We start from the raw sequence: 72089 nt of genomic DNA on the forward strand, positions 1-72089 counted from the left end.
AATAAAAAATGAAGGAGTCTCCAGGTAAAATTGCCTTAAAACACAAAAGAAAAGCTAACTATTACAAAGACAAGGAGTCTTTGGTTCAAACAGGCGAACCGGGTCTTGAACCGCTCGACAAAGCATCACTTCTCTAATCATCATGTACTAAGCTCCTCGCGATCGTCTACACGATAAAACAAACTTTTTGCTCTATCGCTTACCAGCGTTCCAGAGTTAAATGATCATTTAGCATCTACTATACGATCGTCTAGAAAAATCCAACCGATCGTTTAGCTTTTACTACACGATCATGTACCTTTACTAAGCGATGAAGCCTGAAGCACATGATTGCTTAGCGCGCTCCGCACAACACCCGCCTTCCGCGATCGTTTAAGCGACTACGATGCCGTGAAGTACCATCGCCTAAGCGATCGGTTAGCCAGCGTCTCCGTATCGCATACGTGCGATCGCATAGGTAGTAATTAAGTGATGAAGCTTGCTAACTATACGATTGTCTAGCGCGCGCCTTCTACTAAACGACGAGCATCGCATGCCCCCACTACGATTGCCTACCTCCAGCGCCTACGCGATCGCGCAACCAAAGCCACACGATATGGTAAACGATTTACCCCATCGCTTAGCATTAGCTAAATGATCGATTAGAAAATACTACACGATCGTCTATAACGAAAAATCTAAACGATCGCTTAGTAAAATCCCTACGATCGTTTACCTTAGGGCTACACGATCCGACCAACGCTCTATCTTCTTCTTTGTTGAGAACTGCATCGCCATTGGCCGAAGCTTCATTATGAACGACTCGACGAACTCGAACTTTTTGAATTACAGACTCGATTGCAAAGTTAATTTTTCCCAAAAACACAGGAGCCCTTACAATTAACACTTTGTAATAACAAAAGCTTTAACAAAAAAGACAATCAAACCCGAAACAATCATCAAATTCATTCACAAATGCAGAAAACAATTAACTACAAATGCAGAAACCCACCGCGACTGTAAAAAGCGTTCAATTCAGATCTGTAATTTGGAATATCATAGAACCTGGCTTTGATACCAATTGAAGGAAATCGGAAACGAGATTTTCATGAGCAGTGGAACAAGACTATTCCAAATTACAATCATGAATCAACATATATTTACAGTTGAATACAAAACAAGCAGTTATGCAAATAAATCTAGAAATTACACTATGAACAAATACCAAATGTACAGAGGGAAACTCTACACACATATGCAGAAGCGTCTCCTCGCTCCGATGCGCGACTTTGATCGAACAACAACAACCACGAGCGCCTGATCTACATGACCACAACACCGCAACGAACACTTCGTGCTCATCCTCAGCGATTTCCTCTGTCACAAACTCTTTCGTAACATGATTGACCTCCACAACACCATGAATGGCCTCTAGAAAACCTCGATGGTGACGAGTTGAGTCTGACACCACCAACAAGGCGACCTTGGTATTCTCGGTGTGAGAATCTAGAGGGTGGGCTCTGTTCGGACTTGGTGTGAGGCAGACGAACGGAGGAAACAACGATCGCGTACACGACTGGGCAAGTGGGAGAAGTCAGAGACCTATTGTATAGGTCGATGCCCAATCGTTTAGATAAAACTATCCGATCGTCTAGCAAAAGCTATGCGACCGTTTAGCTCTATTGTCTAGCTCGGTCTCTCGCCTACACACTTTACACGATCTTTTACCTTGGGGCCAGCGATCGTCTAGCAAAGCTATGCAATCGTTTAGTAAACACTTCACGATCGTTTAGCTCGTCCAGCCGTTGTTTAGTAAATCTATATTTATTTGATGACTTCCGTAAGTTTCTTTTCGCCAGAGAGAAAACTCAAAATCCTTTTCAAACTTTTGTAAAACTTATTTTTCAAAATACGAAACCAATTTCCTTTTAAACTCACGGTTACCATGATCCAATAACCACCCACTACTTTGGTTATTTAAAAGAAAAAGTATTAATTATCCAATAATTAATATTATTATAAATATAAATAATAACCAACTTATCATCCTATATTTATAACCTATAGCTTTAATATTTCATCTCATGAAACATATAAACCATAGTTCTTTTTCTATTCCATGGTACTTAATATAAATCTCATTTACATCAATCCTCCACTAGATGTATCTTATACATCATATCGATTGTATCATATATAATCAAAATACCTCTTGTAAATTTGAATATTTCAAATCAACACCAAGAACTGATCCTCTATAGAATCCAAGCTACCAAGGGGACCTCATGGACATGTAGATCTAAAGCTCCAACAGTACATTAATAACTGACTAAACTCTTTAGTCACGGGATCCACCATCCGTTAACTGCCAGACACTCCACTAAAGACGACAGTTGAACTCTCCTCACTAGAGATATATTATATGTCCATCTTAACCAATCAGCAGTGCGACAACCCTTCACAGATCGCTCGTAAGTACAGCTGGACCAATAACCGTTATGCCCCTGTAGTTACATTTGTTTCCTTAAGTATCACTGATCCATCTAATGAACATAAGTCATAGTTCTACTACGACCGAGTCTTCTCTTCTAAAGAGAAGCTGTGGACACTATGTTCAAGCCTTGGAATCGACCCTAATCTCTCTACTTATCATTGCTTCGAAAAAGGAGTGAATTCTATCTTGTGGATTGAGTTCCCAGCTCCCAGATCAGACAAGTCCCTAAAAAGGTAGGCATGTTGAGTTGGCAATTTGGCCACTCTCACCCATACTAATCAAAGGACCGCCGTCAAAGGCAGGAGTCCCCAAAACACTCAGGATTGAGGTCGTGTCACCTATGGTCGTTTAGGTGAGATGAAAGTCTCTAGTATCAAAGACGTTATATACAGAGTCTAGTCATCTCGTGGTCCAAATCTTATACAAACTCTTTGTATAGGACACCCCCGCTCCACGTTTCCACACGAATGGTCAGGATCTACCATCTGTAGTAGTTTACAACACTTGCAAACCTCTACAAAGCGGGCCGTATCCATAGTGTCACTAAGATCAGGTATCTCACCTTAATCCTTATACTACAGACCGATTTAGGTTATCACTTAAGACATGATCCACTTGTATATCACATATACATGCTTTAGTTCACATAAGATAACCAAGGAGCTTTGTTTATTGGATATGAATAAATGCCAGAATTAAATAACACTTATTTTATTCATTAAACAATGTGTATCTTTACAAAACAACGAGACTCCAAGAGAATTAGGACACCAATCCCAACAACGACAAAGGCAGTAGTAAAGCAGAACGCAATCATGATCGTTCTCGGCGTTTAAACTCTATAAATAGCACCTTGGACCTTCACGTCAAAGCATCTGAGCTTCTGCCTTAAAGCAGATGCTTGCGATCACAGATGAGAGCATGAACGAGATTTTTTTTGAGGATTCTTCACCTCCACAAACCATTCCGAGTGATGGCCGGAGCTTTCGCCGAAGATAGAGCTCGAGAGAGACTTCTCCACCATCCATCCATGGTGCCACCAGCAGCCTTGACGCATTTCGGATGAAAAGCAAGGGATTGTTTTCCTCACGCCTTCCATCTCCTCTTGCCCCTGTATTGTATTACATTTTAACTTAAGATATTAAGACATTTTATAATCAATACATATCTTAATTCCTTTAGCGCCATCTTCTTCATCTTCTTTATCTATGTCATCGTTTAGTTATTAAAGGCGATCACATACTCAATCGTATAGCCTAGAGAAAGGACGCATGTAGTAACCCACTGAGAAGTGTGCATTGTATGGCTATAGTGAGTTAATCCTCTTCGCTTGGCGTGAGACTATCGCAACGCTTGTCTATGGGTTGTTGCAATGCCTGTTTATGAGTTGATTAGCCACAACTAATAACCTGAGAGGGTGAGTAGTGACACACCAAAGCGAAGTATGCATTGTTCCTAGAGATAGGCACGATCTTATGCTCGACGCAACTATGCATTATAGAGATATAAGCATGCGGCTAGCCACCAAGAGGTGTGCGATGTGTTAGTGTGGCGAGCTGGGATTACTCGGGCGACCTAACATAATGAACATTATTATGCATTGACGACTGTTGCATCTCTATCAATTCTCTTAGTTAAACTTCCATTGCTCAATTTGTTTAGTTAAGAGTAGGAGTAGTGCATAATCCTTTAACTTTTATCCATCACCTTAAACGCATTACTTCACAAACAACATTTAGTTACAAGTCCCTGAGTTCGACCTCGGATCACCTCAAGATACTTGCGTTCTCGTTATACTTGGCGAGAGAGCAAGAAAACTTGTGGCAGGAACGCATGGTCATCGCATATATTCTTAAGCGCATCTTGCATATTTCTTAGTCCAACGCATGACCATCGATGCATAGAGATCAACGCATATCATAAGATGCACACATATTTATTCTCCATTTTCCAAGCAACACATGGGTCAATATCAAGGTGAATAGAGAAAATATTTATAGTAAGTGGGAGAAGGATGTGTGTCAACATATCCTATAGTCTCCTTCATTGATTTGCAACGTGAGATTTTTTTGCATGGCCTCGAGGCGCCTTGGGAGCACCCCCCTTCAATTTTTTTGTGCATTAGTCAATATCAGGGCGAACACCAGAAATGGATAGGGTCGCTTTCGTTTTTTCTCCAATCAGTTCTTCCCTTCAGCAGACTTATTGAGGCGGAACTCTAGGATCTAAAATGGAGGGTCACATATATAAGAAATTGTTAAGTAAGTTAATGATTTCTTGACCAAATCAATGGTAACTAATTGTTATAGGAATTAGAGTTATTCTGTTTTAACAATTGGTTGAGAATGTCTCAAGTCCACTGAAGGAATAACTGACTACCTTTCAGTGGCGCTTGTTCTAAACACTGAAGTATCATAGTAATAGAATTTTTAAATTAATATGAATAAGATTCATATTAAATCTATTATATTCTTTTTAATTTCTATGTTGAATTAGAATGGATAAGAGAATGCATATAGTCAAATAACACGTTTTATATATTTCAAGGTTATGTCGATTTCTCTTTAGAGATTTAGTTTTTAATTACGGACATAAGTGAAAAAGTTTGATAAATAAGTTACCTGGATAAATGTCATCAACACTTAATGATAATGTATTTTTAAATTTGTCTTTTATTTGGGAATTGTCCTCAAGAGATTGTTGCCAATTCATGAATTAAAAATGAAATGATCGTTTACTTTTATCATCTAGATAACATATGATGTGTCTGGATTAGAAGAAAAGTCATGACAAAAACATATTGTATATTGGAGTCTTGGGAAGCTAAATGATCTCAAAAGTTAGGTATTATCTGAGTCCAAAAAAAAAATTTTATGATTAAAGGCTATGAGAAAAAAGTTTCCAAATTAGCCTGGGATGTCACACGATAAGAAAATTTAAAAATATCTTAAAAAAAAGGAAAAGTAAGAATAAAATAAATTTGATTTACTAAGTTCTTGGTAAAGAATAAACATTCACACTTTGATAGTTGAATAAGGATTCACTATCATAATTTTTTTCTTCTCTTCATTACAATTAAATTGTGTCTCTTAGCAAATACTTAAATCAGTATATAACTTCTACTAGTTGGTAACAGAAAGCTCATCTCAGTTAAAGTAGTTAGAGACATTAAAATATCAATTATTTATACTAAATATGATACCTTTATCATTATAAGACAAATTTAATTTCTCCATACTTTATTACTAAATATTTCATAGAGTATGAATGGTTTTTAGTGATAAGGCATGCTTTTCAAAAGTTGTTTGAAAATATGTTCATCTTTAAATAAATACACTTTTTGTGTTAAAAGTTAACAAATCTAAATACTAAATTGAGAGAGAGTAAGGATTAACGAACCCAAAAAGAAAGACAATTTTTTTCACCTCAAAAGGATACTTGTCCTTGGCATTTAAATGATAATTACGGGTAATTCTCTAAGAGTTAGAGTTAAATCATTATTATTGTCTATCAAAAGTTTTTCTTTTTATGCAAGAGTGTCATTGAACCTTATTAAATAAGGATACCTGGCAAAAGGATCCATTGGGCTTATGCATTTTGACCCAAGTGGTCTAGTGACTGAAAATGTAAACGTGGCATCGTAATATATCATCAATATGACCGATGAGTATCCATGAGCAAAAGTATCTTAATCTAATGCAACTTAAGTTTTATTTTATTTGAAATGTTTAAAAGAAAGTAGATTAAAGTTTAAATCATTTAGGAAAATCTATTGTGACATTATGATAAGATCAAAATGATTAGTACAGGAAATTTATTGTACCATGCCTAATTGATAGAAATGAGATTAGATCTCAACTCTAAGCATTAGGTACAATTTGGATAAGATCGTGCTGCAAGAGGGGAAGTGCAGCCTTGTTAAACTTAGTACATGTTGAGTACTTTGTTAAACGTAATCCTAATCTTTTGAAAATTACACTGATGCGAAACTACATTAAGGACATGCAATAGAGATTGCAATGTTGAATATTATTTTCTCCAAAATATTTGAGAAACAATCTTGGATTATGAAAGTATTGTAAAACTGGTTTACGACATTTCAGTATTTGGGTAAGTTGAGATACTTTTGTCAAAAAGAACCCTTAACAAATATGGTAAAACAAATGTTTGAAAATACACCTAAGTTTAGGTAGTCCTTAAGGAGTTATAAAATGACCTTTTGTACAATCGAAAATAAAATAATATATTTGCGTGACAAATACCGATTTTATTAGAAATGTCAAATAAAAGGCTACGAACCTGTAAAAAGGTTAATTTGTGTTGATGAACTAGTTTTACATAAAACCACTTAATAGTTAATAAGTGTTGTCAACCATTTATTTTCATTTATAAGTCAAATTCTAATTGTCAACTAGATAAGTCTTTGTCGTAGTAGGAGAATTATGAGATAACTCAACCTTTACAAAGGCTTACTTGAAATCTACATTGTCATATAAGATGACAAAATGGAAACTTATAAACCTCAAAAGTAAGAGAAGAGTTATGAGATGACTCAACATTTGCTATGACTTATTGGAAGTTAAAGTTGTCATACTGGATGACAAGAATTGAAGAGTGTTGACAAAAGACATTACGTCAAAGTCATAAAACTTGAGATAAAGTATGTGTACTTAATCTCAGTTTGTTTTTTAGATTTTCTTGATGAGGTAAAACCCATAGGATATGAATGATCTAAAAAATGAGACATAAAAGTGTAGAATTTGAAGGTAGTAATCTTCCAAATGAGACTCTTAGCGAATGCTGAAGACCAGCGCCGCAACTGATAAGGAAATTAGACTATGAGTCAATTTTCTCACTTGTTACTTTAATGGAATCTTTATGTATTATTTGATTTATTGTTGCATATGAGATATATAAAAATGAACTAATTCTTTTACGGAAAGAAGTTCAATGGATCTACACAAATGAATAACATTTTCAAAATTGAATTGCAAAAAGTTTGCAAAATTGTGATGTTCATTTGAAAAATGAATTTAACAATTAGGATCTTTAAGTATAAGGGTTTGATATAGTATCATAATCCATGACTTTGAACAATGAAAATGTTCTTATATAGACAAGAAAATGAAAAATGGGTATTTATATGTTTTATATTGATATTTACTCATTGTGAATGAAGTAAAAATCAGTATGAAAGTTTGACTATTTAACCAATTTCAAATAGTTGATTTGAAGTGATTTTGTATATTAAATATCCACATAGAGATGTTGAGGACATGATGTTAAGTTTCTCTCATGCATCTTACATTTATAAAGTTGTTGAATGTTTGATGCAATAGCTTCAGATGGAATGGTAGTGTATCATTCTAAAGTGAACTTGATATGTCTAAGGAAAAGTTTCCTTAGACACCTTAAGTGTTGAGGGGATGTAATTCTTGTTGAGGACGAGCGTCAAACACAGTCAACAGTTGATGAGGCGCCATACCACTGCTGATATGGATCCTCCTGCCACCGTGGCTCTTATTCCCCAAAATATCAAATCTGTTGTAACGGCCTACCATTATTTTTCTGCCAAGATTCTTTTAGTCTTTGTCCTTATTCACTCATTTAGTGTATATAAAGGGAGCCCCTCCATAAAATGTAATATAGAAAAATATACACAAAAGGAGTAAGAAAACTAAAATTAATTTCATTTCAGAGGCTGTCGTTTCTTTTTCTTCTCCCTTCCTATTTTGCCATTTAACTTGGTATCAAAGCCAACCATGGTGAACACTGAGTCATCTCTATCATCAACCAGCCTCCCAGTCGTTGTTGTCAACAATGACAACATCGCAGGCCCTCCGTTGAACCAACTGCTAAACCAGATAACGTCCATCAAAATGGACATGTCAAATTTCCTCCTATGGCAAAATCTCACCTGGCCCATACTTAGGAGCTACAGGCTAGAGGGTATCTAACTTGAGAACACCCTTGTCCCAGTCGATTCATCACAAAGAAGGTCCATGAAAGCTCCGGTGAGAGCTTGAGCTTAGAACCAGCCACAACCCCCACATCTGAAATAGAACATCAACCAAATCCAGCCTATGATGCGTGGATAGCAGTAGATCAGCTTTTATTAGGTTGGCTCTACAACTCAATGACCCAAGTGTAAGAGTGTAATAACATGCAACGGAAGTAACAAGGATCAATAAGCATTCAAATTCACTAATTTTTGCATAAACTAAAGCATGCTCATCTAAATAAGAGGGATTTAGATCATACATTTGAAAAACTCTTCAAGATCTCGATAAAACAACAACAGTCTTCTCCAAAGATCATCGTGAACTACCTCAAGATCTTCCCCACTATCCTCTTGGAGCTTTAGACTGAGTTGTGGGACTCAAGAACAACTTGAAGCAATGTAAAACGCAAGGAGAAGCTCACCACAACACTCACTCGAAGAACACGTCTTCAGCTAAAATTTTTTTCTCAAATTTTTGTTGAATGCATGCCTCTAAATCACTCCATTCTTCTTTATTTATTGCAGGTGAACATGCAAAGAAGAAATGTGCATAGCTTGCAGCTCATACTTGGAGTTAATGAAGAAAAGGAAGTGGGTTTTATGTGAGCATGAAGAAGATGATAATGGAAAACCATGAAATTCCATTTTGTGCATGTTTTTCCAATTTTCCAATTTATCTCAAAATCAAAATTTTGATTTTGAAAACCATTTTGATTTTCAAACTGAAAAAATAATTTTCTAAAATTAATTTCATAAATTAATTTAAAAGATACTAATTAATTTAATATCAAATATTAAATTAATTTTTGCACAAATCTGTCCTCATATATTTAAATCATATTTAAATATATATTCTCCTATTCCATTTAATTTTAATTTGAACGTTTCAAATTAACTTCTCAAGCTACTCTAAAGCTTAACCATTTACGAGCTAGTAGGGGATCTCACGGACCTACAGATCATGGGCTCAACGATCCAAGATTAATCGGCTAAACTCATTAGATCGATTTAACCCCTATTCGTTAACTAATGAGACACTCCACTATAGCCCATAGTTGAACTCCCCTCACTGTAGTTATATTATATCCACTTTATAACCATAATCAGTAAGTTGATTCTTCATATATTGTTCATAATCACAGTTGAGTCAATATAACCGTTTTAGCCCTATGAATACATCTTGCTCCTTAAGTTCCCACTGACCCTTTAATGAACAATTCTGATTCATAACACCTATGAATAAAATTCTTTCTCTATCATGAAAAGGCGGAGCCCCGATTGTTCAAGACCTGGAATCATTACTTAAGAGAACAACCTATCTGCTAACCCTAAATTGGGTAGGAGTGAATTCCATTTTGCAAAGCTATGTCCCCAGCTATTCATCCGGTCTTATCCTCAAAATGGGAAGCTTATTGAGCAGTGCTATTGGACTACTCTCATCTTTTGCAGATCAAAGGATAATCTCGAACAAACAGGAGTTCATATCTAGCTCAGAATTAAGATCGAGTTAACCTAGGTTATTTAATAAATGAAATAGTCAGTTTTAACAGTAAATGGTCGTTATAAAAAAAAGTGACTATTTTCGTGGTTCAGTCTATATGCAAACTCATTGCATAGGATGCCCTTACTCACATGTCTCAACATGAACGATCCGTGTATTACATCGTTTGTAGCACTTTACAACTCTTTGTAACAACTACAGAGTGGGCCGCATCCAATAGTGTTACCAGAATGAGATACCCAATTTCATCCATATACTTATTAGACCATTTAGACTATACTGTTAACTTGTTCCTGTTTATGTCACTACATAAAGTTACAGTATTCAAACTATAGCCATGGATATGTTTATTGGATTTTCATAATAGAATGCAAAATCAACAATTTACTATTATTGATAAATAGAATGTTTAACACGAACTGTGAGTTGTAGGTGATAACGGGTAGAAATACACGTTATTATAGCTCAAATAAGTAAAACAATGAGAGAATGCGTTGGTAAAAATAAGCAATATCATGTCCAAAAGCGTTAAACTGAGGAAATTGCAATCGCATGCGCCCATCGCATAAAAGCAGTTAATTTACTTATTTTGTGCAGGAAAAATGCGTTGGCACAAGTAAAATTGCGATCCACGGAATTAGGCATCCGCGCGCTTGAAAAATTGCGATCGCAAAGTCATGCGATCGTATGCGATTGTGAGAAGTTGCTTAAGAAGGTGGTTGCATAAAGACTGTGCATCAAGGTAACAACATAATAAATCATGATGGGACAGAAAGCTGATAACGGTCGAATCCGAATTTAGTTGACAAGCCATTAAAGCACACTGTAGCAAGTACACTCAACTTTCGGTGACCATTAATCGGCGCATCAGAGCAGGAGATTTAATGACTGCCCATCATTGCAATCATTAGAGAGAAAGGCTGCTTCACCTTGAGCTCTATAAATACCGAAGGCCACCAGAGTAAAAAAAAAAAGATATATTATATAGAGAATAAGTTAGAGAGCCGTTAGTCTGTTCACGTACATACTTATACTTAGAAGACGGAGATGAGCTAGAAGACAAAGAAGCCGAGAGATCATTCCTGGACAGATCGAGAGAATGCCAGAAAGTACTACAAAGGGAGAGAGGGCCAACACTTGCGAGAGAAAGAATATTCATCTGGACAGATTTGGAGTGAAAAAGACAGTGTAAAAGGCCACGGGAAGTAAGACATTGCTTACCGAGCTTCTTATCTCTAAATTTCATTTGTTATTTTGTATTCGGGACTTTACTTATAGAAAATGGAAATCTCATTTCAATCTATGTTCAATCTCTCCACATTTCGCATGAGTAGCTAAATTTCCGAATCGGTTGAGAAGTACATAGCTAGCATGACCTAAGATTTACATTTTATGCGATCATCTTATCTTATGTATGCGTCATTTACCATTTATAGATACTTGAGAGAGTAGTCTAAAGATAGAATCTAGACTTGAGAGAGTCAGATTAGAATCTAGGCTTGAGAGAGTCAGATTAGAACCGCATAAGCAAGAAATAGAAACTTAGACATAAGTTCTATCGCTATTTACACATCGCATGCACCCTAGAAATAAGATATGATAATATGCAGTCACCTTGTATATGTGTGCATCATTCATCATTGCATAGACAAGAATAGAGGCTTAGACATAAGTCCTATCGACATTTTCATATACATCACATGCGTCCTAGAAATAGGAATTATGACATTTGCATTGAGAGATGACATGCTGTTGTTTGTGTGTAGCATGATCGCATAACTTGTACATAATCTTAGGAAGTGTTAGCTAAACCCCTTCTCAACCTGTTCATCGCATACTCATTGTAACTCTCGATTTCATCAACTCTTTGTTCGAACTCCGTCGCATAGGAAATATTCTTAATCAAAACACCATCCAACTTATTTTTTTTCAACACCGCAAGAGAATCAAATTAACTATAGCATATTTACTCAGTAGTTCCTGTGTTCGACCCTAGACTTACCAGGAAACCTAGTGAGGCGTATACTTGGGTCTTATTAGGAAAATTTGCATGTGCAATGCATAACACATCACCGCAAATTCACACCATAATCACATCACAATTCACAACGCATCAGTAGGGCATTCCCAACAATCTCTCACTTGGACTAAAACTCCAGTGAGAATAAATATATATAATATAATGTTGAGAAACATAATGGAAAAAATACAATAAATTAAGGCATCTCTAATACCATAGATATTCTCTCACTTTCCTTAGGTTACACTACTCGGAGTCCTAGTCCAACTAGGTGGCCCTCGAACACTTTAGCCGAGAGGGTCTTTGTGAATGGATCAGCAAGGTTGTGTTCAGAGGCAATCTTTGTGACGATCACATCTCCTCTGTACACTATCTCCCGTATGAGATGATACTTTCTTTCAATGTGTTTTCCATGTTTATGACTCCTGGGTTCTTTTGAATTGGCAACAACACTACTATTGTCACAATACAGTGTGATAGGTAGGTGCATATTTGGAGTCAGCGATACAACTTTGCTTAATGCTTCTCCAAACTATAGCTCCTTCGTTAAGAGTGAAAACTGATCTTAAAGTAGATTTCCTGGAATCTATGTCAATTTTAAAATCAAAATTAGTGTATCCTGTAAGGATCAAATCCTTAGGTCTATACATAAACATATAGTCCCTCGTTCTCCTTAGATACTTGAGGATGTTTTTGACAGCAGTATAATGACTGTGTCCTGGATTGGATTGGACCTATTGACAATTCCAACTGCAAAGCATATGTCAGGGCGTGTACACAACATAGCGTACATTAAATTCCCAATTGTAGATGCGTATGGAATTCTGTTCATCTCTTCAACCTCTTGAGGTGTCTTAGGACACTGTTCCTTCGACAAATGAATTCCATGCCTAAAAGGTACCATACATTTCTTGGAATTTTGAATATTATACCTTGACAACATCTTGTCAATATAAGATGCTTGAGATAGTGCCAATGTTCTATTTTTTTGGTTCCAAAAGATCTGTATTCCTAGAACACACTGAGCATCACCCAAATCTTTCATTTGGAACTGTATTGCTAACCATCTCTTTATGTCAGCAAGGAAACTTGTCTCATTCCCAATGAGCAAGATATCATCAACATACAGAACTAAGAATGCTACAGTCTTGTTGACTATTTTCGTGTACACACAAGATTTGTCTACATTCTGTTCAAAGCCATAAGATTTGATCGCAGTGTCAAACCTTATATTCTAGGATCTGGATGCTTGTTTCAATCCATAAATGGATCGATTAAGCTTACAGAATTTCTGTTCTTGTCCTTTTTTGATGAACCCTTCTGGTTGAGACATAAAAATACTTTCATCAAGATAGCCATTCAGAAAAGCTGTCTTGACATCCATTTTCCATATCTCATATTCATAATATGTGGCAATAGAAAGTAGTATTCTTATTGATTTAATCATGGTAACAAGAGAAAAATTTTCTTCATAATCAACTCATTCTCTTTGGGTAAAACCTTTTGCCACGAGTCTGGCTTTATAGGTCTGTATCTTGCCAGTTTGGTCTCGTTTTCTCTTGTAGATCCATTTGCAACCTATAGGTGTAACCTCATGTGGTTGATCTACAAGTTCCCAGATAGAGTTGAAGTACATAGACTTCATTTCATCATCCATGGCTTTTATCCATTGTTCCTTGTCAATGTATTCCATTGGCTTTTTAAAGGTCAATGGATCCCCTAAACCATCATCCTGTACAATCAAGGGCAGAAACCGATTACCTCAAGCGGCTGTTTCAACAAACACGCAAAGGAGCCCTCAAAATGAGTGAGTACTTAACCTTAATGAAGAGATATTCTGACGAACGTGCTCTTGCTGGATCCCCTATGTCCCTATTTGTTCTTGTTTCTCAAGTATTGTCCGGTTTAGCTGAAGAATACAACCCAGTGGTTGTAGCGATTCAAAGCAAAGGCACAATATGTTGGTCAGATCTACAGTCTGATCTTCTTTTGTATGAAAAACGCCTTGAATATCAGCTGGTCATCAAGACTGAAGTGTCTGGGATATCCAATATCTCCCTTTCTCCTAACCCAATCTCGGTAAATGTAGTGCAAGGAAATACCCAAGCAAGTCCAAATCAGTACCGCAACTCACAGAGACATTCTCAGCCCTCAAACTTCAGAGGAGGTGGAGGTCGAAATAGGAGAAGGGGTCGCTGAAATAATGCTTCAACAAATCGACCAACATGCCAAACCTGTGGTAAGCTAGGCCACACTGCTGACATTTGCTTCTTCTGCTACAATAAAGACTTCAATAATCCCCATCAAACCCACAATCGAGCTGAATCTACCCAACTGCCCTCTAGCCGATCTTAAATCAAAACACTTTAACATTGATCACTCACTCTAGCATTGCCTCACTTGAAACCATAGCAGACCCCAACTGGTATGCTGATAGTGGGCTTCCACTCATGTGACCAACAACCCCAACTTCTTAACCTCTGCCGTAAACTACACAGGTACAGACAAAGTAATTGTTGGAAATGGGACTCCACTTAAAATATCTCAATATGGGTTTTCGACCATACATTCTAAATCTGGTTTTCTCTCCCTACTGAATATACTTTATGTTCCTGACATTGATAAGAACTTGGTTAATGTTTCTAGACTGGCCAAGGATAATAACCTATTTGTTGAAATTCACGCTAATTTTTGTGTGGTTAAGGACAAGGACTCGGGAGAGGAACTTCTAAGAGGCAAGCTTAAGGATGGTCTTTACCAAATGGATTGTGTCAGCCCATTGATAAATAATGTATCTAGCATCAAGGCGATCCCAAGTGATAGCATGACTACTCCAGCTTCTTCTTCTTCTTCACTACCTGTCTTTACCGCGAGTACATCAATATCCAAGTCTCTCATACACAGGCGTCTTGGACATCTATCCCCTAAAATTTTGGCCAAGTTAATTAGTGGATGTAATCTAAAAACTTATGATAATGAAAACTCTGTTTTTTGTGAAGCTTGTCAATTTGGGAAAACCCACAACCTCCCATTTTCTCTTTCATCCTCGCACGCACAATCCCCATTTGATTTGGTTCATACTGAATTATGGGGACCTGCCTCAGTACCATCGGCTGATGGTTTTCGATATTATGCTCTGTTTATAGATGACTTCAGTAGATTCACATGGATATATCCTTTGAAACAGAAGAGTGACACTGCCTCTACCTTTTAGAACTTCAAGTCATTTGTCCAAACTCGATTTGAAAAAACTATTCGGATCTTGCAAATGGATGGTGGTGGCGAATTTAAAACAGTGGCGCACATTTGTGAACATCCGAGTATTCAGATCAGAGTGTCATGCCCATATACTTCGGCTCAAAATGGCCGTGCTGAACGAAAACACCGTCACGTTGTTGAAACCAGACTCACGATCCTTGCTCAGGCTTCCATGCATTTACATCTCTGGTGGTATGCTTTTCAAACAGCACCTATGCTTATTAACTCTTTTCCTTCCCCTGTTCTTAAGGACAAAAGCCCCATGGAGGTTCTTTTTCACACCACATTGGATCTATCGTCCATCCGAGTCTTTGGCTGTGCATGCTACCCCAATCTATGGCCATATTAGAACCATAAGTTCGGTTTCCACAGTCGAAGATGTGTCTATCTTGGACCTTCACCAATCTGCAAAGGTTTTTGCTGTCTCACAGATGATGGCAAGGTGATCGTCTCACGACATGTCAGTTTCAACGAAGATGACTTCCTATTTCGGTCGGGTTTCGGATCCTCTCCAACCCAAGTATCACATCTCCGACTCAATCAATCACTGCTTTTTTTCCTCAATCCTCACCACCCAACCCTTCCAACTCAATTTCCATGGGCCTAGCACCTTCACAGACCGTAGCCCAAATCACACCTAACCCACCTCCCTTGGCCCAAACTCCACTTATCCGACCAGCACCTGACCCAAACCCAATCACTCCTTAGTTGCCCTCTTCCGCTCCAAACTTCTCTCTCCAAAGTCCACACTCTCTACCCCCGCCTTCTCCCTCTCCATTTCTTCTAACTTCTACTTTATCCCCGTCAATAAGTCAAAATCCATTACCTCCACAGTCAACTTCTCATCTCTTTCACCCCCACCTACCCTGCAATCAACTTCTCGGCCAGTCACAAATGATCATCCCATGATCACTCGGGGCAAGTCTGGCATTTTCTGACCTAAAGCTTGGACTGCCTCTGTATCCTCAGACCCCTCCCTACTTGAACCTACAACTGTCACTCGTGCCTTAGCTATTCCTCAGTGGCACTCAGCCATGGTGGCCGAACTTGAAGCTCTGCATCGTATCGGAACCTAGACTCTGGTTCCGTCAACCCCTCATCAGAATGTCATTGGCTGCAAATGGGTTTTCCGACTCAAACGAAATGCAGATGGGTCGATTCAACAACACAAAGCCCGCCTTGTTGCTAAAGGCTTCCATCAACACCCTAGTCTTGATTACTTTGACACCTTCAGTCCAGTTGTCAAGGCATCCACAATTCTAATCGTCCTCTTTCTGGCAGTATCAAACAAGTGGGCGCTCCGACAGATTGACTTCAACAATGCCTTCTTGAATGACACATTAAAAGAAACCGTATATATGACCCAACCCCCGGGGTTCCAAAATCCGTCATTACCACACCATGTCTGCAAGTTCAACCGAGTAATATACAGTCTCAAGAAATCCCCAAGGGCATGGAATGATGAACTGAAAACTTTCCTTCGCCGGTCTGGCTTCCAAGTAAGCACCCTTGATACCTCCCTTTATTACCTTCGCATTACCACAACTATCACTATCTTGCTTGTGTATGTCGATGACCTCATCATTACCGGCAGTGACACAGTTCAAATAACTCACCTTATCTCCACTCTAAACACTAAATTCTGGCTCAAAGACCTCGACCGACTTGACTACTTCCTCGACATTCAAATAACCTATCTACCTTCTGGCCTTCACCTCAATCAATCTCAATACCTTGCTGACCTTCTATCCAAACTCAACCTCTAAAATATGAAACCGTGTCCGAACCTAGCTGCCCTTGGCACTCTGCTCTCATTAAATAGTGGAAACCCCTTATCCGATCCTCTTCCCTACAGAAGCACGATCCGTGCTCTTCAATACCTCACAAACACCAAACCTGAGATTGCATTTATCATTAATAAGCTTAGCCAATTCCTTAAAGCCCCTACGGATGTCCACTGGTCAGCAATAAAATGAGTACTTCGCTATCTCACAGGCACCTTACATCATGGCCTCATTATACAACCGGACCACAGTCTTACAACCACTGCCTTCTCAAATGCTGACTGGGCCTCCAATCTTGATGATCGTAAATCAACAGTTTCCTACTACCTTTATCTTGGCTCCACCCTCATCTCCTGGTCATCCAAAAAGCAAATGGCTGTCGCCCGATCGAGCACTGAATCCGAATACCGAGTCCTTGCTCATGCTGTCGCTGAAATCATATAGGTACGCAATTTACTTTCTGAAATTGGCTTCTCCCCATCTGGTGTACCTGTATTATAGTGTGACAATATGGATGCTGGCACCTTGGCCGCCAATCCTGTCTTCCACGCTCGAACCAAGTACATTGAAATTGATGTGCACTTTGTTAGAGATCAGGCTCTTGGAGGCTGCTTAGAAGTAAGATATGTTCCTTCCAATGAACAGCTTGTCAACTGTCTAACAAAAGCTCTCCCTTACGATCAATTCACGTACTTGCGAAGCAAGCTCGGGTTAAACACTATACCCTCTGGCTTGAGGGGGGATGTTGAGGATGAGCGTCGAACACAGTCAGAAGCTGATAAGGCGCCACACCACTGCTGATATGGATCCTCCTGCCGCCGTGGCTCTTCTTCCCTAAAATATCAAATCTGTTGTAACGGCTTACCATTATTTCTTTGCCAAGATTCTTTTATTCTTTGTCCTTATTCACTCATTTAGTGTATATAAAGAGAGCCCCTCCATACAATGTAATATAGAAAAATATACACAAGAGGAGTAAGAAAACTGAAATTAGTTTCATTTCAGAGGCTGTTGTTTCTTCTTCTTCTCCCTTCCTATTCTGTCACTTAACTATTCTTACATGAGACTTATTAACATTTAATATATAATTGGTTAGTTATATCGGTTAAAGTGAAAATTAAAACTTATGAATAATGAGACAGAGATGTATAAAGTTTAAGATTTGAACTTTCATGAGATACACTGTCTCATACATGGTTTAGTGAAATCCATATCTTATCCTAAGTGGTGTAAATTAGACTACAAGACAATATTTTTGTTTGTGAAGCAATAATTTGCATAACCATGGTATATCCTTCACTATTTGAAAGTTGTTTCAGACATGAAATAGTCTATCCACTTTTATGAGATAGTGTGGTGCAAGGACTAAGTATGAAGATATTTGTAAACACCAAGTTGTAGGAATAAAAATAGATCGAGAATAACATCATGGTGGTGACTAGATGGTTTTTGTTAACATAATAGTTTGAATTATATGACAGGATTCTTTAGGCTAAAGTATGAGAGAATCTCCTAGAATGTCTAGAACTATGAGACATGTCTATAGTGCGCTAGGGAACATGAGAGAGCATGTTGGGTATAAAGTATGTCCTAAGATATATGTCTTACCGACTTATATCTCATCAATTTTAGTGTAAGTGAGAGATTGTTGGAATATATGCCCCAAAACCTCGTAATTGATAAGTTATTTGAAATAATGGTTGATTATTTTATACATGCAGTTACCCATTAAAGAAAGATCCAAGGTTATTTTATGTAACTTGAACAGTATGCGGTAGGCATACAAGTAAATCATTTTAAATTAATAACCTAAATGGTTTGTAGTATATGGACAAGATTGGGTTCTTTATCCTAGTGACACTACGGATATGATCCACTTTGTAAATGTTACAAGAGTTGTAAGTATTACAGACAATTTGATCCAAATCGTTCATGTGGAGACATGTGAGTGGGGGTATCCTATATAAAGAACTTATATAAGACCGGACCACAAAATGATTAATCTCTCTTTATAACACCGTTTAACCAAAGAAATTAACATTTCATAAGATGAAAATAGGTAACTCGACCTCAATCTTGAGTGAGTTATAAAGTCATATCTATGAGGGTAGTCTATTGATCTGCATGGGTGAGAGTGGCCTGAGTCGCCGACTAATAAGCCTACCATTTTGGGAATTTTTCCGAGTAGGGAGCTGGAAAGATAGCTACACAAGATAGAATTCACTCATTCGTGTCTAAGGTATGTAAATGAATTCCTCTCTTAAGTGTTGACTCCGAGTCCTGAACAATAGAGCCCTTCCCTCTCGTTGGCCTGAGAGGATTTTGTTTATGGTAGGATCATAAACAAATTGTTCATTAGAGGATCAATGAGACTTAAGAAGTAAGAGGTAAATAAGAGGTAAAATGGTAATTTGGCCAAACTATAATTACGAACACGTGAAGAATTGACTTACTGATAATCGGTTATATCCATGGACACAGAAATATATTTACAGTGTGAAGAGTAAAGCTGAGGGTCTTTTATGGAATGACCCACAGTTAATTAATGTTGATTAATTACGGGCTGATATTGCTATGTTTATGTAGAAAACTCGCCATTGCGACCAAGTGAACATATGATCGCATGAACCAAGCAGTCATTAATGCGATCAAGCAAAAGCTATCAAATACAAACATACAATCACATAATCAGCTATCGCGATAAAGCATGACAAGGGCGGTAGAAGTCAAATCACAGATTGAGTTGATGATTGACAAGAGAATTTCGTTGAAGATTCAATGAACTTTTGACGCGTTGCAGGCGGCTCTTCAGGGTATGGAATTTAATGTGCCTCATCAGCAAAATCATGACTAAGAGAAAAGAAAAGCATCCTCAGACGACTATAAATACCCATGCAATCGCCATGCAGAAAAGAGGGAGAGAAATTCTTAAAAGAAAAACTCTGCTAACCTTCCCATTCAGACATAGAAACACCTTAGTGAGAACTTAGGATTCCTGTTGAAGTAAAGGAGGATATCCTTGTTTGATAATCTAAATGAAGCAGTCGCCAGTAGAGCCGAAGGTAGCAAGACATTGCATACCACGACTTGATTCTCTATCCCTTTCTTTCTCTTATAGTGTATTTGCATTGTAATTTTGACTTTGACAATTCAAACGTTACAATTGAAGGAAATCAGACATGAGTATTTTCATGAGCAATGAAAGGATTTTTCCAAATTTCAATCGTATATTAACAACAACAATTACAGTCACAAATGAAAACATACAGTTATGCATAAATCGAAATTACAACTGCTTTACTACACGATCAAGGGAAGAATTCACATACCTTCCATCTTCAAGACCCTTGATCACGAACGCTCGAACAATCAGCAACACTGTAACACTCGAACAAAGTGATCACCAAGGTCACGAACACTCCAAACACCACGAACGTCCTCCACAGAACCTCGACTATGTCGAGTTGAGTAAGACACCACTAAAAAGGTTAGCTTGGTATTTTCGGTGTGAGAATCCAGAGTGTGGGCTCTGTGTGGACTTGGTCAGAGGATGAGACCGAAGGAGAACAATCGTGTAAACAATTGAGCAAGTGGGAGAAGATAAAGCCTATCGTATAGGTCGAGGCTATGCGATCGTTTAGCAAAAGCTATGCGATCGTTTAGCTCATCGTCTAGCTCATAGTCTATCGTTTAGAAACTCTCCACAATCACTACAAACTCGAACAAAGAGAGCACCAAGGTCACGAATACTCCAAACACCATGAACAGCCTCCACAGAACCTTGAACGCTACACTGCACGATCACAACAAACTCGAACAAAGCGATCACCAAGATCACGAACACTCCAAACACCGCGAGCGGCCCCCGCAGATCTTCGACTATGTCGAGTTGAGTAAGACACCACTAAAAAGTTTACCTTGGTATTCTCGGTATGAGAATCCAGAGTGTGGGCTCCTTGTGGACTTGGTCAAAGGATGAGACCAGAGGAGAACAATCGTGTAAACGATTGAGCAAGTGGGAGAAGATAAAGTCTATCGTATAGGTCGAGGCTATGCGATCGTTTAGCTCATCGTCTAGCTCAGAGTCTGTCGTATAGAAACTCTACACGATCGTCTAGTCTCTCCAAGCTGTCATTTAGTAAATCTGATTTACTTGACAACCTATCCGTGAGAACTTTTCGAGAGTGGAAATCTCAAATTAACATTAACTATATTTAGGAAAATATTTTTCCTTTTATCTCACGGTTACCATGAAACCACCAATAACCTCCCACTCAATTGGTTATTAGAGAAAAAGAGAAAAGTATCCAATAATCAATATTATTATAAATATAAATGATAACCAACTTACCATACTATATTTATAACCTATAGTTTTAATATTTCATCTCATGAAACATATAAACCATAGCTCTTTTTCTATCAATGGCACTTAATGTAAATCTCATTTACATTAACCCTCCACTTGATGTATCTCATACATCATACCAATCATATCATATATAATCGAATTACCTCTTGTCAATTTGAACATTTCAAATCAACACCAAGAACTAATCCTCAACTTGAATCCATTGAGATACCAAGGGGACCTTATGGACCTGTAGCTCGAAGCTCCAACGGTACATGAATAACTGACTAAACTCTTTAGTCACGGGATCCACCATTTGTTAACTGCCCGCGGTTATTACCATCATCATACTTTGGTTGGTTAAGGAGAAAATGTGTTGGCATACCATTTCTGGCACTCTACCAAAAACCGACAGCTGAACTGTTCTTACTATAGATATATTTGTGTCCATCTTAACCAATCAATAATGCTACAACCCTTCACAGATCACTCGTAAGTACAGTTCAGCTAATAACCGTTATGCCCCTGTAGTTACATCTAACTCTTTAAGTACCACTGATCTCTCTAATGAACATAAGTCATAGTCCTACTATGACTGAGTCCTCTCTTCCAAAGAGAAGTTGTGGCCACTATGTTTAAGCCCCAGAATCAGCCCTTAAGGGAGCAATCTATCTACTTACCCCTGCTTCGAGGAAGGAGTGAATTCCATCTTATGTAATTGAGTTCCCAGCTCCCAGATCAGACAAGTCCCCAAAAAGGTAGGCATGTTGAGTTGGCAATCTAGCCACTCTCACCCATACTAATCAAAGGACCGGCCTCAAAAGTAGGAGTTTCTGAAACACTCAGGATTGAGTTCATGTCACCTATGGTCGTTTAGGTGAGATGTAAGTCTCTAGTATTGACTGTGTTATATACAGAGACGAATCATCTCGTGGTTCGGTCTTATACAAACTCTTTGTATAAGACACCCCACTCACATGCCTCCACATGAATGATCAGTATCTACCATCTGTAGTAGTTTACAACACTTGCAAACCCCTACAAAGCAGGTCGTATCCGTAGTGTTACCAAGATCAGGTATCCCACCTTAATCCTTATACTATAGACCTTTTTAGACTATCATTTAAGGCATGATCCACTTGTATATCTCATATACACGCTTAAGTTTACATAAGATAAACATGGAACTTTGTTTATTGGATATGAATAAATGCCAGAATGAAATAGCACTTATTTTATTCATAAACAATGTGTACAATTACAAACAACGAGACTTCGGGAGAATTAGGACACCAATCCCAATAACAATATGAATACATATTCATTCTATCCTCTGTTTATCTTATCCATCACCATCATACGTAGCTAAATTGTCTAATGGGTTGAGAAGTATGTAGCTAACACTACTAAGAAACAAGAGAATTATGCGATCAACTTGTTTCATGTGTGCTTATATGCGTTAATTGAATAAATCGACAGATTGTTCTAAGTAAATTTAACCTGAGTTTAAAAGAATTTAATTTGGAACTCATAAAGCAAGAAGAGATATTCCTTAGAAATAAGTATATCTTCTCCGCAATGCACTCATCGCATGCATCTTAGAGATAAGATAATGTGTCCGGATACTCTGAGAAGTGATGATCATAACATTGAGTACATTGCTTGAACGCATAATCCCTTTCATTGCTTATGAAATGTTAGTGAAAATTTTTCTCAACCCTATCATCGCATATCTATCACCAACAACCATAATCCACTCTGTTTCACTTGGGCATAATTTTCATCGCTTAGATTTTTAAATTAAAATAACACATCAAATCATCCTTTTGTTGGAACATTTCAATTTGCATTAAGATCATATTTTTAGTTTTATTGCGTATTTACAAGCAATACCTGGGTTCGATCCTAGACTTACCAGGACTTTGGTTGAATTTGCACTTGGGTTCCACCAGATAAAACAAAGCATTATAACCTCATAGATTTCATCGCATGTTACAAACACATCATATATCCTGGGAGACAATTACTCATGAAACTCAGGCACTAGAATGAGTAAAATTGTATTAAGGAGACAACGTGAAGTCGTTGGGCTCAGATTCTTTTTGGTATATCAGGTTATGTATTTTCTATTTTTTAATGATCTTATTCATATAACAATCTTAAGACAATGTATAGCAATTTTACCATATCACTTCTTTTGTTTTTTTTCTTTTTATTTTTCCCGCATTTTATCGTTTTATATTTCTATAGATTTGTACACAACCATCTTGTTGTTATTTCCTCTTTTTCCCTCGTGTGCATATTAGTGTTACGAATATATTTTCTATTAATTATCTATATGAAAATTTCCATGCATGTTTGTTTTTTCCTTATTGTTTAGTCTCACTTTATAACCCTGTTGCTAGACGAGACTTACATTTCACTAGAATGATCATAACTTAACTTTAATCCAAAGTGAGTTGTGAACTCCTACTTATGAGGGTGATTCTTTAATCTATATGGGTGAGAGTGGCCAATTTCATCGACTAAATATGTCTACCATTTTGGGGGTCTGTCTAATTGAGGAGTTGGGAACACAACTACACAAGAAGGAATTCACTCTTTCCATATTATTAGGGTTAATAGATAAATTGCTCCCTTAAGGGTTGATTCTGAGTCTTGAATAATGTGACATCACACCCTCTCTTGGCCCGAGAAGGTTTTAGCTATAATTGGACTATGAATAATTATTCATTAGAGGGACCAGTGGTCCTTAAGAAGCTAGATGTAGCTATAGGGGTAAAATGGTAATTTTGACCCAGTTGTACTTACGAGCAATTTGTGAAGGGTCAACATACAGTTGATTGATTATATCCAATAGACATAGACATATATCTATAGTGCGAAGAGTGCAGTTGTTGGTCTTTAGTGGAGTGACCGACATTTAATGAAAATTGATTAGTTCAATTAAAGAGTTTAATTAATTAATCAAGAATCATTTGGAGCTTCAATGTATAGGTTCATAAGGCCCTCTTGTTTTCTCAATAGGGATTAGTGAGAATCAAATTAATTTTGGATTAATTTGAATTATTCAAATTAATTAAAGGGAATTAATTATATATGATACAATTATATAATATACATGATACGTTATAATATAGAGTTTTAATGAGAGAAAAAATATTTGAATATGATTCAAATATTAATCATATGAATATGATTCATAAAAAAACTATAGGTCAAAACTAATATAAATATGATTCATATTAATACTAAAGGTTATATGAGAGAATAATAAACTATAGATTATATTATATATGATATAATATAAACTATAGGTTATATGTTATATGTGATATAACATATAATCATATATATATATATATATAATTAAAATTCATTAATTTTAATTTTAAATTAAAAAGGATTGATAACTCCCTCAACCACCTCAACTTCCTTTGTACATGCTTATACATAGAGAGAAGGAACATAACGTGAAACTGAGATTTTCACTATTCACTTCTTCATCTTCCTCCTGCATCATCTCAAGAATCTCTTAGTAAAAATTTCTCTAAAAAGATTCTCCCTCCCTTTATACCAAAATTCCTCTAAGCGAGCCCACAAACTCCGCTTTGGTTCATACTAGAGAATAACTTGGAAGATCTTGTGGTGGTGTTCTTTATTGGAGTATCAGTTGTCGTCTTCAAGTTGCTGTGAATGGGAGGATACATGAAGATACGGTTCGTCAAGGGTAAGTTTCTCAATCCCCTATCCTTTCTGTAAATTTGGTAGAAAGCATGATTAATTATATTTTTGTTTATCCATGTTTCTCTCTGGATTTTATATTTTATAAAATGAAATTGGAGACACAATTGCATTCGATTGCTTCCACTTCGAGGTATTCCAAACCATTCACTTGCAACATAACTAATTTGGATTTGATTTGTGTGATTTTTGGAGAAAGTTCAATTAAAGGTGTATTGCAAGTTTAACCTACATTTGTAACATTTTATGACTGAAGATGGTACACCGGAACCCATATACGACCCTCAGATTGAAAAGACCTTTAGACAGTAAGATTCAACAGAATAAAGAAGGCAAAGAAAACATTACACACGTATGCACCTCTTGAGAAGGCGACTCGTTGGACTTCATTAAATGCTTCATCATCACGCATGACATCAACATGTCAAATCACACGCTTAACCGCTCTCTATATAAGCCATCACTTCTTCATTTTCTTATTTTTGGCACTCTTGACTTTTACCTCCGATCATTGTTCTCTGCAACCCTAGCTCTCTTGCCTTTTAATCATCTCCGACGAGTATTATCTCTGCCAAATCCTTTAGAAACTTTCCCTTCCTCCATCAATGGCCCACCAAGACAACATCAAGAACACCTCAACCCGTGTCTTCTTCAATCCTTCACCATCTCAGCAGCAGCCACGTCGGAGTCTCTATCCGATTCCGTTTATACAGCCACGTCCTTCTTCCAGCCCCTTAACCCACCCAACGGATCTGCTTTTTCACGTATCAAACTCACCGTCCGTTGGTTATCCCTACCGTAACTCTAATCATTCTTACTATTGTTGTTCAAGCTTCTCCTTTAATCGCCCCTTCTTTTGCCCTACGTTCAACAACTGCCCTTTAACCTACCCTACTCGAACCCTTGGCTATGATCTACCCACACGAGTCCGTACTGTCTAGATCCTCTTCACCGCAAAATAAGGCTAAAGGCAACGCCGACACTCAATCCCGACCAGTAACATCACTAATCGTCGTAGGATCGAGTATGAAGATGATACTGTAGGATTGTATTAGCAACAGCGGAAGCACAAGGATCATCTAAGCATTCTAATTCACTAATTTTGACAAAATATAAAGCATGCTCTTGCAGAAAACAAATGAGTTTCAAGACATACCTATTATAAAACTTCTTCAAAGCTCATTCTCAAGCTGCTATCTTCTTCGAACCTTGTTGCAGACCACCTCAAGATCTTCCCCACTATTCTCTTGGTGCTCTAGATTGAATTGTGGGACTCAAAACAAGCTTAAATCAAGGGATGAAGAAGAAAAGCTCACAGCAGCAATCTTGGTGAAGAACCCTTTCTTCAACCTGAATTTTCTCTAAAATTCTCTATAGATTGCATGGCCGAATTTCACTCCAATATCTTCATTATATTACAAATCAACATGAAAAGAAGAGAGGTACATGAGTTGCAGCTCATGCTTGGAGAAGACAAGGCAAAGATGAAAGCTTTTGTGTGAGCAAGTTGAAAGATGGATAATGGAAAATCAACTTTTTCTATTTGTGTTTTGTTTTTCACTTTTTCAATTTTATCTTTAAAATCAAAACTTGATTTCTTAAAATCTATTTTGATTTAAAAACTAAAAATTTTAATTAATTTCATAAATTAATTTTTTAAATAAAACTTAATTAATTTAATATCAAATATTAAATTAATTTTTACACACATCCATCTTTATATATTTAAATCACATTTAAATATAAATTCTCCTATTTCGTTTAATTCTCAAATTAAACACGTAATTATATCTTATATAATTACTAATTTTCTTAATTCTAATTTGAACATTTCAAATTAACTTATCACGCTATTCTAGAGCTAGTCCGTTACGAGCTAGTAGGAGGACCTCGCGGACCTACAGATCATGGGCTCTAACGATCCGAGATTAATTGGATAAACTCATTAGACCAAATTAATCCCCATTCGTTAACTAATGGGTCACTCCACTAAAACCCATAGTTGCACTCCCCTCATTGTAAATATATTATATCCACATGATTTAACTATAATTAATAAGTCGACCCTTCACAGGTTGTTCGTAATAATGGCTGGGTCAAATATCTGTTTTACTCTCGAGATTACGTCTTATTCCTCAAGTCCCTATTAATCCTTTAATGAATAATTGGTTTGTGATCCAATCACTAAACCAAACTCTCTCAGCCTAGTGAGAGAGTGTGGCCCCTTGTTCAAGACCTGGATTCGGTACTTAAGAGAACAACCTTTCTCCTATCCCTAAATCAGGTAAGCGTGAACTTTGTCTTGTACCCTATGTCCCCAGCTATCTATTTGGTCTTACCCCTGAAATAATAGTCTTATTGAGCCGGCACTGTTGAGCCAACCCTCACCTATGAAAATCTAAGGGCAATCTCGAATAAACAGAAGTTCATAGTTAGCTCAGGATTAAGATCGAGTTACCTAGGTCATCTAGGTGAAATAGTCAGTCTTAACATCGTATGTAGCACTTTACAACTCTTTGTAACAACTACATAGTAGGTCGCACCCAATGGTATTACCAGAATAAGGTACCTAACCTTATTCATGTACCATAGATCATTTTGACTATTTACTAGAACCTGATCCACTCTTATGCCTCCACATAAAGTTCAAGTACTCATATAATAGTCATGGGTCTTAGTTTATTGGATTTAGACTTTCATGCAATTTATGAAATCAATAATAAATTTATTGATTATAGAAAATGTTTATCATTCTACAATCTACAAGTTTCAGGACATAAAACACAATAGGTATGCCTCAACAGACTTGAGTTGGAGGCGTTGCACCCAATGCCACCAAATGCTAGTGATCTGGCTGGCGCAATCGAGGTAGCGAGAAGAGATGAGATGGATGTCTCCAAGGATATCCTGAAGAGCATTGAACACAAAGGCGAGTCGATTGATGTGGGAATTGTGGATTAATCAGCAAGGAGAAACGCTGATCAGTAGAAAGAAGTGAAAGAAAGAAGAAACAAGGAAGTGAATCTGCCGCAAGGGTCTATCCCTGCAGCGTGTGGCCCTAAAGAGCTTACGTCCAACAAAGCTATCTCCACTAGCTCTAACGAAGGGTCCATTAGAAGGTTATTTGAGGCCTTTCAGAAGAAGAAGCCGAAAAGGAGGTTGTGAAGAAGGAAGAACAAGTGGTCACAAGGCCTTTGAAGAAAAGAATTCTGGAAGAAGATAAGAATGACGAATAGTTGGCTGCATCTAGTGCCACTATTATTAAATTGGACGAAGAAGAGGAGGTGATTCCCTTGCAAAATAAGCCAAAGAAAATCACTCGCTCTGAACCCTTGGTGAATGCATAGAAGGAAAAGGGCATGCCTAGACCAGTCTTGAGGTCTGATGGAACATAAAGAATGCATGCATAGTGGAAGCGATGAATCGACAACGTTCTAATTACATTAAAACAAAGAACAAGCATGCAAAGGGTTAGAGAATACAACCTTTGAAGATTCCACCGCAATCTTCCTCTCTCGAGCTCGATCGACACCACCAACGGTAAATTTTCGCTATTCTCCGGTTGATGAACACGCTTGTGGGATTGTTATTTAGTGAAAATAGAGGAATTTCACTATATTAAGTAGAAGAGTAAAGAGAATTTGGTGGAAGAATTTACGTTAATTGTCAAGGAAGCATTAGTCTTTTTCAATTTAAAAAACAAAGCCTTTTGTAGAGAAAACACATGTAAAATCTCATTTTGCATGTCTTCCACCTCAAACTCCATTAGTATGTAATTTCTAGGTGTCAAGCTTGGGAAATGCCACTCCAACGTCCACTTAATTAGTGGAAAAATCCAACAATTGGATTTTCCCACTAACTAATTTTTTAATCAAAAAATGAAAACAATTTTCAAATTTTAGAAAAATATTTAATTAAAACAACTTCAATTAAATAAAATATAAACAAATTTAATATCACATATTAAATTATTTAAGACACTTAGCTTTGATTAATCACATTAATCAAGTTTAAAAAATACTTTCATGCTAGTGATCAAGTATACTCTAAAAAATAATTAATTATTTAATTGTAAATTATATCTCATAGAAAATACAATTCTCCCTTAAGACCGAATTTGAACATTTCAAATTATCACTTCACCTAGTTCTTCAATTTTTTTCGTATTGATCTAGCAAGGAGACTCGATGGGCCTACAAATCATTGGCTTCAACAATCCCAGACTAACTGGTCAAACTCTTTCACCTAGGTAATCAACATTCGTTAACTAACAGGATTGTCCATTATAGCCTATAGTTACACTTTCTTCACTGTAGATATATTATGTGTCCATTTGATATAGTCGTCATCAATAAAAACTAGCCTTTGAGCCTCTACCGTCTCTCTAACTTCTCTCTAAAAATTCTCTACCTTTTCCCTCCTCAAAAGTTTTTGAAGACCACTCTTCCAAGTTCTTTGGAATCCTAGAAAATAGCAAGGTAACTTTATTGGTGGGGTCCTTCTTCATTGGAGAAGTTCGAGATCGTTGATAACGATGGAAGAGGAAAGCTAGAAGAATCAACAAAGGTGAGTTTTGATTTCTTCTCTTCTTCCTCTTTTCTAGCATGCTAATAGTTTTGTTTGAATGTTTATCCTACAAATGCATGTTTTATTTTACTATTTTTTGTTTCCATAAAAACGAATGTCTAATTGCAAGGCGTTCACACGCTTCCGTGGGAATTCGATTTCTTCAGGTCTGAGTCTAGCTATACAAGGCTCAAAACATATTAGAAATGCTAAGATCTCCTTATTAATCGCAAGCTCCTTCAATCTAACCTCCTTTCTTCAAATATAGCAGCTAAACTCCCCGAATATCAGTCAACACAAAAACTTCTCAAGAGACTAGAATTTCTTGAAATTCACCAACTCTCATATTCCAACTAAAAATGTTTGTGCCATGAAATAGCGAAATTCTCATTTAATTTTCATTTTGTACCACATGAATTAGATAACAGAATCTTGTCAAAAGAAGCAAAAGAATCAAACATATATAGATTATCAATTATTGACCAACTACCAATAGGCTTGGAATTTTTATTATTTCCAAAACGACAAGAAAAATCAAACTTGTCCAAACTAGAAATATAAAGTAGATTTCGTCTAAATATGATACAACAAAAGTCTAATTCGGATCCAAATAACAACCAGTTTTTTTAAAAGTAATATGAAATTCTCAATAGCTTCAACTGGAATTGCTTTATTATCACTCACATAGATGAATCTTTCAACATCATTTGGCGACCGGCTCCATAGGCAACCCTATATAGATATACTTATGTGAGTAATAACACCAAAATCTACCCACCAAGTATCTGTAAGTACATAAGTTAAATTAATTTCATAAAAAACTAAAGTAAGAAGTTTACCCTTCTTCACATACCACGTGGGTACTTGGAACAATTTATCTTGAAGTGATCTTCCTTTTTGCAAAAAAACAAGGATTCTCACTAGCCTACTTCTTGTTCTTATTCTACTGAGATTCCTCTTTTGCAACACTCATAAATTTACTTTTCTTCTTATCACGAGAGCCAGTTGCCAAATGAACACTTTCTATCATTTCTCTCTTAATCCTATCTTCTTCTTGCACACATTGTGAGATAAGCTCATTAATACTTTATTTATCCCTCTAAGTATTTAGCTTATCTTAAATTGAGTGAATTATATAGAAAGAGAGGCAAGTACGAGATAGTATCTTTAATTTATCTGCAAGATTGGATATTTCCATAATGTACTCCCTTATGTTTCCATTGCCCTTATACTTCATGGAAGTTAAAGAAGTCAAAAGATCACTAGTTTCTCCTTTTTCATTTTTAGCAAAATATTTCTCAATTTGAGCAAGGAACTTATTGGCATTTTCACGCTCCATGATAGCACCTAAAAAAGGCTTTAGAATGGAGTGCCTAATAATCATCAGACACATGCGATTTGATTGTTTTCACTTTTCAATATTAATCGTATTTAGTTGTTCCTCAGTATAAGTAGGTTTATCGGTAGTTAGTGCAAAACCTAGATCCATACACCCAAGTAGAATCTCTAGAAGTTTGATCCATTCAACTTAGGGTTGAGTTTAGATTTTCAGATATTTGAGTAAGACCAACTGAAACGAGGAACAAGTAAATAAAGCATATATACAAAATTAACACAATATGTCATAAAACAAAATATGACAAAATAATTTCACATATATGGTGGGTCCCTTTTACAAAATATCTAGCACAACATTGATGTTCGATTTTTGGGCAAAAAAGCCAACTGTAAATGGTATTCTCAATGCGTAGTAATCAAAGTACTGACAATAAACTCTGTAAAAAAAAAAAAACAGCATTTCTTTGGATCGACTATTTTTTACACGAGCAATTCTTATAATTATCACATACTCATTACCACAAGCATACCTATAATTTGGCGAAATAATTATCTTCCTGATAATTATCCGCATAAATCTATGAATATGTACATCTTATATTTTAGAATTAAACTAATCTAGATAACAAAGGTTGTTTTGGTAACTTATTATTTTGACCAATTCAATCTAAAATATAAGACATAATAATATAATAATTTTAAATATATTATTATACATAATGGGAGAAGATAACAAAAAATTATCAATCAAATTTTAATTTAAATCATCAAATTATCCATCAAATATAAATTTAATTTTACCAAATTATCAATCAAATTTAAATTTAATTTAACCAAATTATCAATAAAATTTAATTTTAATTTAACTTTACTGCATTGGTTGAATAAAACCCTTTTAACCTTAATTAGGGCTCCAAAAAGCCCTAATTTTCTGCCAACTTTCGCAATAGTAACGACCAGGAAATACCTTGATGCACAAACAATGACATTCAAACAGTTAGAAGCTTTTAGTGACACATAAAATATAACGACAATAGTGGCCTGTATAGAAACCTCTCGGGTATGCACTCCGAGTTTCATTTTTCACCTCTATTTTGAGCCTTTTTCACAACAAAAAAATTACTACAGATGACATAGACTTACAAGACTCGATTAACAAATAATTTGCATAAAGCAACGGGCACGAACAATGATCAAATCAACAGTAAACTGTAAATTTAAGATGCCAAAAAATCGAAAATATCTATTATACGAACCTCAAAAGACTTACAAAGATTCGATCTACAAACAATTTGCCCAAAATAACGTGCTCGAACAATGATCAAATCAACATTAAACTGTATATATAAGATGCCAAAATACCGAAAACATCTATTATACAAACCTCAAACCTTTTTTTACTTAAGATTGAATAAAAAAAATGGTAAATGATTAAAAAAAATTAGCAATCTAACATGAAATTCATGCTCTGATACCACTTGTTATCATAATTATTTAAATCTATATTGAATAGATTAACCCTAAGATCATTCATGCCAAATTGTCAAGAATAATTGACATCGGTTTCCATTAAGAGATTGATGATAACTTCAAGATAATGATAGTTTTAAGATGACTATTGTCTTCCTCAACCAAAACTCGAAATGCCCTTAGTGGATCTTTCTCTAGATGGGATTCAAGAAAGGCTGAGTGTGTATTATTTTGGTATATATGGGGACCATAGCCCTAAGGCCTCTTTATTTACTAGTTCAATTAGGGTTACCATTAAACCCTAATTAACTAGGAATGCGCTTCTCCCATTAAGTCCATACTCAATTAAGAATCTAGGGTCTTAATTAATTAGATCATATAATAAGACCCAATCTAACAAAACAAGCCAACATGATAAAATATTAATTCACATATATAGTCCATACTCAAGGATTAAAATATCGAATCTCGATATATCGAGATTTCATTTTTATGAATATATTCATGGATATATCGATAAAATATCTATATCGACGGATATCATTATTAGTAGTTATACTCATATTGGATTACATAAATGATATAGTTTATATTTTACGAGCATTTATAATAGATGTTGGAGATTTTCATGGATATTTAATATTGATATCAAACTATTTGATTTACGAATATATCAACATATCCACAGATATTCTAATCCTTGTCCATATTTTAATTATATATATTATTATTTAAACTACATTGAACATAATAAATTTTGAAAATAACAATATTAATTAAAAAATTATACCAAAATAATTTTAGTTAATAATCACTTTTGCTTGTTTCAATTTTCATGTTAAATTGGACTGATAATTTAACCTAACTATAAATGTCTCTTAATTTTGCATATTTTACACATGTTTGAGCATCATAGCCTTTTGAAAATTAAATGTTCTTATAAGAGGGAGAGGGAAATTCCTTGGAAACAAATCTACATATATAAATACCAATTTCATGTTCACATATTATTTGTTTCATACATATATATATGAACGAGAGTAGATCAATGTAAGGAGAATTTTTCATCAGATAATACGTCGATGCGACAATGAGATTAGAGGATTTATATATGATAGTTCTTATTTAATCTTAGTCTCAAAATCATAAATAATATATATTACATATATATTTTAAATTTCGAAGAATCAAATAATAGATTCAAAACATTTTGATCTGGTATATAAAATGTGTTTGCCTTCTAGAAAACTTTAATTTTGAATCACCCACATTTATTATCATTTTTTTTTAAAAAAATGAGGTTCTACCTAATAAGTAGTTTTAAAACTTTACCTAAATATAGGCGACAGATGCCAATACAAGGCACTACAAATTATGAGTTGGTAATGTGGATTTTGACTAATTTGCAAGAGAGATTTAGGGGCCTGGGTTGGATTTGGGGAGCTAGGGGCCATGATTGTAAATATACATATAATTTTGGTTAAAGAAACTTCAACTTAGATTTGCGGCAATAATTTAGTCTTTATTCGTAATAATTAAGTCTTTTATGTCTACGTTGAATGAAAAATTTTAGGTACTTCACAAATGGTCATGCCAATGACGAAATTATAAATTATTAAATTTGAAATTAATTAAAAGCTAACATATATCCTAAATTAAAATTGAAAGTAGAAGTTGGTAGATCTCGTTGGTGCCACATATTTTCTTCATGACCTTTGGATTAATTTGGTATTGATATTTAGATTTGTTCAAGGACAAAAATAGGTTTAATTTGCCCCAAAATTCAATTATTTGGGCTCAAAAGCCAAGTCATAAACAAAAGGGATTTCTACAAAAGGCCTTAAAATGAGGCCTATATTATACCAATGTCTCCAACATTCTATTTAAAAAAAAAAAAAAAAAATCTTATTTGCCCTATTTTTTTTTTTTTTAGAATAGGTGATATTATTATACAACAACAAAGGGATCCCACAACCCGGGATCAAGGCATCAAAGCATCAAGGTACAAGCAAAGACAGGGTAACAAAACAAAAAAAAAAAGCCTACAAGATAAGATCAGAACAAAACCAACACGAAAAACAAACTCACAGACCACTAGAGAGAAAGCCAGAGAAAAGAAACCAAAATCCCACAAACAAGGGATAACAACAAAATAAAGAACAACGGAAAGTACAACAAGAAAACATCCGTAAACACACTATATAAGACCAAGAAGATCAACCCGCCAGGAAGAAGCACGAACACGAACCGTAGAGACTATAAGGTGAACCAGAGCTGACACCGACCTCGGTCTACTTCCATGCAGTCGCCGATTACGTTCTTACCAGATGTAGTATATGGAAGCACACCAGAATACACCGAATAACTTACTACGCACCCCCTTACCCGACCCCACTCAACACAACCAACTCAACTCCACATCCCAACCCGCCACCTGATGCGACGAGCCCAACTGATTCAACACACCAGACCATACCTCTCTCCCAAACCCACACTAAAAAAATAAATGATCTCGCGACTCCACACCTCCCCCAACAGAAGGCACCCCCCTTTTACAACACACCTCAACTCTTCAACCAATCCCACGTACCCAACCTGTCCCTCACAGCTAACCACGCACAGAAGAAGTGACGCGGAATACCACCTCCTACCCACAAGATACCAACCCAAGACACCCTAGGACGACGAGGATGCAAACTCTCCCACGCACTAGCGATAGAAAACTGACCACTCGTATTCGACACCCACACCCAATAATCTTCCCCCTTCACTTTAGACCCCACTGCCTGAATAAGACCCCAGATCTCAAGAAGCTCTCAAGACACTGTAGGCCAACTCCAACCTCCATCACCATCCATGAATTCCGACAACCGTGCCTCCCTCTGCATCATAAACCACCATAGACCCATATGAATCCAAAATCGCATCCCTCAGCAGCCAAGGATCCCACCAAACAAAACAAAACTGACCATCACCAACCATCAAACGAACCAAATGCTTAAATCTATTTCTATTTTTCAAGATAGCCCTCAAGCACTAAGACCTCCCAACCTCAATCCGAACAACCCACAAAGACTACCCACACAAAACATAAGCCTCCACCCACGCCACTCATAATGAACCCAATTTAATTAAGAGAAGCCAGAGGATCTTCATAATAGCAGTCTAGTTCCAAGATGCCACATGCTTCAACACCAACCTCCCCCCCCCCCCCCCCCCGCCCAACGACACAACACCTCATCCTATAACCACTCGTGCACCACCCCGACTCACCGTACTACCCTTCCATAAATAACTATGTAACAGACGATCAACTTTATGAGTTATACACGCAGGCAACACAAAGATGCTACACCAAAACACCTGAAAGGATTGTAAGACAGACCTAATAAGCTGTAACCTTCCAGCAAAGGAGAGGGATCGCGCTGCCCAGCTTCTAATACGAGCTGTAATCCGCTGAATTAAAGGAGCACAATCCCTAACCCTTAACCGACCTGTCAATAAAGGTAAACCCAGGTACCTAACAAGCAACGAACCTAGAGAGAAACCCATAAACGCAGCTAGTTCCTCCGCCTTCCCAGACTCCACACCCACAAAAAACATGGAACTCATTCCAACATTAGCAACTAACCCAGACAACCCTGCAAAATCTGCCAGGACCTGCCTTACAAACTCTAAAGAATCTCTCTTAGCTGCACAGAAAATCATCAAATCGTCTACAAAAACCAAATGAGTCAGGCCCACACGCTCACACCGATCATGGAACCTAAACCACACAGGATGATTATTCAACAACCTAGACAAGATCTCTATCACCATCACAAACAAAAAATGAGATAATGGATCCCCCTGCCTCAACCCTTTCCTACCAGGAAAAAACCCCTCAAAGGAACCATTAACCATCATAGAGAACATAGGAGAAGTAACACAAGCCCTCACCCAACTAACAAACTGAAGGGGCGTACCTATAGCCAGCAACACACAAACAGAAAATCCCAATTTACCGAATCATACGGCTTTTGAAGGTCTACCTTAAACACACAACGCAACTTCCCTCTGCCCTCCTTATAACCCCCCACAAGCTCCTGACACAATGATATGTTTCCGAAAATTGACCTACCCGGAACAAACGCAGATTGGTTACCACTGATGAAAGCAGGCAACCACAACCGCAATCTCTTAGCTAAGATCCTCGAGATACACTTATACACAACATTGCAACAAAAAATAGGACGAAACTCCTCCATATGTTCAGCTCTCTGCCTCTTTGGGATAAGAGTGATAGCAGTAGAATTAACTCCACTAGGCAGGTAACAGGACTAAAAAAAATTCAGCACAACATCACAGAAATCATCCCCAACCACATTCCAAGCAGCTCTGTAAAAATCAACCGAAAACCCATCAGGCCGAGCAGCCTTACCAGACTTGATCCAGAATAAAGCCTTCTTAATCTCATCCCGACTCACTGGGCGACCAAGCGCCTCCACCCCCTCCTCGGACCTGTCTCTTATACACATCTAGATGTGTATAAGAGACAGGCCTAGAAGCCTTCCCAGACTTCATCGAGAATAAAGCCTTCTTAATCTCATCCCGACTCACTGGGCGACCAAGCGCGTCCACCCCCTCATGGGTCCAGCTGAATTGCACAATATCGCCAATTCGGGCAGTAAGATCCCTATACCCTACTGGCTGAGACCCTAAACAACCCCGAAAGAAATCTACTGCCACCCTTGCCACCCTGTCATGCACAGTCTGATGAGTCCCCCCCAGCATCCACGACCGTAAATAAACCACTGCAACTGCGTCGAGAACGAACACAACGATGAAAGAAAGTTGTGTTCATATCATAACTCCAGCCACCTCACCCTGGCCTTCTATCGAAGTGATGCCTCTTCCAATCTCGACACTGACCAGAACACCTCAGTGGCCCGAGCCGCCTCTGCACACACCGACTCTGAAGTAGGATCCCTTTCTACCTTCGCCTGAGCAACCTCTATAACCTGCCTAGCCGCCCTCACCTCATCAGCTAACACAGAGATATGCCTCCCAAACGAAGTACGTAAAACTCTCTTCACTGCTTTCAAATTTCGCACAAAGCTTACCATAGGGGATACATCCTTGGATCTTCTCCACACTGACCTGATAGTATTAATAAAACCCTCAGCCTTAGCCCAATGAGAAGAATAACGAAAAGTGGGAGGCGGCCTACTCCTCGTCTCCCCTATAGACACCAAAAGAGGGCTATGATCAGAAATTCTCCACTGACCAACCTTAACCTCCGAATACGGAAAAGCTACCTTCCACACCTCATTAGACAAGTAACGATCCAACCGGTGCAAGATACCATTCCCCTAAATTTTACTAATCCAAGTAAACTAGTTATCTGTCACACCCAACTCAACCAGATCTGCCTCCAATAACGCCCTATCAAACTCCTCCATCTCCCTCAAACTAGGGCAACCACAAAAATCCTCCGAACTACTACGAATAACATTAAAATCCCCCAAAACAACTCCAAGAAGCTACCACGAGACACACACATCCATCACCTGAGACCACAAGTTTCTCCTCTCATTCACGTGATTAGAGGCATACACAACACCGATATGTACCCTAGCAGTAGATACAATATCCACTAAGGTTCCAAAAATGAACTGATCCCCACTAATATCAATAGAAAACTTATAGACACTCTTCTGCCACATTATCCAGATCCTCCCAACACCCCGCACACTATAGCTACACACACAACTCCACTCATCACCAAACTTACCCATCACCATACCAAAATTTTCACGACAAACCCTCGTCTTAAGCAAGTAGCAGAAAGTAACAGAGGATGAAGCCAGAAAGTCTACCACCACCCTACACTTAACAGGGTCGTTCAACCCCCTAACATTCCAGGAACACCAAATAATGGACCTTGCAACAGATCACACCTACCACCTGCCACTGGGCCTTTGCCTGAACTCTCGAACATCTCATAAAAAACAGACAATGGATCCGGATCTACCTGCACTAGAGCTAAAGCCAGCGAGTCTCCCCCCTCATCACACAAAATATCAAACTTATTGCGATCATCAACATGCTTGCAAACCCCGTAATTCCAGGGGAGCCATAAACTGCTTTGTTCCCCAAGGGCACCGAGTCCGGTGACCCACTGCCACCCCTATGGCCTATACCTCCTTTATCCCACCTACGACAACTGACCATAGTAAACTCGTCAACACTCCTCATACCCTTCCAACCACTGGACTATCATTCCTTTCACCAATACCCACGTCCTGCCCCTTCCTCACACTCTCAATACCCCTATTCTTCCCCAAACATCTCTCATTAACCATCACAATACACAACTCTTGACTCTTTTCCACACCCTACTTCTCACACACAACCCCAGTATGCCCAAAGGATCCACAACAAGTACACCTACAAGGTTTCCACTCATACATTGCTAGAATAATAAACTCCTGACCCTGCATTCTAACAGTGACTGAATGGGGCATTAACGAATCACCATCCACCTGAACACAAACCCTCGCATACTATAACTACTGTCGCTCTCTTGTTGCAACATCAAAAGAGACAGGTTTACCCACGACACTAGCTAACACTACTAAACCCCTATCTGTCCACAACTCCAGGGGAACACGCTCCAGTTTAATCCATATAGGAACAGAATAAAAAACAAAGTTTTCAGGAACAATACCTGGGGGCCACTGTCGTAATAAAATGGGTTTGCCACCCAAGTGCCACGGACCATTCTCCAGTACCCAATCCCTTGACTCTACCTTCTGAAATTTAAAGATAATCAAACTGTTCTCCAACAAGGTAATAGTTGACATCTCTATGCGTCCCTAAATTCTCTGAATAATTCAACAAATAACAGTATATGGGAGTTTAGAATCCACAAACTGACCAACAAAAGATTTCTCTCACGGACAAACACCCTCTTCAATAATTTCCCCACAGGGTTCAATAATAACCTTATCATCTTTAACCATTAGAGGAATGAACTCTAAATTTCCCTTCAACTTCGACCCAAAAAGGGCCGCCCCCGAATTACCTCTTTCACGCCATAACCAGAACCACCCCCCTCCTCCAACATGACCGACTTAGGACCAACCCCCTAGCTAAACCAGTTTTGGGAACCAACTCCTCCCGAACACGAAGATCGTGTGTGTCCACCACGCGCCTCTCACTACCCAAAGGCCTAGCCCGTGAAACCCCCTCTCTACCTGATTTCCACCCCTTTCCTTCCCCCCCCCGAGCCTCTCAACTTCGGCCCAGCACCACGTGGCCCACCCACCACAAGCCCCACTCTTTTTGACCTTTTCCCAACTCCCCCAGAACCTAGACCACCCCCTTCAACTTCGACCACCCCAATTCCCTCAAAGCCCAATCTAACACCCCTCACAACCCGGTTTTCATCTGAGCCCCCAACACCCTCAAGGCTTTGAGACACACCCTTCAGACCTTGGTCCCCAACTCCACAAGAGCTAAAACTCCCCTGCCCATAAACTAACCCAAAACCCAGCCGATAACGGGCAGAAATGCACGTTATCATAGTGCTAAATTCTTAAACAATGTTGGATTGCATTGATAAAACATTTAAATTGCATCCATCAAGCATCAATTTCATAATATTGCGGTCGCATGCATTCATCGCATAGGAACAGTTGATTTTAGTGTTTTTATGGAGATTATGCGTTGACGCAATGCAAGAATTGCGATAATAGGAAATCATCGATCGAGCATAACTTCACCGCAAGGCTTTGCAATGATTGTACTCACAAATATTCGTCCGAGAAGGATCGTCGCAACTTGGTTAGCGCAAAATGGTGGGTGCATCTGGGTGAAAGGATAATTAATCGCAATGGGACAGAAAGCTGATGACAGGCGAATCCGAATTAAGTTGACAGCTGATAATGATCACAAGTACATTCAGCTTTTCAGTGACAATTATTCGACGCATCAGTAAGGAATTAAAGCCGTCCCATCTGTACAATCATGAGAGAGAAGCCTTCGTTAACCTTATATGTTCTATAAATACCACGGGCATCCTTCAGAATAGGGGTTCACGAGTTCACTATTCTTTTTTCCACAAGTTTGCACGCCCTTGTTCATAGTTTTCTTTCGTTTTAAGGCGGACGCGAGAGAGAAGGTTGTGTCGATAGATCATTCCGGTAAGCTTAGGAGAGCGCCGGAAGCTTCAAGAACAGAGAGAGGGCCGAAGCCTGCGGAAGCGGGAACATCTTTAGAACCGAATATAGATTACAGTGTAAAAGCCTCGGCCAGTAAGGAATTGCTACTAGGCTCTCTACCTTTAACTTCCATTGTCATTTTGTACTCCATTCATTTATCGAAATGGAATCTATTTCTCTATATCTGTTCACTCTCTGTTATTTACGCATGAGTAGCTAAATTAGTTGAATGGGTTGAGAAGCACTTAGCTAGTACAACTAAGGAATCATCATGCTATGCGATTATCTTGTATTATGTATGCTTCATTCATCCATTAGAGATACTCGGGAGGGTAGTCTAAGGACAGGATCTAGACTTGGGAAGGTCAGGTTAGAATCTAGGCTTGGGAGAGTCAGATTAGAATGCATAATCAAGAGATAGGAGCTTAGGAATGAGCACTATTTGTTATCAACGTATCGCATGCATCCTAGAGATAGGATATGATTGTATGCGGTCACCTTGTTTTTATGCATCTTGCATCATCGCATAGGACAAGAGTAGAGACTTAGGGATAAACTTTATGGACACTTTTGCATTCAACACATGCGTCCTGGACTTAGGAGCATCGCATTTGCATTGGAAAATGACTTGTTTTGCATGGTGGTAGCATGATCGCATAGTCTGATGCATTCCCAAGTAACGCTACCTAACGATCTTCTCAACCCGTTCATCGCATACTTAGTGCATCTATCACACAACTGACTTTTCTCAAATCCGTCGCATTTTGCTTATTTTCTCATTAATGCAATAAAAAACAAACAAACAATTTATTTATTCGGTTACTGCAAAGTTTTTCCTAAAAATTACCAACGCAACCTGTTTTCACAAGTCCCTGTGTTCGACCCTGGACTTACCCGAAAACTCAGTGGAATTTACACTTGGATTCCGTTGAGGAAACTTGAGTGCACAACGCAATCTCATCAATGCATATCATCCACATTTCCACTTCATAAAATTAAGCATCAAGTTTTTGGCACCATTGCCGGGGACTTCGGCAAAATAGAGTGCTAACGGTAATTTTTCTGATTTCTTTGTGGACTCTCAATCTCTGGCGAATTACGACCCGGAGATTGAGAGGACATTTAGAAGAAGACTGCCAACAACAACCACAATTAGATAAAGAAGAGATGGCGGAGCAACCTAGAAATGGAGTACCAAATGATAACAATGTCATGGTGAATCCAATCCATTTGGCAAACGATCGCAATAGACCCATCAGGGACTATGCATCACCAAACCTCTATGATTTCTCTCCGGGAATCATGAGATCTGCCCTCGACGGAAGTAGATTCGAAATAAAGCCGATGATGCTGCAGATGATCCAGACTGCATAACAATTCGGAGGAAGGCGTGGCGAGGACCCGAACGCCCACCTCTGAAGCTTTATTGAAATCTGCAATACTTTTGTGTTCCCGAACATCTCTTTCGAAGAAGTTCGACTAACTTTGTTCCCATTTTCTCTCTGTGATCAGGCTAGGAAATGGGCATATTCTCCCAAGCTGGGAGAGATCACTTCTTGGGAATAGGTCGTGGAGAAGTTATGAAGAAATACTTTCCACCGACTGAGAATGCCAGACGAAGGAAACTGATTACAAATTTTGAACAAGACATGGATGAATCGCTCAGTGATGCCTGAGCGAGATTTAAGAGGTTGGTCAGGGATTGTCCACACAATGGGTTACCAGATTGCCTCTAGATGGAAATTTTTTATCATGGTTTGAATCCCGCTTCGCAGACCGCTGCCAATGCAGCAGCCACTGGTGGTATGCTTGATAAAACATATGACGAGGTGAATAATATCTTGGATCACATCTCTAAGAACCATGAAGATTGAAGAGAGAGTGACTAGAGATTGAGACTTAAAGGCAATGATGCAAGTAATGGTGTTATTGCTTCATTACAAAACCAGATGACCGCAATGATGAACATAATACAAGGAATTGCGATCAGCAACCCAACACCGCAAAATGGGCAAATCAACACAATCAGTCAAAACACCGCAAGGTTTGCGACTTGCAGTGATGGCCATGCAATGGAAGATTGCCCGCAAAATCCACAATCTGTTTACTTTGTAAAAAATAATCCTTTTTCAAATACCTACAACCCTGGGTGGAGAAACCACCCCAATTTTGCTTGGAAGAATCAACAACAAAATTTTCAACCTGTGGCGCAGAAAGAAGGGCCACCAGGATTCTTCCCACGCAACATTGGTCAGACAAACAATGAAGCAAGTAGCTCACAACCACCGCAATCCTCTTCTTTGGAAAGCCTATTGAAGTAATACATAGAGTAAAACGAAAACGTGCTTCAAAGTCAGGCTACGTCCATCCACAATCTAGAATTACATATGGGCTAGATTACGAGTGAGTTGGAGAGTAAACCGCAAGGAGCTCTGCCAAGTTCAACTGAACTTCCACGCAACCCGGGGGGATCAAGTAAAGAGTAATGCCAGGTTGTGACATTGCGAAGTGGGAAAACTGTGGAGGGAGAAAAGAAGAGCTTAGTTAGACAGCTTCCATTGCGGTGGAATCTGAAGTTGCAGTGACGCAAGAAGAAGAGAAAAAGAAGAAGTAGAACCAGAGGTTGCGTCGACCTCAAAGCCAACTGAGACGGGAACCGTGAAAGTGCAGTTACCCCCTTTTCCATAGAGACTAAAGAAGAAAAAGAACGAAGAGGTACAATACCAACGCTTCTTATCTGTGTTAAAGCAATTACATGTTAATATTCCTTTTAGTGAAGCGATTGAGGAAATGCCTACCTACTCAAAGTTTCTGAAGGATATGGTAACTACAAAGAGGGGAGCTGGTAAGTTTGCCACAGTGGCGTTGACACAAAGTTCCAAATCAATAATTCCACCACATATGTGCGATCTTGGAAGCTTTACCATTCTTTGCTCCATAGGAGGACTGTACATCGGGAAAGCCCTGTATGACCTAGAAGCCAGCATAAATTTGACGCCTCTGTCAATCTTTAGATAGTTGAACGTGGGGCAACTGGTGCCCACAACAGTGACTCTCCAACTGGCCGATAGATCTCTGGTGCATCCAGAGGGAAAGGTGAAGGATGTGTTGATCACCATTGAAAAATTTATCCTACCAGCCGACTTCATCATATTGGACTATGAGGCCGACAAAGATGTGTCCATCATTCTGGGGCGACCTTTTCTATCAATGGGTCGTGCTCAAATTGATGTGTATAAAGGAGAAATCACTTTGAGCATCAACGGACTGAAGCTCAAGTTTAACATAATTTGTGCCATGAAGTTTCCAGATGAAGAAAACCTGCATGACTCAGATGATGACCAGAATGTGATTGAAGAAGAAAAGTTTGATGAAGAAAATGAAGAAGAGGATGCCAGCGCATCCGTTGGTGCCTGTAATGTGATCACAACAAAAACAAGCAAGGAAGAAGAAATGATCGCAAAACACGAAGAAGAGCCAACAGAAAAAGAAGAAAGAAAAACAACGCAACCTTCCCTAGTGGAGCCACCAATACTTGAATTGAAGACCCTACCAACCCATTTGAAGTACGCATTTTTGGGGCAGAATGAGAAGTTGCCAGTTATCATTTCCTCTGCGCTCAATGAAGACAAGAAGAATGCGTTGATGAGCATTCTCAGGAAACATGTGCAAGCAATTAGCTGGACGCTAGCCGACATTAGAGGAATTAGCCCTGCGTACTGTATGCACCGCATTCGTCTTGAAAAGGACCATAAAACAACGATTGAACATCAACGTAGACTCAACCCTGTGATGAAAGAAGTCGTCAAGAAAGAGATCATTAAATGGCTAGATGCGGGCATCATCTATCTTATAACAGATAGCACGTGGGTCAGCCCCGTGCAGTGTGTGCCGAAGAAGGGCGGCATGACGGTAGTCCCGAATGAAAACAACGAATTAATACCGCAAAGGACCATCACTGGATGACGCATTTGCATGGACTACCACAAGCTGAATGCGGCCACAAAGAAAGATCATTTCCCTCTGCCATTCATCGACTAAATGCTAGACCGTCTAGCTGGAAAAATTTTTTTACTACTTCTTGGATGCTTATGTCAGGTACAACCAAATTATGATAGCTCCAGAAGATCAAGACAAGACCACATTCACTGCCTATATGAGACCTTCGCTTTTCGCCGCATGCTGTTTGGCCTCTGCAATGTGCCAAGCACGTTCCAAAGGTGCATGATGGCTATCTTTTCAGATTATCTTGAGGACTCTGTTGAAATCTTTATGGACGACTTCTCCGTTTATGAGAACACCTATGAAGTATGTCTAGCCAACTTGGAGAAGATACTGAAGAGATGCAAAGAGACAAATCTGGTGCTCAACTGGGAAAAATGTCATTTCATGGTGAAAGAGGGCATAGTGTTGGGACACAGGTTTCCTGGGATGGGTTGGAGATGGACAAAACAAAAATCGAAGCAATTGAAAAACTTCCACCTCCAACAAGCGTAAAGGCTGTACGAAGCTTCTTGGGACACGTTGGATTCTACAGACGATTTGTCAAAGATTTTTCTAAAATAGCACGACCACTGAGTGCATTATTAGAGGCTGATAGAAAATTTGAGTTTGACAATAACTGCCTCAATGCATTCGGAGTTTTGAGAGATGCGCTGATTACCGCACCCATATTGATTGCGCTGGATTGGACACCTTTTTGAAATCATGTGCGATGCAAGCGGGTATGCAATGAGAGCAGCTTTAGCACAAAAGAGAAAAACAATCTTACATCCCATCGCATATGCGAGTAAAATATTAAATCCTGCTCAGACTAATTATACCACCACAGAGAAAGAGCTCTTGGCGGTAATTTTTGCGTTGGAGAAATTTCGGGCATATCTGTTAGGAACAAAGGTACTCATCCATACTGATCATTCGGTAATAAAGTACTTAATGACAAAGAAGGACGCAAAGTTGAGGTTGATCAGATGGGTTCTTCTCCTTCAAGAGTTTGATATCGAAATAATTGACCAAAAGGGGACAGGGAATCAAGTTGCGGATCACTTGTCTAGACTGGAAAATCCTGAGGTTGACCACAACGAGTTTGAGGTGAGTGCCGTATTCCCGGATGAGCAGTTGTTTCATATAGAATAATTGCCCTGGTGTGCGGACATAGTCAATTTTTGGTTTGCGAGCAATTTCCTGAAGATTACACCACCACCAACAGAAGAAGCTAAAAAATGAATGTAGACATTATTATTGGGATGAGCCTAATCTGTATAAAAGAGGTGCAGACCAGATTTTTCGATTATGCGTACCAAATGCTACTCAATAATGCATATTATCGCAATGCCACGATTCACCATATGGTGGGCACTTTGGAGGGCAGCGCACCACAGCCAAAGTCTTACAGAGTGGATTCTTTTGGCCTACATTATTCAAGGATGCGGCTGATTACGCAATGAAATGTGATCGGTGCCAACGCACAAGTAACATTTCATGGAAAAATGCAATGCCAATGAACACTATCTTGGAGCTTAAATTGTCCGATGTATGGGGGATTGATTTCATGGGACCATTCCTTCATTCGAGTGGTAAACATTACATTTTATTAGCTGTCGATTATGTTTCCAAGTGGGTAGAGGCAATAGCATGCGTTGCAAGTGATCCGGCGGTAGTCTTCCAGTTCCTAAAGAAATAGATTTTCACTCGTTTTGGCACTCCCCGTGCCATCATAAGTGATGAAGGGTTCCACTTTGTCAATCGTAATATCAAGGAGCTGCTGCGCAAATACAACATTCTCCACAAAGTGGCCACTGCATACCATCCGCAGACGAATGGTCAGGCGAAAGTGTCCAATCGAGAAATTAAGTTGATACTTGAGAAGGTAGTAAGGCCTTCACAAACAGATTGGGCATCAAAGCTTGATGATGCGTTATGGGCATATCAGACTGCATTTAAAACACCCATAGGTATGTCCTCATATGCGTTAGTATTTGGTAAAGCGTGTCATTTGCCTTTGGAGCTGGAATATAAAGCACTGTGGGCGGTAAAGAAGTTGAATTTTGATTTGAAGAAAGCAGGAGAAGCGCATAAAATACAACTGGTCGAGCTAGAAGAATGGAGGATCAATACATACGAAAATGCGAAGATTTATAAAGAGCGCACCAAGCGCTGTAATGACAAATGCATATGTGGTAAAAACCTCCAAGTCGAGCAAAAGGTCTTATTCTTCAACTCACGTTTGCGGCTCTTCCCAGGAAAACTAAAATCACGCTGGTCCGAACCCTTCATCATTAAAGAAATATTCCCACATGGTGCGGTGGAGCTAAGCAGTGAGGATGGAAGTTGGATATTTAAGGTTAATGGACAGCGAGTTAAGACATATTGCAGAGGTGATTTCCATCCAAAAAAGGCCTCCGTGAAGCTAAGAAACCCGGAATACCCTTTGTTTGATTCTTGAACTCTCATTCCTTCGTCACTTTTATCATCATTTATCTATCTGCATATTACATATTATTTTTCTAAAAAAAAAAGGAAAAAAAAGTTTTAAAAAGAAAACTTTTTGTTTTGTTAAAAATCATTTGACCCTCTCTTTGTTTGTTTACAACGATTAAGGCACAGGATTATGGAGATGTTACATGAAGCAGCAAATTATCTCACTTCGTCACCGCAATCCAAAGAATAGAAATTGCCGCAAAGAAGGATGTGTCAATACACAATGCGGGCGACAACGCAAATTTGGGGGTGTATTCTTTCTTATTCTTTTATTTCAAATTTTGCACTATCGCATCGTATTTTAGTTTTAAAAGTCTTATCACCGCATCCTCTTTGATTACCGCAATCATTTGATATAGATAAATTTAGTAAGTTACCGCATGCTGTCTCTTTGCCAAGTATGATTTCAATGATGAAAAATATGCTTCTATGTCTTTCATATATACTAAAGTCAACTTAACTTTAAGATAGTCACTTCATAAAATATTTCTAGAAGTTAGGGGTTTGTTAGCTTTCTTTCAAACTCTCTTTACGAAACTTTCTAAGAACATTGCATGACTTATTTCAATCTTTTGGCAATGAGGACATTGCCGCATTTTAAATTTGGGGATGAGGCAATTATTTTCGACCTTGCTATTTTGAAAAAATATTTTAAGAGAAGACTTGAATAAGAATTAAGGAAACTTTGGTATATAGGATTTGAACGAAGTATCCTCGAGAAATCTAGGAAAAGAACATTGTGGTTTACTTGCTAAAGGAATCTTTAGCTTATGCTTAAGGACAAGTATTGTTTAAATTTGGGGGTGTGATAACGGGCAGAAATCACGTTATCATATTGCTAAGTTCTTAAACAATATTAGATTGCGTTGATAAAACATGTTAAATTGCGTCCATCAAGCATCAATTTCATAATATTGCGGTCGCATGCATTCATCGCATAGAAACAATTGATTTTAGTGTTTTTATGCAGATTATGCATTGACATAATGCAAGAATTGCGATCATAGGAAATCATCGGTCGAGCGCAACTTCACCATAAGGATTTGTGATGATTGTACTCGCAAATATTTGCCCGAAAAGGATCGCCGCAACTTGGTCAGTGCAACATGGTAGGCGCATTTGGGTGAAAGGCTACTTAATTGCGATGGGACAGAAAGCTGATGACAGTCGAATCCAAATTAAGTTGACAGCCTATAACAATCACAAGTACATTCAACATTTCGGTGACAATTATTCGGTGCATCAGTCAGGAATTAAAGCCTCCCATCTGTACAATCATGAGAGAGAAACTGCCATTTACCTTGGATGTTCTATAAATACCATGGGCATCCTTCAGAAAAGAGGTTCACGAGTTCACTATTCTTTTTTCCACAAGTTCGCACGCCTTTGTTCATAGTTTTCTTTCCTTTTAAGGTGGATGCGAGAGAGAAGGTTGTGCCGATAGATCGTTCCGGTAAGCTTAAGAGACGCCGAAAGCTTCAAGGACAGAGAGAGGGTCGATGCCTGCGGAAGCGGGAACATCTTTAGAACCGAATAGAGATTACAATGTAAAAGCCTTAGTCAGCAAGGAATTGCTACCAGGCTCTCTACCTTTAACTTCCATTGTCATTTTGTACTCCACTCATTAATCGAAATGGAATCTATTTCTCTATATCTGTTCACTCTCTGTTATTTATGCATGAGTAGCTAAATTAGTTGAATGGGTTAAGAAGCACTTAGCTAGCACAACTAGGGAATCATCATGCTATGCGATTATCTTGTATTATGTATGCTTCATTTATCCATTAGAGATACTCGGGAAGGTAATCTAAGGATAAGATCTAGACTTGGGAAGGTTAGGTTAGAATCTAGGCTCGGGAGAGTCAGATTAGAACGCATAATCAAGAGATAGGAGCTTAGGAATGAGTACTATTTATTATCAATGCATAACATACATCCTAGAGATAGGATATGATTGTATGCGGTCACCTTGCTTTTATGCATCTTGCATCATTGCATAGGACAAGAGTAGAAACTTAGGGATAAGCTCTATGGACACTTTTGCATTCAACACATGCGTCCTAGACTTAGGAGCATCGCATTTGCATTGGAAAATGACTTGCTGTGCATGGTGGTAGCATGATCGCATAGTCTGACGCATTCCCAAGTAACGCTAGCTAAAGATTTTCTCAACCCGTTCATCGCATACTCAGTGCATCTATCACACAACTGACTTTTCTCAAATCTATCGTATTTTTCTTATTTTCTCATTAACGCAATCAACAACAAACAAACAATTTATTTATTCAGTTACTGCAAAGTTTTTCCTAAAAATTACCAACTCAACCTATTTTCACAAGTCTCTGTGTTCGACCCTGGACTTACCAGGAAACTTAGTGGAATTTACACTTGGATTCCGCTGAGGAAACTTGAGTGCACAAACCAATCTTGTCAACGCATATCATCCACATTTCCACTTCATAAAATTAAGCATCAAGTTTTTGGTACCGTTGCCGGGGACTTCGGAAAAATAGAGTGCTAACGGTAATTTTTCTGATTTCTTTGCAGACTCGCAATCTTTGGAAAATTACGACCCGAAGATTGAGAGGACATTTAGAAGGAGACTGAGATACCGCCAACGGCAACCACAATCAGATAAAGAAGAGATGGCGGAGCAGCCTGGAAATGGAGCACCAAATGATAACAACGTCATAGTGAATCCAATCCTGTTGGCAAACGATTGCAATAAACCCATCAGGGACTATGCATCACTAAACCTCTATGATTTCTCTCCAGGAATCAAGGTAGTGCACGGCGGATGCTCAGCTCCGATCTGGGCGGTGGCTAGGGTCTCGACTGGAGGAAGAAGAAATTGAGGGGGGGGGGAGGGTGTGCTGGCGGATGCGTGAGGAAGAAAGGGAAAGAGGGTTTCTAAAACAATAATAATAATAATAATAATAATAATAACTAAAAAATGAAATAAGTATAATTATATTTAATTCCTTTCCTTATTCCGCTTTATACTATTAAATTCCGTTCTGTTTCAAAAGAAAATTAATTCTTGCCATTAATTTTCAAATGTAATTTCAAATTGAATAATTTCACGTTAACAATTAAATTCCCGCACTTACACTTAAAGTCCAAAATTCCAAAAATGCCTTCCAACTAATAACAATTACTGAAATTCCAAATAATAAAGTTATTGAAATTACATTACTACTAAAAAAAAATATGTGGGGTGTTACAGATCGTGCTTCCGCTCATGGGTTCTCTTTGATAAGAGTTCCTTCATATATAACAGTCATTCTTAGTATACAAACAAATATAACAGTACAATGAATACATACCTCAGTATGAAAAATCTGAAATAACACATATGTCATATATACATATATGATACAATAAAATTAATATACCCCAGTATATAAATTTTGAGTAGTAAGATATCCTATAAAAAGTAATACATAAAAAAAATAGATTTCTCAGAATGGTCATTCTCAATACACAAACTGAACAATGTATATGTAATATATACCAAAGTATACAAAGAAAAAAAAAGTAGAACTAATAGAGAAAAAAACGAAATAACAGAAAAAATCATTAAAAAAAAAAAAAGTAAAATGTATATACAACATTTGAACATTTGAAACTAATTCATTCCAATACTGATGAAGAACGTGTAAACAACCTATTAAATCTGCAATAAAAACGAAAAAAAGAACAAAGATGAAGATGAAAAAAACGTTAAAAACATAAAAGGAAATAAAAAAAACAAATGCATGGAGAAAATGTATGCAAAATACGAAGACGCGGACGAGTGGAGAAGGAAAACTAATGCATGAAGACAACGAAAAAAAAAAAAAAAAAAAAATGCATGCAAAAATCGAGAATGAAGAAAAAAAATACAAACCTTTCTATTGTCAAAAGAAAGAGAGATGTAAAAGAGCAAAAACACACACCTTCCAATTACCGAAGGAGAGAGTTGAAGAAGAGCAAAAACAAGAATCATTAAAAAAAAGTGTTTTAAAAAAATAAAAATAAAAAATGCATTAGAATATGAAATATCATTCTTGAGGACATTAAACAATACATAAAGAACAATAAAAGATGATTCAACTAATGATTACATACAATCCAATAAGGAAAAATGAAATAAAGAAAAAAAAGAAAAAGGGAAATAATTATACAAAAACCAATTATGCACGAATCTTTTTTTTTTTAAAAAAAAGTAAAACTGTCCACAAAAATTACAAAAAGTCTTCATTGAAAAAATACAAAAGAAAATACATTTCTAAAAATTATAATCCAAAGATGATTATTTATGTAAAAATCTTTAAACAAAACAAGCACAACCCCACATGACCTTATGAAAATTCTATAAATAGAGGAGTCCTCATTCATTGGATAGATTAAAAAATTTAAGACTCTAGAGAGCCTAGAGAGAATTCTTCCAACAATTAGAAGACTCTCTAAACTTCTAAAGTTGAACACTCCTAAAAGATACACTTTTTTTTTAAAGATTAGAAGTAGTGATCTTCTCATACTTCAACATCAAGTACATTCACGTGCTCCACTTCTTAAGTTAAGCATACGTATAAAATAGAGAGAATCAGAGGATCAAGTACTAGAGATCGAATCACATCCTTATAAATCTACATAAACTCAAGCTCAACTCCTCGAAACACGTTTTTATGAAAACCAACTCATTCAAACAACCTAAGAATAATTTAGTCCTTGTACTTTCAAAGTTCTAACAATTTAATGTCAAATTTTATTTTTTATTGATTTAGACTTTTTAACTTATAAATATTTTGGGTTCTTAAAAATATTTTTTTTTCTTTAGTCAATCCAAAAAACAAAAAACTAAGGTTCTGTTTGATAACAATTTGATTTTTGATTTTTGAAAATTTAAATGTTTACAATATGAAATGTGAAAATCATGAGTAAGAAATGGTAAGAAAATAAGCATAAATTTCAAAAAGTGAAAAACAAAAAACTAAGATCCAGTTTGGTAATCATTTTATTGTTTTTCTTTTTTGTTTTCGAAAATTAAGCCTATCATCGCTTACCTATATATTCAGCTTTGTGTTGTCTATTTACTCTACCAATGTTTCAAAAAATAATCAAGTCAATTTTTTAAAACTAAAAAAGTAGTTGAAATTTTGATTTTGTTTTTGGAATTTAGCTAAGAATTCAATTATTTTACTTAAGAAATATTAAAATCATTAGGGATGTTCAAATGACCCGACAATCTAAACGACCTAGATTACCCAAACCAAGTTATAAGGGTTGGGTTGGGATGGTTTAAAATTTGGGTTGGTTTAAAATTTAGGTTGGGTTGGGTTAATTTTCTTTTGTTATTTTCGAGTTTGGTTAGGTCTCACATTGCAATTTTGAAAAATTCGGGTTGATCCAACCCAGCCTGAAGAACTAATATATATTTAGATAGATATTTAACTTTTGTGGTTTTAAGTTTACTAATCTTCATTTTCTGCCGTTGAAGCCTCAAAATTCTCTTTACCTTACCCTAGCTATGCGTCTTTTACCTCTGGCTGACACAGCTCCTCGATTTTTTTGCATCTTCACCCAACCACTGTCTTGTCGTACGTTCGTCTGTCGTTTACCGTGGCAGTGACCAGCCCATCTACCGTTCGTCTTCAACTCAGCCCGTCAGTTCATGTGTCTTTCCCGTTAGCCTTTGTCTTATTTCTAGCTCTAGGCGTTCCTGTCATCGTACATCTTTGTCAATCAACTCTATCCATTCGTTTATCATCGTTCAAAGTTTGTAATTTTAGATCTCTAATTCTTGATATCTCAAATTTCAGTGGCCGATTTCAAGGTTTGTAAAACTGTAAATACATTTGTGGCTGTTTTATGGTGGATTTGTGAGTTTGTAAGTATTATTTGTGTTGGACTATGATAACTTGTAAAAATACAAGTTATCTTTTCTTTTAAGTTAGAACAATTAGGGTTTTTAATGATAAATTCTCCTCATTTTTAATAGAAATGCATGGATTTACTTGAACAATAGCAAATTCATGTAAAAGAAGTTTTATCACTAATTATCGCGGTGCTAATGCACTACTTTGCAGGATTTCAACGCAAGAACTGACAACAACGCATTAGACGAGTGTCCCAGGAAACGCGCTAATGCATGAACCATGCGTCGGAGGGAATTCAACGCATAGAAGATTCGTTATTCTGGGTTGATTGTGTCACATCACCACTTGCAAGCATGGGCACCTGCAACATGCGGCGTCTGAAAAGCTCCCAAGAGGTCAGGCGGCCAACCAGAACATGGAATTTAATGTTGACCAGGGCATGGATTTAAATGCAGCCCATCCTCCAAGTGGACGAGACCAGCGCCTATAAATACTTGAAGACTCTCTAGAATTAAAGGACAATTAGAAACTCCATACTCTCTCTAAATTTTTAGACTTAGTTTTAGCTGTACGAGGTGTAAGACGATCGAAAGAACTGAGAACCACCACCATCGTCGGCCAGGGAGTAGAGAAAGTTATTCTTGAGAAAGATACTCTGTCCTCGACTCTTTAAAAGTGATTGTACACAACAAGATTGAGCCAAAGAGCTATAAGAGATTGTATTCTTTGGCTTGACTCATTCTCTCTCTTAATATCATTTTCATATCATTTTGATTGAATATAGTTCTTTGTAAAGACCTATTGATCCTTTATAAAGTTCATATATTTGATGATCATTTTTGCTACTGTTTGTCTTCTGTTTATGTTGAAAGCATTAGTACTTCATGCATAATCCTGTTTTAACGCCTAACCCAACTTGACAACTTGGTGAAAGCATCTTTAACTTAGTTGTTTGAAAGAATAGCTAAGTCGCATGAAGCAGAACGCCTAGTACAACTAGAGATAGACTTACTGGTGTTTCTTGTATTCTAAGTTAGACACATATAACCTAGAGATAGACTTGTATGTCATTTGCATTGAGAAATATTGAATGGAGTCTAACGCATGAACAGAAAGATAAGTAAACCATCCCATTTCATCCACACTATCAAATATCTTTAACCGGCGTGTCCACTTACAAAAATTCCATTCTCACATGAACCATCATTTTCAACTCAGCTCTTTTGTATCACACTGCACAGGCATAGCATGTTAGTATAAATAACACATCTTTTGCATTTATTTAGGAAAACTCCTACTGCAAGTACAATGCATTCTCTGTGTTTAGTGAACTGAATCCTTATGTTCGACCCTGGACTTACCAGGAACCTAGATTGGATTTATACTTGAGTTTAATCTAGGAAAACTTGAATGCCATTTTAAGGAGTTGTGTGCTCTGTGTATAACTCTAACACCCTGATGCACTGCACATATTTGGACGCATCAAGGCACAATACAACACTCATACTTAGAATTTATTTTTCCAATCTGTTTTACTCTAAGCACTCCTAACGTACCACACGATAGAAAGTAGAACAAGTTTTTGGCGCCGTTGCCGGGGAGTTAAGCAACAAGAACTAACCAGAAATTCTGTTTGTATTTGTTGTAGGGACACTTCAATTAAGGGAAGTATTACAAGCTACGCCTAGGCTTGTGAACGTGTATGAACAGGGAGAACACTCCTGAGTTCAAATACAATCCCGAGATTGAACGAACCTTTTGGCATAGGAATCGATCCAACCGCCGTCGAAGGTTGAGGCAATAGTTACTTAGGCAGCAAGAAAAGGAAAGAGCAATGGCGGAAGAACAACAAAATCAGCAACTGGCTCATGCTGCACAGAACCCAATCCTGATGGCAAACAATAGCACGCGTCCTATGAGAGAATACGCGTCCTTTGTGCTATATGATTTCTTTCCAGGAATCATATATCCAACGCCTGATGGAACCAAGTTTGAAATGAAATCTGTCATGCTCTAAATGCTCCAGACTGCTGGGCAATTTGGGGGTAGCCGTGGCGAAGATCCTCATGCCCATATGAAGTGTTTCCTGGAAACATGCAATTGCTGGAATCACACCAGAGGCAATCAGGCTCTCCTTATTTCCCTATTCTTTGCGAGATGACGCAAAGCATTGGGTAAGTTCATTAGAGCCTGGGGAAATCACCACATGGAAAAAGTTGGTGGAAAAATTTATGCAGAAATACTTCCCACCTACCACCAATGCGAAGAGGCGTCGAAAAATCATGAACTTTGAACAGGAAGACACTAAGACTTTGAGCGCTGCATGGGAGCGTTTCAAGGGCTTGGTCAAGAATTGTCCGAACCACGAACTACCTTTGACTATCTAGATGGAGACATTTTATGGCGGACTAAACAAGGCGTCACAGATGATAGCAGACGCAGCAGCAGCCAGAGGACTGATGGACAAATCCTATACTGAAGCTAAAGAAATATTAGATCGCATTGCCAAACATAACATGGAGTGGGTAGATGACACATACGATGGAAGATATGACAGACGAAGAAGATCTCAGAACATTAACTCTGTTGATGCCAATGCAATAGCCACGCTCTCCGCTCAAGTGGCTACCATGACCAACCTTTTACAGAACATAACACTAGGTAACGCACCAAACCAGCAGAAGGTGAATTAAGTGGAGGCGTTAGGGCAACCCGGGGTAACCTGTGTGGGATGTGGAGATTTTCACTCATATGCTGAGTGTCCTCAGAACTCTCAGTCAGTATGTTTCATCAAGAATAACCCATTTTCTAATACTTATAACCCTGGATGGAGAAACCATCCGAATTTTTCTTGGACAGAAGGAAATCAGCAAGAGGACCACTCAGGCGCATCAACAGCATCAACAACCCTTCAATAGAGGCGGCCACGCATCGAGTTCTAGAACTCTGCTGAAAAACCTATTGAAGGAGTATATAGCCCAGAACGACGCAATGCTGAAGAGCCAGACATCATCAATCAGACACTTGGAACTCCAGGTGGGGCAGATTGCAAGCGAGTTGAAAAGCAGGCAGCCAGGCATTCTACTCAGCAATACAGAGACACATGGGAATAAAAATGGGAAAGAGCACTGTCATGCAGTAACGTTGCAGAGTGGAAGAACCCTTGTAGAAAGAAATATGAATCCAAGAAACAATAGTCCTTCGAAAGAACGCATTCCATGTACAATGGATCAGGAAGAGAGAATGCCAGAAAATACAAGCCATTTGGAAACCGACACGTCTAACGTGGGAAAGCAGAAGGTGATTTTAAACGCACCATCCCTAGGCGTCTGATGAAGAAGAATGATGAACATCAGTTCAAGTGCTTTCTCGAGCTCCTAAAGTAGTTGCACATCAACATTCCACTCATAGAAGCTTTGGAGCAGATGCCAACATACGTGAAGTTTTTGAAGGACATTTTGATGAAAAAAAGAAAAGTCAGTGAGAAAGAAGTAATAGCACTAACGCAGTAATGCAACGCATTAATAAGCAACAAGCTACCATAGAAGCAGAAGGACCCAGGGAGCTTCACAATTCCATGTTCAATTGGAGGATTAGATGTGGGTCATGCGTTGTGCGACCTAGGAGCAAGCATCAATCTCATGCCCCTTTCAGTTTTTAAGAAATTGAGGATTGGTGAAACACAACTTACTTCTGTCACCCTTTAACTCGCTAACAGGACAATTAAGTACCGAAAAAGGAAGATTGAAGATGTTTTGGTAAAGGTTGACAATCTCAAATTCCCAACAGACTTCATTATTCTGGATTATGAAGTAGGTAGGGAGGTTCCAATCATCCTTGGACGCCCTTTCTTGGCTACTGGGAAAGTTCTGATTGACATGCATAAAGGTGAGCTAACCATGCGCGTGGATATGAAGAGGTGAAATTTAATGTGCTCAATGCATTAAAATTCCCAGACAACTATAATTTTCAGCTAAACAATATTGAATTGACTGAAGAAGAGACTCGAGTATATGAAGTTCTCGCGCTGGAGGGAACCCTGAAGGAATTCGAGCCGCCAAGTCTGAGTAAGCGGCAGACAAAGCCAATGCGTCTTTCACTCGAACAACCACCTGAACTCGAATTAAAATAGTTACCCGGACATTTGAAATACGCTTTTCTTGGAACTAATAATACAGTGTCTGTTATCATTTTCGCTAATCTTACAAAGCCTAATGAAGATTCACTCTTGCAGATGTTGAAGAAACATACACGCGCAATAGGGTGGACGCTTGCAGATATTCGTGGGATAAGTCCATCCTATTGTATGCACAAAATTAGGTTGGAGGAAGGGAAGACGGGGTCAATTGAGCCTCAAAGAAGGCTTAACCCCATTATGAAAGAAGTGGTCAAAAAGGAGATTCTGAAATGGCTGGACGCGGGAGTCATTTATCCGATATCCGACAGCAGTTGGGTTAGTCCAGTTCAATGCGTTCCCAAGAAAGGAGGAACGACCGTGATAGTAAAAAGCAACAATGAACTCATTCCTTCAAGAACTGTCACAGGCTCGCGAATTTGTATGGATTATCGGAAACTCAACCCACTAACTAAAAAGGACCATTTTCCTCTCCCTTTCATCGATCAGATGCTCGATAGACTTGCAGCTAAAGAGTTTTATTATTTTCTCAATGGTTATTCTGGTTACAAATAGATTTTAATAGATCCGAAAGATCAAGAGAAAACCACGTTCACATGTCTCTTTGGCACTTTCGTATTCAGACACATGCCCTTTGGGCTATGCAACGCACCAGGGACATTTCAACGCTGTATGATGGCCATTTTCTCTGATTTCCTGGAGAAGACTGTGGAAGTCTTCATGGACGACTTTTCAGTCTTTGGAGACTCATTCCAGTCATGCCTGGATAACTTAGAAACCGTCCTCGCTCGGTGCGAGGAAACAAACTTAGTATTGAATTGGGAAAAATGTCACTTTATGGTGACAGAAGGAATTGTTTTGGGGCATAAAGTATCCAATGCTGGCTTGGAAGTGGATGAAGCCAAGATTGATATAATAGCAAAACTTCCACCACCAGCGAATGTCAAAACATTAAGAAGTTTTCTAGGACATGTCGGCTTCTATAGATGGTTCGTCAGAAGTTTTTCTCAGATTGCGCGACCTCTGAGCGCATTATTGGAGGTGAACCGACCCTATGTTTTTAACGAAGACTGCGCTGACGCGTTCGAAACCTTGAAGTATGCGTTGACAACAGCCCCAGTGTTGATAGCATCAGACTGGACGCAACGTTTCATTCTTATGTGTGATGCGAGTAATGTCGTAGTGGGAACTATGTTGGGGCAAAAGAGGGAAACTTGATACATCCCATCTCCTTTGCATCCAAAATATTAAACGACTCTCAGAAACACTATACAACTACTGAGGAAGAGATGTTGGCTGCAGTATTCGGTATTGAAAAAATTTGTTCTTACTTACTTGGTGCATCAGCCACTATATATACCAACCACTCAGCCATCAAGTTCCTGATGAGCAAGAAGGACGCAAAGCCGAAACTGATAAGATGGGTTCTACTACTACAGGAATTTGACATTGACATCCAAGATAGAAAGGGAACAGAAAATCAGGTGGCTGACCACCTGACCAGGCTAGAAAATCAAGAAATGCAAGTCCAGGAAAACGACATCAAGGACGCATTCCCTGATGAGAGCCTGTTTAGAATTGAAGGCAGGGAACCTTGGTATGCTGATATAGTTAATTACTTGACCACCAAGCAGTCCCTGAAAACTTCAATTCCCAGCAGAAGAAACGGCTAGTCCATGACAGTAAGTTTTATTTCTGGGAGGAACCGTTTCTATACAAACAAGGCCCAGACTCTATACTACGTCGATGCGTCCCAGAGGAGCAGACACAACGCATCATGGCCGAGTGTCATAATTCTGATTTTGGTGGGCATTTTGGTGGGCAAAGGACCACGGTGAAAGTCCTTTAATGCGGTTACTTTTGGCCCACCCTTTTTAAGGATGCACGAGAGTTTATTCAAAATTGTTACCCCTGCCAACGCACAGGGAATATTTCTTCAAGAGACGTAATGCCTTTGAATAATATTCTTGAAATGGAGTTGTTTGATGTCTGGGGCATAGATTTTATGGGTCTGTTCCCTCTATCTTGTGGTTAGCAATATATCCTATTGGTTGTAGACTATGTATCTAAGTGGGTAGAGGCAGTAGCCCGTCCCAGAAACGACGCATCTACTGTATCTAAATTTCTTATCAGGAATATTTTCACATACTATGGAACGCCGAGAGCTTTGATAAGCGATGAAGGTACGCACTTTATCAATCGCATCGTTTCAAAATTACTTGCAAAATATAATGTCAGGCACAAGATTGCTACCGCCTACCACCCTCAGACAAACAGTCAGGCAGAAATTTCAAATCGAGAAATCAAATCAATTCTGGAAAAATTCGTTAGCACAACGCGGAAGGATTGAGCGCAGAGGCTAGATGAAGCACTCTGGGCGTATAGAACTGCATACAAAACGCCTATAGGTACGTCTCCTTACTCACTTGTATTTGGTAAAGCATGTCATCTTCCCATAGAATTGGAGCGTAAGGCATTTTGGGCAGTAAAGAATTTGAACATGAATCCGGATGCGGTGGGCATTCAACGCAAGCTTTAGATCAACGAGCTCGAAGAATGAAAAATGAACGCATATGAAAACAACATGATCTACAAGGAAAAGACAAAGCGTTGGCACGACCAACGCATCAGTAAGAAGGTACTTGTTGTTGGTCAGAAAGTTTTATTGTTCAACTCACGCTTGCATCTGTTTCCAAGGAAATTGACATCTAGATGGTCCGGGCCCTTCATAATTAAAAAGATCGTTTCTTGCGGTACTGTGGAATTAATGCGAGAAGATGGCATTGATGCATTCAAAGTAAATGGCCAAAGGGTTAAGCTGTACTTTGAGGACGAAGTGGAATGCCAAAAGTCGTCTCTTGCGCTATGCAAGACAAGTTGAAGCTCGCGTCGAGGCATCTCTGCGATTGTAACGTCACATCCTCCAGGGACGCATCTCAACCTTATTCTTTTGCATTCTGTATTTTAAGTTATGTTTGAGTTTGTTAGTTTAGTTATTTGAAGGTTGTAAGTTGATTGATTTTCCTTTACAAAATTTGGAAATTTGATTGTTTTTCTTTTAGAAAAGTGTATAATTAAAACTTTGGATGCGTTAGACACAAGTCTAACGCTGGGGGCAGTGAAGGGATGCATCTCGAAAACACAAAACACTCGAGTGTTTTGGCTAAACGAGGTGACCCTTCCACTTTGCATTAATTGCAGACGTCAGGCGCGATCATCTTCCCCTTCTATAAAAACCTCCTCCACTGTGCCTACGAACAAGTTTTTCCTCTCTCACTCAGCATCCCTACGAACCTCCATTTCTTCAGAAACCTTAGCACCTCAGATTCACCAAATCTCCATTTTCCTTTCTCGCTCAGCATCTCCGGTGAACAATGTCGTCCGGCTCAGATTCTCAGAACAAAAGCTACAGCCTAGGCAACGATTCGCCGGTAAGTTCCTTCTCCTCCTCTTAATTTTCGAGTTCATCACCACCTAACCCGTCTCTACCCAAGCAACAGCCTCTTACGGTGGCGCTACCTCTGCTCAGCGTCTGGCCGTCCCTACATTTTCTTCCACCTCCGGGAAACCTTTGGCCAAGAGCTCCAAGAAACCTGTAAACCCTCCGGCCAAAACTTTCTACCTGGGTCTAAAACCCCACAAGTCTGCCCCTAAACCAAGGGTAAAAACACCAGCCAAGACCAGGACGCGTCCGTCATCTATGGTCGCATCCAAACCTTATACCAAGCCTGCCCCACCACCATTTATCTCGAACATAACTTTGGTGGGTGTAACGCATGAACCCCTTCCTACCTATACCTATACCGCACCCTCTCCAGCGGTGCGTCCACCTCCCCCTCTATCCATTGAACCCTTAGCCACTATTTACCCGGTGGAATCAGACACGTCCAACTAGCCATCACCTTCACCCATCTTAATATCCTCTCCAGGGACGTCTCACACCCCAGTGGGCACCCCGCCATAAACTCTACCTATCCCAGCCTCTAATAGTCCTGCGTCAGAGCATAACTTTGAAGACTTGGTAGAGTTAGCAAGACGTGATGAAGAAGAATTTTTTGGATCTATTCTAGCATCGCTCAACCAAGAGCAAGAAGCAACTCAAGTGATGCGTTCAGATCCACCAAACGCATCACTCGCATTGGATGAAACAGAAAGATATGCAGCGTTGCTAGAAGAAGAGATGGAAAATGAAAAAAGGGAAGAGAATGAAGAAAGGGAAGAGAATAAAGAAAGGGAAGAGAATGAAGGAAGAGAAGAAGAAAGTAGAGAAAGGAGAGTTGGCCCCAACGCGTCGTAGCCACGCCCATCTGACGCGGATGAAGGGCCTATAAAATCAAAGAGAGTATCAAAAAAGAGAAAATTGATACTGGAGGAAGAAGAAGAAGAAGAAGAAGAAGTTGCACTCGGACCTAAGGGTGCAACGCGTAAAAAAGGGCACAACGCGTTAGAAGAAGAGTTGGAAAATTACGTGCCTGTGAAACAAGAGCGGAAGAAAACTAACCTCCAAAAGGAATTGGAGAATGAGTTGAGAGAATTGGCTAGAGAGGCCAAAGAACACGCGGCTGGGAAACGCAAGGTAACAGAGGCGTTACCTAAAAGAACCAAGAGAAGGAAGCGTCAGTTCAGCGACATCTTAGTAGAGAAGGGCTTCTTCCCTGAACGCCAAATTTTGTCAGTTTATATCAAGGAGACCATCAATGCATTAGGGTGGAGTCAATTTTGCATTGGGCATGATCACATATGGCCCAACCTTGTCCGCGCATTCTACAATAGCAAATTCGGCATGGAGAAAAACACCGCCTTTGTTGAAGGGGTGTTAGTTCGCTTCTCAGCAGAAAGAATTAATGAAGTGTTCAACCTAAGCAACAATCCTGACGCGGAGGGGAACCACATCTTGGAACAGCCAACGCCTAGTGAATTAGAAGATGCGTTGAAAGTGGTGGCCAAACCTGGAAGCAAGTGGCAGACATCAAGAAACAGATTCAAGATGCTTGCTTCCAGGAATTTGAATCCAGATGCAAATATATGGTGTTATCTTATCAAGCGCAGCATCATGCCTACAACGTATGATGAAACATTAATTAGAGAACGCGTCTTGGCCACCTACTGCATAATGCAATGTATCCCCTTTGACATTGGAAGGATCATTAGGGATCAGATCAAGGCCATCAAGAATAAGCCTAGAGGGCAATTATACTTTCCATGGCTGATCTGCGCATTATGTGAACGCGGGGGCATCCCTCTGGGAGATGATTATGAATCAGTCGATGGTCTAATAGATATTAAGGCAGTAAGGCATCTACTTCGAGGATCACAACATCAGCCAGCCTTACCAGCCAAGGAAGTAACACGAAGACCTTGACCATCAGAACGTGCCCCCAAAAAGCAACACGTCATAATAGTTGAACACAACGATGAGGCTTTAGAAAATGAAGAAGTTGAAGCTGAGCCAGAAATCTTAGCTGAGGAAGTNAATCTTAGCTAAGGAAGTGCAACCTGCTCTAGAGTTTATCCATGATTCGCCAACAGCTCAGCCAGTAAGGAGTCTTGAGCAAACGCATCAAGAACACGTCATAATAGTTGAACACAACGATGAGGCTTTAGAAAATGAAGAAGTTGAAGCTGAGCCAGAAATCTTAGCTGAGGAAGTGCAACCTGCTCTAGAGTTTATCCATGATTCGCCAATAGCCCAGCCAACAAGAAGCCCTGAGCAAACGCAGCAAGAACCCACTTTCATAGATCAGGACTTCTTTCAATAATTTCCTTTGCCCCACCAAAGTCCAATTCACACTTTCGTGCCACCTCCAGTAATTTTCGAGCCAACTGGGTTAGTAACGTGGCATCATCCGAAGGCCCAGTTGGACAAGAAGAGCCAGCGCCCCAACGTAGCAGCATAGACTTGGAGGAGTTGAAAACATTCATTAGTGATCAACTCCGACCGTTGGCCGCATCAATTGAAGAACTTCAACAATAGGACAGGGTACTAAGGGATTACCTGAGGCAGCAAACAAGATGCATGCAAGACCAATTCGTGTACACAATGCAGTACATCAACCAAGTCTTGGTGGGTATGTTTGCCTTGCCTTCATTACCAGCACATCTCAAGAATCCCCTGCGTTTCATGGATGACAACCCTTAAGAAGAAGGACGCAGAGATGATGCGCTAGCGCAGTAATTTAGGGCGTTGGGTTAAAGAAAAAATTTTGTAATATTTTGTTCTTTTACATATTTTTGTTATGTTAATGAAATCTATGTTTAAATATGAAGAATGAATGAAAAGTTATCATTTCGAATCTTTGTGTTTGTCTTCAGCATACTTTATTTTTGTTCTTTGATTATTTTTTCTAAGTCTTGTGCTTAGCATAACCTCAATGATATCAACTATATGAACTCATAAGCATAAGATCAGACTGAGGAAAATAGACAAGGCTTGAACTTCTCTTAAAAGATTAAGTTTACTTTCTAACGCATGCAAGTTTAGATCTTAAACTCCTTTCAATTTCTCAAAGTTTTTTAAAACTCTGTTTCTCTTTTAGCAATGAGGATTTGGCTCGTTTCTAAATTTGGGATGAGTCTAACTCATTTCCAAATTTGGGGATGGGGGAAATCCGAGTGTAAATGCATCAACGAATATACCATGAAGAAAAAGGGGGGGAAATATAAGAAATTCAAACGCAGCTCCTCTGTCTTTTCCTCAAGAAAATAATCTTAATTGGCATAAGTTTAGTTGGAACAGGCACTTGGCCGTAGTTGTATGTCCGCATGACACCCGTGGGGGTAAGCCAAAACGAAGTTAAGGCACCTAGACCAACGCATCTCATAAAACTCCTCTATCTAGTCAAAAGAAAGAAACTATACCTTGAAAAAGGAGTGAATATTAGATATGAGTTTAGTTGTAAAGGGTTCTCACCCGTAGTTGGATGCTCGCATGACACCCGTGGGGGCAAGCCAAAATGAAAGTGGGATACCTGGAGCAATGCATGGGTAAATAAGTACGCAATCATTTTCTTTTTATCCAATGTCTGTTTTGTTTTTAAAAGAAAAAGCATCTTACGCATTGCTGGTTTAGAAAAGATTGAAACGTTTTGAGAAATGAAAGGAGTTGCGATAAGAAGCCTGCTACACTAGAAACAAAATATTAGTCTTTTTAAGAAACGCGTCAAGCTAAGTATATTTTCTCAACTATTATTTAGCTTTGTGATTGAATATGATGAAAGGTGAAACTTGAGTATCTAAGGCTGAGAAGATAACAAGGAATTACTTTAGAATGCTTGAGAACAAGCATTGTTCAAATTTGGGGTAATTGATAACGTGTAAAAATATAAGTTATCTTTGCTCTTAAGTTAGAGCAATTAGGGTTTTTAATGATAAATTCTCCTCATTTTTAATAGAAACACATGGATTTACTTGAACAATAGCAAATTCATGTAAAAGAAGTTTTATCACTGATTATCACGGTGCTAACACATTACTTTACAGGATTTCAACGCAAGAACTCACAACAACGCATTAGACAAGTGCCGCAGGAAATGCGCTAACGCATGAACCATGCGTCAGAGGGAATTCAACGCATAGAAGATTCGTTACTCTGGGCTGATTGTGTCACATCACCACTTGCAAGCATGGGCACCTGTAACAGGCAGCGTCTGAAAAGCTTCCAAGAGGTCAGGCGGCCAACCAGAACATGGAATTTGATACTGACCAGGGCATGGATTTAAATGCAGCCCATCCTCCAAGTGGATGAGACTAATGCCTATAAATACTTGAAGACCCTTTAGAATTAAAGGACAATTAGAAACTCCAAACTCTCTCTAAATTTTTAGACTTAGTTTTAGCTGTACGAGCTGTGCTGAGGTGTAAGGCGATCGAAGGAACTGAGAACCACCACCACCGCCGGTCAGGGAGTGGAGAAAATTATTCTTTAAAAGTGATTGTACACAACAAGATTGAGCCAAAGAGCTACAAGAGATTGTATTCTTTGGCTTGACTCATTCTCTCTCTTAATATCATTTTCATATCATTTTGATTAAATATAGTTCTTTGTAAAGACCTATTGATCCTTTATAAAGTTCATATATTTTATCATCTTTTTTGCTACTGTTTGTCTTCTGTTTATGTTGAAAGCATTAGTACTTCATGCATAATCCTGTTTCAACACCTAACCCAACTTGACAACTTGGTGAAAGCATCTTTAACTTAGTTGTTTGAAAGAATAGCTAAGTCGCATGAAGCAAAACGCCTAGTACAACTAGAGATAGACTTACTGGTATTTCTTGCATTCTAAGTTAGACACATATAACCTAGAGATAGACTTGTATGTCATTTGCATTGAGAAATATTGAATGAAGTCTAACGCATGAACAGGAAGATAAGAAAACCATCCCATTTCATCCACACTACATAAGTTGTGTACAAGTATCTTTAACCTGCGCGTCCACTTACAAAAATTCCATTCTCACATGAACCATCATTTTCCACTCAGCTCTTTTGTATCACATTGCACAGGCATAGCATGTTAATGTAAATAACACATCTTTTGCATTTATTTAGGAAAACCCTTACTGCAAGTACAACGCACTCTCTGTGTTTAGTGAACTGAATTCCTGTGTTCGACCCTGGACTTGCCAGGAACCTAGATTAGATTTATACTTGGGTTTAATCTAGGAAAACTTGAACGTCATTTAAGGAGTTGTGTGCTCTGTGTATAACTCTAACACTCCAACGCATTACACATATTTAGACGCATCAAGGCACAATACAACACTCATACTTAGAATTTATTTTTCCAATATGTTTTACTCTAAGCACTCCTAACGCACCATACGATAGAAAGTGGAACAGACTATTATTCAACTTTCGCTGATTTCTAGTATTTGTGTTGATTGTTAAAAACTATACAATCCGACAACCCAACTCAACTCAACCCAAATTTTAAGGAATGAGTTGAGTACCCAAGTCATTCGGGTAGACAACCAGATCAACCTGAATTTTCGGGTTGGTTCAAAAAATATCCTCAATCCAACCCAACCTATGTATACCCTAAGATTATTGTAAAAAGTTTGAAAGAAAATAGACTTAAATTTTAGACCAAAAACGAAAAACTAAATCCTCGACTGGTAACTGTTTTGTTCCCGTTTGATAACCATTTGATTTTTTATTTTTGTTTTTAAAAATTAAGCCTATAGGCATTATTTTCCCTCCAAATTTCTTTCTTATTTATCTACCTTTTACCAATAGTTTAAAAAAATCAAGCCAAAAATTGGTTAAGAATAGCTTTTTTTAAAAAAAATAATTATACAAGATGGAAAGTAATAGGCTTAATTTTCAAAAAACAAAAAAAAAAATGAAATGGTTACCCAAAGCCTATGAAGCACAGATACTTTATGTGAGGCAAAGAATCCATATCAGACACGTATCGGATACCGATACTTCCAAATATTTCCCAGATACGTATCTGACATGCGATTTGACGTATCTATTTCTACACGTACCTTTTCTTAATGGAAAAAGACAAACAACTCATCTAATCTTTCCCAATCTAAAACTAGCAACCTATTTAAGAAGCTCTCTACTTGAGTCCAAAACTAAAAGGAAAAAAATAAATAAAGGACCAAACCCTAGAACATCTAATCTTCATCTTCACATTTGAGTTCCCACAAAATCCACCAAAATATAAACCTTAGATATCTTCGACAATTCAATGAAGAAGTTCTTCATTTATTTTCATATTTCTCCCTCTATTCTTCTTCTTTGTAATATGAGTCACTTTTCTATTGCATTTTATTAACTATTGTACTTCAACATCTTAGATGTTGCTTTTTTTGTATTGTATGTGTTATTGTTATTAACTTATATGCTAAATTTATCTATATTCTAGATTTTTTTAAAGAAAAAGAAAATGTATTTTCAACGTATCAGTATCCTCATTTTTTAGAAATATATATATATAAAATGACGTATCCGCATCTTAGTTATTTAGAAATTGACGAATCGTCGTATCCAATCGTATCCGTGTCATGTAACCGTATCTGTGTATGTGTTTCATAGCCCAAAGCCTTCATTTTTTTTTTTTTTTAAATTCAGTCTACAAATACTCCTTCCATCTCTAAATTCCATGCTTTGTTATCTTCTTTTTACCAACACATTTAAAAACTAATCCAAATTTTAAAAACTAAATAAAAGTAGTTTCTAAAAGTTTGTTTTTGTTTCTATAATTTGGCTAAGAATTGAACTCTTATACTTAAGAAAGATACAAATCAATGTAAAAATTTGAGATAATTTATACTTTAGAGTTTAAGGTTTTCAAAAAAGAAAAAACAAAAACGAAATGATTACCAAATACGACCTATATAGTTATCAAACAAGACTTAAATAATTATCAAATAAAGTCTAAATAGTTATCAAATGGAATCTAAATCGTTATCAATATAATTTTTTCCAGAAAAAAAAAATTAGAAGTTGAGGGACTGATTACTTTTCAACTCTCTTTCCTTCTCTATTTTGGACTCTGACAGCACCACACCCTCATGCATGAGATTTTTTTTTTTTTTTTTTTTTTTTTTTTTTCCAAATCACCCCTTATCCTTATCCTATTTGTGAATACAATTAAGGGTAGTGGATCAAAGTGTTCAAATTGATCACGATCGTTAAGGAGGACAACCCGCCTATCGATTGGTCGGTTTTATTCTTAATATTTTGTCCTATAAAAATTGTCAATTTAGATTTACCAAACCTGTGTCAACTAAACCTTGGATCGATCAAGTGGACTTTAGGTCTATCGTGCTCACCCTAGATACCATTTTCTTTCTTTCATTCATTTATTTTCCTTTGACAAAAAAGGTAAAGGACAATTGTGTAGTTTCATTATCTCACCAATTTCCATGTTTGGTCACATGTATTCCCTGACAATGAAGGGAATGGGGAGTGGATTTTCTCCTATTTGGTCATATTCAAAACTATAAAAATGAGAAGCAACAAGTAAAAAATTAAAGTATTACACAATCAATAATGGAGTTTTGTATCTGCAATTGCATTCTCACTTTCTGTCTTCCCTTCTTCTACTTCTTCATTTGGAAGCTTACATTGAAGCCGATAACTATGTCCAAACTACCTCCGGGACCAAAGCCTCTGCCGCTCATCGGAAATCTCTTGGATCTCGGCAACAAGCCTCACAAGTCGCTCGCCGCCATGGCTAAGGTACATGGTCCAATTATGAGTCTGAAACTCGGACGAGTTACAATCGTCGTGGTTTCTTCTTCCGCCATGGCTAAAGAGGTCCTACAAACCAACGATCAGTTTTTGTGTAACAGAGCCATTCCAGATGCGCTGAAAGCTCACGGCCATGATGAAACCGGATTTGCATGGATTTCTGTTTCTCCTCTCTGGAGGAAGTTTCGCAAAATTTGCAACAATTTGTTGTTCGCCGGAAAAATTCTGGATGCGAACGAGAATCTTCGTCGGAAGAAAGTGGAGGAGCTTGTGGAGATTGTTCGGGAAAGCGCGTTGAAAGGCGAGGCAGTGGATGTAGGGAGGTTAGTGTTTGCGACTACGTTGAATCTACTCTCCAACACAGTTTTCTCTGTTGATTTAGCAGATCCGAATTCTGAATTAGCAAGAGATTTCAAGAAGTATGTGTCGGGAATGATGGAAGCAGCTGGAAAACCAAATTTGAGCGATTATTTTCCTGTGTTTAAGAAGCTTGATGTTCAAGGATTGAGGAAGAGCATGGAGATTCATATGGGAAATGTCTTGAATTTTTTAGACTCAATGATTAAACAGAGGATGAAACAACAAGAATTGAATCCTGATTCTGTTCCAAACAACGATATGTTGCATTATCTTCTCAATTACGAAGAGATTCAAGCCGAAATCAATCAGAATCAAATGCAACATTTACTACTCGTAAGAATCCTCACTCGATTCTCAGATCACTAACTAAATTGAAAAAGAATTCTGATGCCTTGTCTTTTCTAATTTGTGCAAAAACAAAAACCCTAGGTTCTGTTCTCAGCCGGCTCAGATACAACTGCATCGACAGTGCAATGGGCAATGGCGGAGCTACTGAGGAATCCAGAGAAATTAAAGAAAGCTCAAAAGGAAATCAGGAAAGTTTTAGGGAAGAACAAAGCAATGGAGGAATCGGACATTCCGAGGCTGCCATATCTGCAAGCGGTGGTGAAGGAAACTTTCCGATTACATCCAGCGGCTCCGTTGTTGCTACCGCGTAAGGCGCAACAAGAAGTGGAAATTGGAGGCTTCACAATCCCTAAAGACGCTCAAATTATGATAAATGCATGGGCGATCGGAAGAGATCCGAGGAGGTGGGAGAATCCGGAATCGTTCGAACCGGAGAGGCTTTTGGGATCGGAAATAGACGTAAGAGGGCGGAGCTTTGAGCTTATTCCGTTCGGCGGAGGGAGGAGGATTTGCCCGGGACTGCCATTGGCGATGAGAATGTTGTATTTGATGTTGGGTTCTTTAATTAGTTTCTTCGATTGGAAGGTTGAAGATGGAGTTGAAGTGAACATGGACGATAAATTTGGCATCACCGTGGAGATGGCCCATCCACTCCGAGCCATCCCTTCACTACCGATTTAGAATAATTTCGTAGGAGCGAACTTATGAAAACTAACTTTGTACTACGTGTGTTCTATCACGTTTTATAAGGTATAACGTGTTAGGGATGATGTTTGTCGGAACCAACGCGAGGCTCATCTCTATCTATATTTTTCTCATGCAGTAAAACTAATAATAAAGTGTGACAAGTGAAAGTTGTCGCTATTGCAATCTTCATTTTTAATTCATTTCGTAGTTGCCCTACGATTATTATAAGAAATTTTTTAAATAATTTCGGCTTGTTTTTTAAGTTAAACATGTAATGGGATAACCATATCGATTATATATCAAAACTAAAATATTTTGTAAATTTATAGCATATAACTCATTAAAAATGTTATTTAAAAAAAAAAAAAAATGTTTTTCAACTTTCACTACAACAATTTTGTGTTTCAATGTCGGTTGGAAGTAGTGGTCTCCGATGTATAATGTCGGTTTTAAAAAAAACGAATCTTTAATGTTTGTTTTAAACCGACAATGAAAGGTCTCTCATTTTTTTAACTTTATTAAAAATCCATTTCCCTCTTCTCTCAGCTCCTTTCACTTTACTTTACCAAACATAACCCTCTCCTCTCTCAGCTGGTCTTTTGCCTTCAGTTCGTGGGTTGTTCGTGGCTTTAGTAACACTATCTTTAAAGTCGATTGTCAACCGATATTAAAGCCCTTTAATATCGGTTAAAACCCAAAATTCTTGTAGTGTTTGTATTTTGTGTGAAGTACTTTCCTTTAAATACCTTCGCCTTTAGTTTTGGATGAAAATTTTTGTTTTAAAAACACCCATGAACTTTCAAAAGTTTCAAAATAACGCTTGAACAAAAAAAAAAAGTCCAAAGAAAAAAGTTAAAAATACTCCTATGGTGATAAATTTGTTTGAAGTTTTCTTGAGTTTGAAAAGAACAAACTTCAAAACAAATTATATAGATATCCTATTTCTTTTCTTCATATAAATTCTCTCACATTTCTCCTATTCTTTAAATTCTTACACCAATTTTTTTACCAACTAAAATTTTAAGTTAAAACATAAAATCGCAGAAACCTCACAAAATTCCAAAATCGAAATCTCCCTTTAAAAGTACCAAAACGATTAATAATCAAATAAAAATAATGTATTTGGCTATTAACGCACATTCAATTATTAATGTACAACTTTGTTGAAACATTTATTCTTGTTATAGTCCATTGGTGCTTCCATTTTTCTCTTTTATTCTTGTTATAGTCCATATACCTTAAATATATTGTGTAGTTTTATTTATTTATTGAAATTAAAACAATGTGAAACAATTAACAAAGAAGGGAGTAGAAGGGTATGAAAAAGAGATGGGAGAAAATAGAGGAAAATGGATAAGTAAGACGATACAAAATATTAACGGTTCCATCTAACACTAATGGTAATGATATTTTTTTAACTCATTTTGAAAGTTTTAAGATATTTTTTTAAACTTTCAAAAGTATCTGATACAAAGTATAAAATTTTGAAGTATTTCGAATAAAAACCCTAAAAAATTGTGGTTCAGATAAAATATATTTCTCTTTCTCTACAAGTATTTAGAGAAAACTTATTAATTTGAACTGTGTATGAGTATAGCTTCTTGAATGATAAAAATGATCCAAAATATTTTTTATGATGCTCTAAAAATGACTTTTAAATTGACCCAAATTTTTTTAAGTATTTTTAGATATTCAAAACATTTTAAAAAACACGTTTAATCATCAAAAAAAATATTTAAGAAAGTATACTAAATATAATAAAAACAGCTAAATCTTCAAATGTATTTGTAAGAAAAAAAAATAACTGTTTAAAAAAATATCTTTTTCACAAGTTATTTTAAACTCAACTACTATACATTTTATGATTGTCTTATGTGCTAGATATGGATGTGCAATAATGCACTCCACTGTCCACACAACAAATTTCTTTTATTATTTTTATTTTATTTTTATTATTTTAAGAGAAAAATAACAAATACATAAATGAGACATTTATGGGTAAGTCATAGCTAATATTGCAAGTTGTAGGACCAACTTCATTTCAACAAATGTGTGGAATGAGAGGTTGGAACAACCTCGGTAGAGAATTCAAATTATGTTTTATGTTTTCAGATTTACTAGGTTCAGTAAATATGTGTTTGACAAAATAATTTGGATTCTGTTTCTAAAAACTGTTTTTTGATTATGTAATTCAAATAATACAAATTCTGAAAACAATAATTTTATGTTTTCATTGTATCTAGATTTTGAATTGGGTTGTTTTTAAATATAGAAAAATGAACCAAAATATTTCTAAAATA

At 37.9% G+C, this 72089-nt stretch overlaps 2 protein-coding genes and 1 non-coding gene across 3 annotated transcripts; 1 reads left to right on the top strand and 2 right to left on the bottom strand.

The window, feature by feature from the left end:
• Positions 1–20713: 20713 nt before the first annotated feature.
• LOC120078021 lies at positions 20714–38719 on the bottom strand. Its single transcript, XM_039032194.1, has 12 exons — positions 38604–38719; positions 38119–38398; positions 37909–38028; positions 37418–37857; positions 37106–37244; positions 36868–37023; positions 36627–36825; positions 35870–36471; positions 35378–35470; positions 35102–35292; positions 23304–23400; positions 20714–20830 (listed from the first exon to the last, which is right to left on the bottom strand). The coding sequence occupies exons 1-12, from the start codon at positions 38717–38719 to the stop codon at positions 20714–20716; spliced, it is 2550 nt and encodes an 849-aa protein (XP_038888122.1).
• A 3604-nt stretch (positions 38720–42323) lies between these two features.
• On the bottom strand, positions 42324–42430 carry LOC120078913. The gene has a single exon (XR_005482187.1). It is a non-coding gene; the product is annotated as a small nucleolar RNA R71 (small nucleolar RNA).
• Positions 42431–68110: 25680 nt separating this feature from the next.
• Positions 68111–69966, top strand: LOC120077610 (geraniol 8-hydroxylase-like). The gene is made up of 2 exons (XM_039031548.1): positions 68111–69087; positions 69184–69966. The coding sequence occupies exons 1-2, from the start codon at positions 68194–68196 to the stop codon at positions 69781–69783; spliced, it is 1494 nt and encodes a 497-aa protein (XP_038887476.1). The 5' UTR covers positions 68111–68193; the 3' UTR covers positions 69784–69966.
• Positions 69967–72089: the final 2123 nt, after the last annotated feature.

This window comes from Benincasa hispida, chromosome 5 (assembly GCF_009727055.1).
Source record: "Benincasa hispida cultivar B227 chromosome 5, ASM972705v1, whole genome shotgun sequence".
Taxonomy (NCBI): Eukaryota; Viridiplantae; Streptophyta; class Magnoliopsida; order Cucurbitales; family Cucurbitaceae; genus Benincasa; species Benincasa hispida.

Bases quoted from the DNA above. Each gene is read 5' to 3' on its own strand.
- LOC120077610 (XM_039031548.1), top strand. From the start codon at position 68,194: ATGGAGTTTTGTATCTGCAATTGCATTCTCACTTTCTGTCTTCCCTTC. The intron at 69,088-69,183 runs GTAAGAATCCTC...CAAAAACCCTAG, and splicing joins AAATGCAACATTTACTACTC to GTTCTGTTCTCAGCCGGCTC.
- LOC120078021 (XM_039032194.1), bottom strand. From the start codon at position 38,719: ATGGTCAGTTGTCGTAGGTGGGATAAAGGAGGTATAGGCCATAGGGGT. The intron at 38,399-38,603 runs GTTTGCAAGCAT...CTGGAATGTTAG, and splicing joins GGCTCCCCTGGAATTACGGG to GGGGTTGAACGACCCTGTTA. The intron at 38,029-38,118 runs GTACATATCGGT...GTCTCGTGGTAG, and splicing joins ATATTGTATCTACTGCTAGG to CTTCTTGGAGTTGTTTTGGG.